At 37.1% G+C, this 60948-nt stretch overlaps 4 protein-coding genes across 4 annotated transcripts; all 4 read right to left on the reverse strand.

Moving 5' to 3' along the window:
- Nucleotides 1-18855: 18855 nt before the first annotated feature.
- LOC108414568 (macrophage mannose receptor 1-like) lies at nucleotides 18856-22941 on the reverse strand. Its single transcript, XM_017687451.2, has 5 exons — nucleotides 22883-22941; nucleotides 20278-20682; nucleotides 19759-20109; nucleotides 19224-19586; nucleotides 18856-19135 (listed from the first exon to the last, which is right to left on the reverse strand). Exons 1-5 carry the CDS (start codon nucleotides 22920-22922, stop codon nucleotides 19131-19133), a joined length of 1164 nt encoding a protein of 387 aa, XP_017542940.2. The 5' UTR covers nucleotides 22923-22941; the 3' UTR covers nucleotides 18856-19130.
- A 6669-nt stretch (nucleotides 22942-29610) lies between these two features.
- Nucleotides 29611-60688, reverse strand: LOC108414569 (macrophage mannose receptor 1-like). Its single transcript, XM_017687453.1, has 6 exons — nucleotides 60667-60688; nucleotides 58810-58851; nucleotides 31068-31472; nucleotides 30548-30898; nucleotides 30014-30376; nucleotides 29611-29929 (listed from the first exon to the last, which is right to left on the reverse strand). The coding sequence occupies exons 2-6, from the start codon at nucleotides 58847-58849 to the stop codon at nucleotides 29925-29927; spliced, it is 1164 nt and encodes a 387-aa protein (XP_017542942.1). The 5' UTR covers nucleotides 58850-58851; nucleotides 60667-60688; the 3' UTR covers nucleotides 29611-29924.
- LOC108414572 (macrophage mannose receptor 1-like) lies at nucleotides 45430-47769 on the reverse strand. Its single transcript, XM_017687456.1, has 5 exons — nucleotides 47646-47769; nucleotides 47083-47484; nucleotides 46572-46913; nucleotides 45992-46354; nucleotides 45430-45903 (listed from the first exon to the last, which is right to left on the reverse strand). The coding sequence occupies exons 2-5, from the start codon at nucleotides 47360-47362 to the stop codon at nucleotides 45899-45901; spliced, it is 990 nt and encodes a 329-aa protein (XP_017542945.1). The 5' UTR covers nucleotides 47363-47484; nucleotides 47646-47769; the 3' UTR covers nucleotides 45430-45898.
- LOC108414571 (macrophage mannose receptor 1-like) lies at nucleotides 50493-53420 on the reverse strand. The gene is made up of 4 exons (XM_017687455.2): nucleotides 53225-53420; nucleotides 52663-53064; nucleotides 52148-52492; nucleotides 50493-51050 (listed from the first exon to the last, which is right to left on the reverse strand). Exons 1-4 carry the CDS (start codon nucleotides 53262-53264, stop codon nucleotides 50683-50685), a joined length of 1155 nt encoding a protein of 384 aa, XP_017542944.1. The 5' UTR covers nucleotides 53265-53420; the 3' UTR covers nucleotides 50493-50682.
- Nucleotides 60689-60948: the final 260 nt, after the last annotated feature.

Raw genomic sequence — 60948 nt, forward strand, 5'->3', positions numbered from 1 at the left:
TATGTATTCCTCATCTTTATAATGGTTTTAGAACAGTTTATACAGTATGAATATGTACTCCTCATCTTTATAATGCTTTTAGACCCGTTTATACAGTATGAATATGTACTCGTCATCTTTATAATGGTTTTAGAACTGTTTATACAGTATGAATATGTACTCCTCATCTTTATAATGGTTTTAGACCCGTTTATACAGTAAGAATATGTATTCCTCATCTTTATAATGGTTTTAGAATCGTTTATACAGTATGAATATGTACTCATCATCTTTATAATGCTTTTAGAACAGTTTATACAGTATGAATATGTACTCCTCATCTTTATAATGGTTTTAGACCCGTTTATACAGTATGAATATGTACTCCTCATCTTTATAATGGTTATAGACCCGTTTATACAGTATGAATATGTTCTCATCTTTATAATGCTTTTAGAACCGTTTATACAGTATGAATATGTACTCCTCATCTTTATAATGGTTTTAGAACCGTTTATACAGTATGAATATGTACTCCTCATCTTTATAATGGTTTTAGAACCGTTTATACAGTATGAATATGTACTCCTCATCTTTATAATGCTTTTAGACCCGTTTATACAGTATGAATATGTATTCCTCATCTTTATAATGGTTTTAGAACCGTTTATACAGTATGAATATGTACGCCTCATCTTTATAATGGTTTTAGAACCGTTTATACAGTTAGAATATGTACTCCTCATCTTTATAATGGTTTTAGAACCGTTTATACAGTATGAATATGTATTCCTCATCTTTATAATGCTTTTAGACCCGTTTATACAGTATGAATATGTACTCCTCATCTTTATAATGGTTATAGACCCGTTTATACAGTATGAATATGTTCTCATCTTTATAATGCTTTTAGAACCGTTTATACAGTATGAATATGTACTTCTCATCTTTATAATGGTTTTAGAACCGTTTATACAGAATGAATCTGTACTCCTCATCTTTATAATGGTTTTAGAACCGTTTATACAGTATGAATATGTACTCCTCATCTTTATAATGCTTTTAGAACCGTTTATACAGTATGAATATGTATTCCTCATCTTTATAATGGTTTTAGAACAGTTTATACAGTATGAATATGTACTCCTCATCTTTATAATGCTTTTAGACCCGTTTATACAGTATGAATATGTACTCGTCATCTTTATAATGGTTTTAGAACCGTTTATACAGTATGAATATGTACTCGTCATCTTTATAATGGTTTTAGAACCGTTTATACAGTATGAATATGTATTCCTCATCTTTATAATGCTTTTAGACCCATTTATACAGTATGAATATGTACTCCTCATCTTTATAATGGTTTTAGAACCGTTTATACAGTATGAATATGTACTCCTCATCTTTACAATGGTTTTAGAACCGTTTATACAGTATGAATATGTACTCCTCATCTTTATAATGGTTTTAGAACCGTTTATACAGTATGAATATGTATTCCTCATCTTTATAATGCTTTTAGACCCGTTTATACAGTATGAATCTGTACTCCTCATCTTTATAATGGTTTTAGAACCGTTTATACAGTATGAATATGTATTCCTCATCTTTACAATGCTTTTAGAACCGTTTATACAGTATGAATATATACTCCTCATCTTTATAATGGTTTTAGAACCGTTTATACAGTATGAATATGTATTCCTCATCTTTATAATGGTTTTAGAACAGTTTATACAGTATGAATATGTACTCCTCATCTTTATAATGCTTTTAGAACCGTTTATACAGTATGAATATGTACTCCTCATCTTTATAATGCTTTTAGACCCGTTTATACAGTATGAATATGTACTCGTCATCTTTATAATGGTTTTAGAACCGTTTATACAGTATGAATATGTACTCGTCATCTTTATAATGGTTTTAGAACCGTTTATACAGTATGAATATGTATTCCTCATCTTTATAATGCTTTTAGACCCATTTATACAGTATGAATATGTACTCCTCATCTTTATAATGGTTTTAGAACCGTTTATACAGTATGAATATGTACTCCTCATCTTTACAATGGTTTTAGAACCGTTTATACAGTATGAATATGTACTCCTCATCTTTATAATGGTTTTAGAGCCGTTTATACAGTATGAATATGTACTCCTCATCTTTATAATGGTTTTAGACCCGTTTATACAGTATGAATATGTACTCCTCATCTTTATAATGGTTTTAGAACCATTTATACAGTATGAATATGTACTCCTCATCTTTATAATGGTTTTAGACCCGTTTATACAATATGAATATGTACTCATCATCTTTATAATGGTTTTAGACCCGTTTATACAGTATGAATATGTACTCCTCATCTTTATAATGCTTTTAGAACAGTTTATACAGTATGAATATGTACTCCTCATCTTTATAATGGTTTTAAAACCGTTTATACAGTATGAATATGTACTCCTCATCTTTATAATGGTTTTAGAACCGTTTATACAGTATGAATATGTACTCCTCATCTTTATAATGGTTTTAGAACCGTTTATACAATATGAATATGTATTCCTCATCTTTACAATGGTTTTAGAACCGTTTATACAATATGAATATGTACTCATCATCTTTATAATGCTTTTAGAACAGTTTATACAGTATGAATATGTACTCCTCATCTTTACAATGGTTTTAGAACCGTTTATACAGTATGAATATGTACTCCTCATCTTTATAATGGTTTTAGACCCGTTTATACAATATGTATATGTACTCCTCATCTTTATAATGGTTTTAGAACCGTTTATAATGTATGAATATGTACTCCTCATCTTTATAATGGTTTTAGAACCGTTTATACAGTATGAATATGTATTCCTCATCTTTATAATGGTTTTAGAACCGTTTATACAATATGAATATGTATTCCTCATCTTTATAATGGTTTTAGAACCGTTTATACAATATGAATATGTACTTCTCATCTTTATAATGGTTTTAGAACCGTTTATACAGTATGAATATGTACTCCTCATCTTTATAATGGTTTTAGATCCGTTTATACAGTATGAATATGTACTCCTCATCTTTATAATGGTTTTAGAACCGTTTATACAGTATGAATATGTACTCCTCATCTTTATAATGGTTTTAGAACCGTTTATACAGTATGAATATGTATTCCTCATCTTTATAATGGTTTCAGAACCGTTTATACAATATGAATATGTACTCATCATCTTTATAATGGTTTTAGAACCGTTTATACAGTATGAATATATACTCCTCATCTTTATAATGGTTTTAGAACCGTTTATACAGTATGAATATGTATTCCTCATCTTTATAATGGTTTTAGAACAGTTTATACAGTATGAATATGTACTCCTCATCTTTATAATGCTTTTAGACCCGTTTATACAGTATGAATATGTACTCGTCATCTTTATAATGGTTTTAGAACCGTTTATACAGTATGAATATGTACTCCTCATCTTTATAATGGTTTTAGACCCGTTTATACAGTAAGAATATGTATTCCTCATCTTTATAATGGTTTTAGAACCGTTTATACAGTATGAATATGTACTCATCATCTTTATAATGCTTTTAGAACAGTTTATACAGTATGAATATGTATTCCTCACCTTTATAATGCTTTTAGACCCGTTTATACAGTATGAATATGTACTCCTCATCTTTATAATGGTTTTAGAACCGTTTATACAGTATGAATATGTACTCCTCATCTTTATAATGGTTATAGACCCGTTTATACAGTATGAATATGTTCTCATCTTTATAATGCTTTTAGAACCGTTTATACAGTATGAATATGTACTCCTCATCTTTATAATGGTTATAGACCCGTTTATACAGTATGAATATGTACTTCTCATCTTTATAATGGTTTTAGAACCGTTTATGCAGAATGAATCTGTACTCCTCATCTTTATAATGGTTTTAGAACCGTTTATACAATATGAATATGTACTCCTCATCTTTATAATGGTTTTAGAACCATTTATACAGTATGAATATGTACTCCTCATCTTTATAATGGTTTTAAAACCGTTTATACAGTATGAATATGTACTCCTCATCTTTATAATGGTTTTAGACCCGTTTATACAGTATGAATATGTACTCCTCATCTTTATAATGGTTTTAGACCCGTTTATTCAGTATGAATATGTACTCCTCATCTTTATAATGGTTTTAGAACCGTTTATACAGTATGAATATGTATTCCTCATCTTTATAATGGTTTTAGAACAGTTTATACAGTATGAATATGTACTCCTCATCTTTATAATGCTTTTAGACCCGTTTATACAGTATGAATATGTACTCGTCATCTTTATAATGGTTTTAGAACTGTTTATACAGTATGAATATGTACTCCTCATCTTTATAATGGTTTTAGACCCGTTTATACAGTAAGAATATGTATTCCTCATCTTTATAATGGTTTTAGAACCGTTTATACAGTATGAATATGTACTCATCATCTTTATAATGCTTTTAGAACAGTTTATACAGTATGAATATGTACTCCTCATCTTTATAATGGTTTTAGACCCGTTTATACAGTATGAATATGTACTCCTCATCTTTATAATGGTTATAGACCCGTTTATACAGTATGAATATGTTCTCATCTTTATAATGCTTTTAGAACCGTTTATACAGTATGAATATGTACTCCTCATCTTTATAATGGTTTTAGAACCGTTTATACAGTATGAATATGTACTCCTCATCTTTATAATGGTTTTAGAACCGTTTATACAGTATGAATATGTACTCCTCATCTTTATAATGCTTTTAGACCCGTTTATACAGTATGAATATGTATTCCTCATCTTTATAATGGTTTTAGAACCGTTTATACAGTATGAATATGTACGCCTCATCTTTATAATGGTTTTAGAACCGTTTATACAGTTAGAATATGTACTCCTCATCTTTATAATGGTTTTAGAACCGTTTATACAGTATGAATATGTATTCCTCATCTTTATAATGCTTTTAGACCCGTTTATACAGTAAGAATATGTACTCCTCATCTTTATAATGGTTATAGACCCGTTTATACAGTATGAATATGTTCTCATCTTTATAATGCTTTTAGAACCGTTTATACAGTATGAATATGTACTTCTCATCTTTATAATGGTTTTAGAACCGTTTATACAGAATGAATCTGTACTCCTCATCTTTATAATGGTTTTAGAACCGTTTATACAGTATGAATATGTACTCCTCATCTTTATAATGGTTTTAGAACCGTTTATACAGTATGAATATGTATTCCTCATCTTTATAATGCTTTTAGACCCGTTTATACAGTATGAATCTGTACTCCTCATCTTTATAATGGTTTTAGAACCGTTTATACAGTATGAATATGTATTCCTCATCTTTACAATGCTTTTAGAACCGTTTATACAGTATGAATATATACTCCTCATCTTTATAATGGTTTTAGAACCGTTTATACAGTATGAATATGTATTCCTCATCTTTATAATGGTTTTAGAACAGTTTATACAGTATGAATATGTACTCCTCATCTTTATAATGCTTTTAGAACCGTTTATACAGTATGAATATGTATTCCTCATCTTTATAATGGTTTTAGAACAGTTTATACAGTATGAATATGTACTCCTCATCTTTATAATGCTTTTAGACCCGTTTATACAGTATGAATATGTACTCGTCATCTTTATAATGGTTTTAGAACCGTTTATACAGTATGAATATGTACTCGTCATCTTTATAATGGTTTTAGAACCACTTATACAGTATGAATATGTATTCCTCATCTTTATAATGCTTTTAGACCCGTTTATACAGTATGAATATGTACTCCTCATCTTTATAATGGTTTTAAAACCGTTTATACAGTATGAATATGTACTCCTCATCTTTATAATGGTTTTAGACCCGTTTATTCAGTATGAATATGTACTCCTCATCTTTATAATGGTTTTAGAACCGTTTATACAGTATGAATATGTATTCCTCATCTTTATAATGGTTTTAGAACAGTTTATACAGTATGAATATGTACTCCTCATCTTTATAATGCTTTTAGAACCGTTTATACAGTATGAATATGTATTCCTCATCTTTATAATGGTTTTAGAACAGTTTATACAGTATGAATATGTACTCCTCATCTTTATAATGGTTTTAGACCCGTTTATACAGTATGAATATGTACTCCTCATCTTTATAATGGTTTTAGAACCGTTTATACAGTATGAATATGTACTCCTCATCTTTATAATGGTTTTAAAACCGTTTATACAGTATGAATATGTACTCCTCATCTTTATAATGGTTTTAGGACCCGTTTATTCAGTATGAATATGTACTCCTCATCTTTATAATGGTTTTAGAACCGTTTATACAGTATGAATATGTATTCCTCATCTTTATAATGGTTTAGAACAGTTTATACAGTATGAATATGTACTCCTCATCTTTATAATGCTTTTAGAACCGTTATACAGTATGAATATGTATTCCTCATCTTTATAATGGTTTTAGAACAGTTTATACAGTATGAATATGTACTCCTCATCTTTATAATGGTTTTAGACCCGTTTATACAGTATGAATATGTACTCCTCATCTTTATAATGGTTTTAGAACCGTTTATACAGTATGAATATGTATTCCTCATCTTATAATGCTTTTAGACCCGTTTATACAGTATGAATATGTACTCGTCATCTTTATAATGGTTTTAGAACCGTTTATACAGTATGAATATGTACTCCTCATCTTTATAATGGTTTTAGACCCGTTTATACAGTAAGAATATGTATTCCTCATCTTTTAATGGTTTTAGAACCGTTTATACAGTATGAATATGTACTCATCATCTTTATAATGGTTTTAGAACAGTTTATACAGTATGAATATGTACTCCTCATCTTTATAATGGTTTTAGACCCGTTTATACAATATGAATATGTACGCCTCATCTTTATAATGGTTTTAGAACCGTTTATACAGTTAGAATATGTACTCCTCATCTTTATAATGGTTTTAGAACCGTTTATACAGTATGAATATGTATTCCTCATCTTTATAATGGTTTTAGAACCGTTTATACAGTATAAATATGTACTCCTCATCTTTATAATGGTTTTAGAACCGTTTATACAGTATGAATATGTATTCCTCATCTTTATAATGCTTTTAGACCCGTTTATACAGTATGAATATGTACTCCTCATCTTTATAATGGTTATAGACCCGTTTATACAGTATGAATATGTTCTCATCTTTATAATGCTTTTAGAACCGTTTATACAGTATGAATATGTACTTCTCATCTTTATAATGGTTTTAGAACCGTTTATACAGAATGAATCTGTACTCCTCATCTTTATAATGGTTTTAGACCCGTTTATACAGTATGAATATGTACTCCTCATCTTTATAATGGTTTTAGAACCGTTTATACAGTATGAATATGTACTCATCATCTTTATAATGGTTATAGACCCGTTTATACAGTATGAATATGTACTCCTCATCTTTATAATGGTTTTAGACCCGTTTATACAATATGAATATGTACTCCTCATCTTTATAATGGTTTTAGAACCATTTATACAGTATGAATATGTACTCCTCATCTTTATAATGGTTTTAGAACCGTTTATACAATATGAATATGTACTCCTCATCTTTATAATGGTTTTAGAACCGTTTATACAGTATGAATATGTACTCCTCATCTTTATAATGGTTTTAAAACCGTTTATACAGTATGAATATGTACTCCTCATCTTTATAATGGTTTTAGACCCGTTTATTCAGTATGAATATGTACTCCTCATCTTTATAATGGTTTTAGAACCGTTTATACAGTATGAATATGTATTCCTCATCTTTATAATGGTTTTAGAACAGTTTATACAGTATGAATATGTACTCCTCATCTTTATAATGCTTTTAGAACAGTTTATACAGTATGAATATGTATTCCTCATCTTTATAATGGTTTTAGAACAGTTTATACAGTATGAATATGTACTCCTCATCTTTATAATGGTTTTAGAACCGTTTATACAGTATGAATATGTATTCCTCATCTTTATAATGGTTTTAGAACCGTTTATACAGTATGAATATGTACTCCTCATCTTTATAATGGTTTTAGAACCGTTTATACAGTATGAATATGTACTCCATCTTTATAATGGTTTTAGAACCGTTTATACAGTATGAATATGTATTCCTCATCTTTACAATGGTTTTAGAACCGTTTATACAGTATGAATATGTACTCCTCATCTTTATAATGGTTTTAGACCCGTTTATACAGTATGAATATGTACTCCTCATCTTTATAATGGTTTTAGAACCGTTTATACAGTATGAATATGTATTCCTCATCTTTATAATGCTTTTAGACCCGTTTATACAGTATGAATATGTACTCGTCATCTTTATAATGGTTTTAGAACCGTTTATACAGTATGAATATGTACTCCTCATCTTTATAATGGTTTTAGACCCGTTTATACAGTAAGAATATGTATTCCTCATCTTTTTAATGGTTTTAGAACCGTTTATACAGTATGAATATGTACTCATCATCTTTATAATGGTTTTAGAACAGTTTATACAGTATGAATATGTACTCCTCATCTTTATAATGGTTTTAGACCCGTTTATACAATATGAATATGTACGCCTCATCTTTATAATGGTTTTAGAACCGTTTATACAGTTAGAATATGTACTCCTCATCTTTATAATGGTTTTAGAACCGTTTATACAGTATGAATATGTATTCCTCATCTTTATAATGGTTTTAGAACCGTTTATACAGTATAAATATGTACTCCTCATCTTTATAATGGTTTTAGAACCGTTTATACAGTATGAATATGTATTCCTCATCTTTATAATGCTTTTAGACCCGTTTATACAGTATGAATATGTACTCCTCATCTTTATAATGGTTATAGACCCGTTTATACAGTATGAATATGTTCTCATCTTTATAATGCTTTTAGAACCGTTTATACAGTATGAATATGTACTTCTCATCTTTATAATGGTTTTAGAACCGTTTATACAGAATGAATCTGTACTCCTCATCTTTATAATGGTTTTAGAACCGTTTATACAGTATGAATATGTACTCCTCATCTTTATAATGGTTTTAGACCCGTTTATACAATATGAATATGTACTCCTCATCTTTATAATGGTTTTAGAACCATTTATACAGTATGAATATGTACTCCTCATCTTTATAATGGTTTTAGAACCGTTTATACAATATGAATATGTACTCCTCATCTTTATAATGGTTTTAGAACCGTTTATACAATATGAATATGTACTCCTCATCTTTATAATGGTTTTAGAACCGTTTATACAGTATGAATATGTATTCCTCATCTTTATAATGGTTTTAGAACAGTTTATACAGTATGAATATGTACTCCTCATCTTTATAATGGTTTTAGAACCGTTTATACAGTATGAATATGTACTCCTCATCTTTATAATGGTTTTAGAACCGTTTATACAGTATGAATATGTACTCCTCATCTTTATAATGGTTTTAGAACCGTTTATACAGTATGAATATGTACTCCTCATCTTTATAATGGTTTTAGAACCGTTTATACAGTATGAATATGTACTCCTCATCTTTATAATGCTTTTAGACCCGTTTATACAGTATGAATATGTACTCGTCGTCTTTATAATGGTTTTAGAACCGTTTATACAGTATGAATATGTATTCCTCATCTTTATAATGCTTTTAGACCCGTTTATACAGTATGAATATGTACTCCTCATCTTTATAATGGTTTTAAAACCGTTTATACAGTATGAATATGTACTCCTCATCTTTATAATGGTTTTAGACCCGTTTATTCAGTATGAATATGTACTCCTCATCTTTATAATGGTTTAGAACCGTTTATACAGTATGAATATGTATTCCTCATCTTTATAATGGTTTTAGAACAGTTTATACAGTATGAATATGTACTCCTCATCTTTATAATGCTTTTAGACCCGTTTATACAGTATGAATATGTACTCGTCATCTTTATAATGGTTTTAGAACCGTTTATACAGTATGAATATGTACTCCTCATCTTTATAATGGTTTTAGACCCGTTTATACAGTAAGAATATGTATTCCTCATCTTTTTAATGGTTTTAGAACCGTTTATACAGTATGAATATGTACTCATCATCTTTATAATGGTTTTAGAACAGTTTATACAGTATGAATATGTACTCCTCATCTTTATAATGGTTTTAGACCCGTTTATACAATATGAATATGTACGCCTCATCTTTATAATGGTTTTAGACCCGTTTATACAGTATGAATATGTACTCCTCATCTTTATAATGGTTTTAAAACCGTTTATACAGTATGAATATGTACTCCTCATCTTTATAATGGTTTTAGACCCGTTTATTCAGTATGAATATGTACTCCTCATCTTTATAATGGTTTTAGAACCGTTTATACAGTATGAATATGTATTCCTCATCTTTATAATGGTTTTAGAACAGTTTATACAGTATGAATATGTACTCCTCATCTTTATAATGCTTTTAGAACCGTTTATACAGTATGAATATGTATTCCTCATCTTTATAATGGTTTTAGAACAGTTTATACAGTATGAATATGTACTCCTCATCTTTATAATGGTTTTAGAACCGTTTATACAGTATGAATATGTACTCCTCATCTTTATAATGGTTTTAGAACCGTTTATACAGTATGAATATGTACTCCTCATCTTTATAATGGTTTTAGACCCGTTTATACAGTATGAATATGTACTCCTCATCTTTATAATGGTTTTAGAACCGTTTTTACAGTATGAATATGTACTCCTCATCTTTATAATGGTTTTAGACCCGTTTATACAGTATGAATATGTACTCCTCATCTTTATAATGGTTTTAGAACCGTTTATACAGTATGAATATGTACTCCTCATCTTTATAATGCTTTTAGACCCGTTTATACAGTATGAATATGTACTCGTCATCTTTATAATGGTTTTAGAACCGTTTATACAGTATGAATATGTACTCCTCATCTTTATAATGGTTTTAAAACCGTTTATACAGTATGAATATGTACTCCTCATCTTTATAATGGTTTTAGACCCGTTTATTCAGTATGAATATGTACTCCTCATCTTTATAATGGTTTTAGAACCATTTATACAGTATGAATATGTATTCCTCATCTTTATAATGGTTTTAGAACAGTTTATACAGTATGAATATGTACTCCTCATCTTTATAATGCTTTTAGAACCGTTTATACAGTATGAATATGTATTCCTCATCTTTATAATGGTTTTAGAACAGTTTATACAGTATGAATATGTACTCCTCATCTTTATAATGGTTTTAGACCCGTTTATACAGTATGAATATGTACTCCTCATCTTTATAATGGTTTTAGAACCGTTTATACAGTATGAATATGTATTCCTCATCTTTATAATGCTTTTAGACCCGTTTATACAGTATGAATATGTACTCGTCATCTTTATAATGGTTTTAGAACCGTTTATACAGTATGAATATGTACTCCTCATCTTTATAATGGTTTTAGACCCATTTATACAGTAAGAATATGTATTCCTCATCTTTTTAATGGTTTTAGAACCGTTTATACAGTATGAATATGTACTCATCATCTTTATAATGGTTTTAGAACAGTTTATACAGTATGAATATGTACTCCTCATCTTTATAATGGTTTTAGACCCGTTTATACAATATGAATATGTACGCCTCATCTTTATAATGGTTTTAGAACCGTTTATACAGTTAGAATATGTACTCCTCATCTTTATAATGGTTTTAGAACCGTTTATACAGTATGAATATGTATTCCTCATCTTTATAATGGTTTTAGAACCGTTTATACAGTATAAATATGTACTCCTCATCTTTATAATGGTTTTAGAACCGTTTATACAGTATGAATATGTATTCCTCATCTTTATAATGCTTTTAGACCCGTTTATACAGTATGAATATGTACTCCTCATCTTTATAATGGTTATAGACCCGTTTATACAGTATGAATATGTATTCCTCATCTTTATAATGCTTTTAGACCCGTTTATACAGTATGAATATGTACTCCTCATCTTTATCATGGTTTTAGACCCGTTTATACAGTATGAATATGTTCTCATCTTTATAATGCTTTTAGAACCGTTTATACAGTATGAATATGTACTTCTCATCTTTATAATGGTTTTAGAACCGTTTATACAGAATGAATCTGTACTCCTCATCTTTATAATGGTTTTAGAACCGTTTATACAGTATGAATATGTACTCCTCATCTTTATAATGGTTTTAGACCCGTTTATACAATATGAATATGTACTCCTCATCTTTATAATGGTTTTAGAACCATTTATACAGTATGAATATGTACTCCTCATCTTTATAATGGTTTTAGAACCGTTTATACAGTATGAATATGTACTCCTCATCTTTATAATGGTTTTAGAACCGTTTATACAATATGAATATGTACTCATCATCTTTATAATGGTTTTAGAACCGTTTATACAGTATGAATATGTATTCCTCATCTTTATAATGCTTTTAGACCCGTTTATACAGTATGAATATGTACTCCTCATCTTTATAATGGTTATAGACCCGTTTATACAGTATGAATATGTATTCCTCATCTTTATAATGCTTTTAGACCCGTTTATACAGTATGAATATGTACTCCTCATCTTTATCATGGTTTTAGACCCGTTTATACAGTATGAATATGTTCTCATCTTTATAATGCTTTTAGAACCGTTTATACAGTATGAATATGTACTTCTCATCTTTATAATGGTTTTAGAACCGTTTATACAGAATGAATCTGTACTCCTCATCTTTATAATGGTTTTAGAACCGTTTATACAGTATGAATATGTACTCCTCATCTTTATAATGGTTTTAGACCCGTTTATACAATATGAATATGTACTCCTCATCTTTATAATGGTTTTAGAACCATTTATACAGTATGAATATGTACTCCTCATCTTTATAATGGTTTTAGAACCGTTTATACAGTATGAATATGTACTCCTCATCTTTATAATGGTTTTAGAACCGTTTATACAATATGAATATGTACTCATCATCTTTATAATGGTTTTAGAACCGTTTATACAGCATGAATATATACTCCTCATCTTTATAATGGTTTTAGAACCGTTTATACAGTATGAATATGTATTCCTCATCTTTATAATGGTTTTAGAACAGTTTATACAGTATGAATATGTACTCCTCATCTTTATAATGCTTTTAGACCCGTTTATACAGTATGAATATGTACTCGTCGTCTTTATAATGGTTTTAGAACCGTTTATACAGTATGAATATGTATTCCTCATCTTTATAATGCTTTTAGACCCGTTTATACAGTATGAATATGTACTCCTCATCTTTATAATGGTTTTAAAACCGTTTATACAGTATGAATATGTACTCCTCATCTTTATAATGGTTTTAGACCCGTTTATTCAGTATGAATATGTACTCCTCATCTTTATAATGGTTTTAGAACCGTTTATACAGTATGAATATGTATTCCTCATCTTTATAATGGTTTTAGAACAGTTTATACAGTATGAATATGTACTCCTCATCTTTATAATGCTTTTAGACCCGTTTATACAGTATGAATATGTACTCGTCATCTTTATAATGGTTTTAGAACCGTTTATACAGTATGAATATGTACTCCTCATCTTTATAATGGTTTTAGACCCGTTTATACAGTAAGAATATGTATTCCTCATCTTTTTAATGGTTTTAGAACCGTTTATACAGTATGAATATGTACTCATCATCTTTATAATGGTTTTAGAACAGTTTATACAGTATGAATATGTACTCCTCATCTTTATAATGGTTTTAGACCCGTTTATACAATATGAATATGTACGCCTCATCTTTATAATGGTTTTAGAACCGTTTATACAGTATGAATATGTATTCCTCATCTTTATAATGGTTTTAGAACCGTTTATACAGTATAAATATGTACTCCTCATCTTTATAATGGTTTTAGAACCGTTTATACAGTATGAATATGTATTCCTCATCTTTATAATGGTTTTAGACCCGTTTATTCAGTATGAATATGTACTCCTCATCTTTATAATGGTTTTAGAACCGTTTATACAGTATGAATATGTATTCCTCATCTTTATAATGGTTTTAGAACCGTTTATACAGTATAAATATGTACTCCTCATCTTTATAATGGTTTTAGAACCGTTTATACAGTATGAATATGTATTCCTCATCTTTATAATGCTTTTAGACCCGTTTATACAGTATGAATATGTACTCCTCATCTTTATAATGGTTATAGACCCGTTTATACAGTATGAATATGTTCTCATCTTTATAATGCTTTTAGAACCGTTTATACAGTATGAATATGTACTTCTCATCTTTATAATGGTTTTAGACCCGTTTATACAATATGAATATGTACTCCTCATCTTTATAATGGTTTTAGAACCGTTTATACAATATGAATATGTACTCGTCATCTTTATAATGGTTTTAGAACAGTTTATACAGTATGAATATGTACTCCTCATCTTTATAATGCTTTTAGACCCGTTTATACAGTATGAATATGTACTCCTCATCTTTATAATGGTTTTAGACCCGTTTATACAGTATGAATATGTACTCCTCATCTTTATAATGGTTTTAGAACCGTTTATACAATATGAATATGTACTCCTCATCTTTATAATGGTTTTAGACCCGTTTATACAATATGAATATGTACTCCATCTTTATAATGGTTTTAGAACCGTTTATACAGTATGAATATGTACTCCTCATCTTTATAATGGTTTTAGAACCGTTTATACAGTATGAATATGTACTCCTCATCTTTATAATGGTTTTAGACCCGTTTATACAATATGAATATGTACTCCTCATCTTTATAATGGTTTTAGAACCGTTTATACAGTATGAATATGTACTCCTCATCTTTATAATGGTTTTAGAACCGTTTATACAGTATGAATATGTACTCCTCATCTTTATAATGGTTTTAGAACCGTTTATACAGTATGAATATGTACTCCTCATCTTTATAATGGTTTTAGAACCGTTTATACAGTATGAATATGTACTCCTCATCTTTATAATGGTTTTAGAACCGTTTATACAGTATGAATATGTACTCGTCATCTTTATAATGGTTTTAGAACCGTTTATACAGTATGAATATGTACTCCTCATCTTTACAATGGTTTTAGACCCGTTTATACAATATGAATATGTACTCGTCATCTTTATAATGGTTTTAGACCCGTTTATACAGTATGAATATGTACTCCTCATCTTTATAATGGTTTTAGAACCGTTTATACAGTATGAATATGTACTCCTCATCTTTATAATGGTTTTAGACCCGTTTATACAGTATGAATATGTACTCCTCATCTTTATAATGGTTTTAGACCCGTTTATACAGTATGAATATGTACTCCTCATCTTTATAATGGTTTTAGAACCGTTTATACAGTATGAATATGTACTCCTCATCTTTATAATGGTTTTAGAACCGTTTATACAGTATGAATATGTACTCCTCATCTTTATAATGGTTTTAGAACCGTTTATACAGTATGAATATGTAATCCTCATCTTTATAATGGTTTTAGACCCGTTTATACAGTATGAATATGTACTCCTCATCTTTATAATGGTTTTAGAACCGTTTATACAGTATGAATATGTACTCCTCATCTTTATAATGGTTTTAGAACCGTTTATACAGTATGAATATGTACTCCTCATCTTTATAATGTTTTTAGACCCGTTTATACAGTATGAATATGTACTCCTCATCTTTATAATGGTTTTAGAACCGTTTATACAGTATGAATATGTACTCCTCATCTTTATAATGGTTTTAGACCCGTTTATACAGTATGAATATGTACTCCTCATCTTTATAATGGTTTTAGAACCGTTTATACAGTATGAATATGTACTCCTCATCTTTATAATGGTTTTAGACCCGTTTATACAGTAAGAATATGTACTCATCATCTTTATAATGGTTTTAGAACCGTTTATACAGTATGAATATGTACTCCTCATCTTTATAATGGTTTTAGACCCGTTTATACAGTAAGAATATGTACTCCTCATCTTTATAATGGTTTTAGACCCGTTTATACAGTATGAATATGTACTCGTCATCTTTACAATGCTTTTAGACCCGTTTATACAGTATGAATATGTATTCCTCATCTTTATAATGGTTTTAGAACTGTTTATACAATATGAATATGTACTCATCATCTGTTTATAAGGTCGGTTTTAGTATTAAGGCCTTGTGAATCACCTTTAGAGTTCATAAATATGCTTACAAAGCCTTGTTACTAAGAGTCATGAGTGCATTTCTGTTTGGAATGTCTTATGAATACAGATTTCGTAGAAAGTATTACACAATCAATAATGGCCTAGTAAAGTGGATCATCTTTGTAAGCAATTTTAGAAATGCGGTATAAAAATATATAATATGATGTGTTAATGAAACCTTCTCTTAGTTAGTTAATAGCTGCATGTTGCCTAATGTGTTTATTGCAATCTTTCAGTCACAAGCATCGTTCTCCTTTAGTTTTGCTCTTGCAGATTTCATTAGTAATGATCGTCCTACTACTTTAGAAGCTACCCTGAGGATATTTGTAAGCATTTATTAACAGTAATGTATTGATAAATCAGTACAGGTGTCTTCCACTTTTGTTCATTTATTAATGCATTTTGTAATTTGCTCACTATTTTACAGGGAATTTGTAAAAACTTGTAAATAGTGCATTCAGTGATCTAACTGCAGCCTTCAGGAATCAAACGCTGTCAAATCTACACATAAGATATGAATTTAAGTGGTAACTTATGCTCAGAAATTTGCATAAGATGATATTAACAAGATATTTATAAGTGGGTACTGTGAGTTTTTATGACTAAAAATGAAACCATAAGTGATTTTCACAATTCTTTCACTCCAGTTGTTTAATAATACAGTGCAATACACCTTAAAACAAAGTGATTGACAATGATTATTCCCCAATGTATGTTTTTTAATGTTTGATTCCGTATTAAAATAAACAAATATACAGAAGAAAATGAGATTATACACACAGTCTCATAGGAAGTTGCAACCCCAGTTTTAAATGAAGTTGGGACGTTGTGTAAAACAAATAAAAAACAGAATATGATGATTTGCAAATCTTTTTCAACCTATATTTAATTGAATACACTACAAAGACAAGATATTTAATGTTCAAACGGATAAACTTTGTTGTTTTTTCGCAAATATTCACTCGTTTTGAATTTGATGCCTGCAACATGTTCCAAAGAAGTTGGGACAGGGGCGTGTTTACCTCTGTGTTACATCACCTTTCCTTTTAACAACACTCAATAAGCGTTTGGGAACTGAGGACACTGATTGTTGAAGCTATGTAGGTGGAATTTTTTCCCATTCTTGCTTGATGTACAACTTCAGCTGCTCAGCAGTCCGGGGGCTCCGCTGTCGTATTTTATGCTTCATGGCGCGCCACACATTTTCAATGGGAGACGGTCTGGACTGCAGGCAGGCCAGTCTAGTACCCGCACTCTTTTACTACGAAGCCACGCTGTTGTAACACGTGCAGAATGTGGCTTGGCATCGTCTTACTGAAATAAGCAGGACGTCCCTGAAAAAGACGCTGCTTGGATGGCAGCAGATGTTGCTCCAAAACCTGTATGTACCTTTCAGCATTAATGGTGCCTTCACAGATGTGCAGGTTACCCCTGCCATGGGCACTAACACACCCCCACACCATCAGAGATGCTGGCTTTTGAACTTTGCGCTGAAAACAATCCGGACAGTCCTTTTCCTCTTTGGCCCGGAGGACACGACGTCCATGATTTCCAAAAACAGTGTGAAATGTGGACGCGTCAGACCACAGGACACTTTTCCACTCTGCGTCAGTCCATCTCAGATGAGCTCGGCCCAGAGAAGCCGGCGGCGTTTCTGGGTGGTGTTGATATGTGGCTTCGCTTTGCATGGCAGAGTTTTAACTTGCACTTGTAGACGGAGCGACGAACTGAGTTCACTGACAGTGGTTTTCTGAAGTGTCCTGAGCCCATGTGGGAATATCTGTTACAGAATGATGTGGGTTTTTAATGCAGTGCTGCCTGAGGGATCGAAGGTCACGGGCATTCAATGTTGGTTTTCTGCCTTGCTGCTTACTTGCAGAGATTTCTCCAGATTCTCTGAATCTTTTGATGATATTATGAACTGTAGATGATGAAATCCCTAAATTCCTTGCAGTTGCACGTTGAGAAATGTTGTTCTTAAACTGTTGGACTATTTGCTCACGCAGTTGTTCACAAAAGTGGTGAACCTCGCCCGTCCTTGCTTGTGAACGACTGAGCCTTTCAGGGATGCTCCCTTTATACCCAATCATGACAATCACCTGTTTCCAATGAACCTGTTCACCTGTGGAACGTTCCAAACAGGTGTTTTTTGAGCATTCCTCAACTTTCCCAGTCTTTTGTTGGCCCTGTCCCAACTTCTTTGTAACGTGTTGCAGGCATCAAATTCAAAATGAGTGAATATTTGCAAAAAACAAAGTTGATCAGTTTGATCATTAAATATCTTGTCTTTGTAGTGTATTCAATTGAATATAGATTGGAAAGGATTTGCAAATCATCGTATTCTGTTTTTATTTGTTTTATACAACGTCCAACTTTCATTGGAATTGGGGTTGTACATATGGATAAGAAATACAAGTTTATGCTAAAAGTTATTTTACAAGAGACTGTTCAATTTTTATTGCATTCTGGCTGAGGTTCAGTAATAAAGCACACTACAACTTAAAAAAAGGTCAAATCTGCACATCAAACACTCAGGAGTGCAGTCAATATTCATGTTGGCAGACCCTTATAACTCTCACTGTTAAGAAAAGCAAATAAAAAGTATAAAACTGTAGCTCTGCTGATGGTGGTTCTGGAAGAGGAACCACCTGGTTTCAGTCTTCGGTCTTCATTCAGTCTTTTGTTGGAAAGAGAAAAATAAAAAAAACCGTTTACAAACAGAAAGCACATCAGAATCCCAGTAGCATCCATGAACAGCAACTAACCTTCATAGGTGGTGCAGATGAAGTTGAGTTTGTGGTCCTCAGGCAGGCTGACCCACTGCTGACCTCCTCTAGCCTGCACCGCTCCGGTTCTCTCTACAGAGCTGCAGTCTTCTCCTCCTGTCCCATTACCTGGAGCCCAGTTCTGGTAGCAGATAGACTCTCCACTCACCCAGAACCAAAAGCTGAGGGTGCAGGTGTGACGCAGACCCAGCCACACATGTTCAGTGGAAGCATACTGTGTCATCTCCTTCACCCAGAGCTGGATCTCCTCAGAGTGAACTGAGACCAGATCCACATGATTCACCCTGCAGTATCTCAGAGCTTCTCTCCAGGTCAGATTCTCCTTGATCAAGATCAGCTTATCTGAAAGAAAAAGGAAAACTTAATGTGATTACTGGAAAATTTAGATGTTCCAGTGTCTTCAAAGTCAGCTTAGGATTTTACAGTAAACACAGTGTCAAATATAAATAAAAAGGTAAAGTAAATTATTAATGTTTAAATGCAGACATTGTTGATGGAGTGAACTATAACTCACTCTTATGACAGATGAACGGGAGCTGGGTGTTGCACGGCTTATTTTTCCACTGACCCTTCTCAGTCAGCGACACTGCAGCACACATTTCAACTTGACCATAATTCTCTGGACCAGACATCCAGTATCTGAATGAGGAGTTACTCAGATCTGACCACTGCCAGGAGTCGTTGAACAGGCCGATCCAAATGTGATCATTTGAGTTGATTTTTGACAAATTAAGAATCAGCTGGTTCTCCGTCTGGTTCCTCACACTGACCAGGTCTGTGTGACGTTCTCTGCAGTAGCTCTGAGCATCGTGCCAGATCTTTGTCTCATTAATGAACACGTATCTTTCAGTGCTCGTCTTCTTTTCTGAAAAATGTAATTACATTATGAATGTCAGTTATTTTAATATTATATTGTCCCCATAAACCACAATAGGACACTAGAAAAATCTGCACAGTAATAATCAGTTTTCAGTATTTTCTAGATCTGTTTCATGAAGTAATGTCTTTCAGTAGCACGTTTGTTTGTTCTTACCATTGTAGCACACAAAAGAGTATAATGCTTTACACTGATCATCAAACCAGTCTCCCTTATCTTTAAACATCGCAACACAGTACTCGTCCCCTTTGTTCCCCGCATTGTTAGGTTCTCCACTCCTCCAGTTTCTGTACGTGTCTCCATCTCTGTAGAAATTTCCATCTGCAAGAGACCACAGCCATTTCTCATCATTCCCGCTGTCTAGGCCGATCCAAACAAAGCTTTTGGGTGCATTTTTCAGTGTGTTTAGAGTAGAATTGAGCTTCTTCATCTCCTCCATGTTGTTGATGGTGGCCAGGTCAGTGTAGGTCTCTCTGCAGTAGCTCTGAGCTTCAGTCCAGGATTTACTCTCATTCACAAAGACATACTGACGAGGAACGTATGCAGATACGCCACAGACAGCTGTACAAAACAAAAGCTAATATGTTGTATTTGGTCTAATTTTGCAGCAGAAAGGTGCAAAATTCACACCTATAACACACAATAGCACAAACACACAAGAGTAGACAGACACACATATGGGCAGTGTTCAGCAGAACGCTGTAGTGATGGCTAAACACTGAATGCTCTGTGGTATCTTGCAGAGTTTTGCAGAACATTGCATTGAAAGTAACATATTTAGAATATGTTTACAGCCCAGCCAGATTACCAGTTGATCGAGCACAAGGGAAAATTCTGCCGTTGGCAATTTCATTTCATTTACAGCGTTTGTTGCTGTTACTGGTTGGCAGCTTTCTTCATGGAATTCTTCTGTCAGTGTGCAAAGCTGCACTGTAGTCTTCACAACTTCAGATACAGCTATACGATTTAAGATAGAGACATGCTTTGTATATCAGAACACTCTGCAAACCCAGCTCTCCATCATCCAACATGCCATCAAGCTGTGAAGTATTCATCAGTGAATAGTTTGGCTCAAAAACCCACCAAAATCCTGATATTACCACTCTGACTTGGCCTTAACATGGCAACACATGGGCGTCACAACATTCTGCAGAGCCTGTCCTCACAAACATATCATTTCACCCAGCTGTGACCAAACATCAGCCAGCAGTCCAGCTTCAAAATCACCCAAACTCCACTCACTGCTGTTACACTATATAGTCAAATGTATTTGGACACATCATCAATCATTGGATTCAGGTGTTTCATTCAGTTCCTTTGCCACAGGTGTGAAAAATCAAGCACCTAGCCATGCAGCCTGCCTTTACACACCTTTGTGAAAGGGTTTGTCTAAAAAACTCACTGAATTTGAGCATGGTACTGTTATAAGATGCCAACATTGCAACACATTTCTTCCCTCCTAGATTTTCTGTGATCAACTGTGAGTGGTATTATTGAAAAGAGAAAGGAACCTCAGCAACTCAGCCACGGGGTGCTAGACCACGTAAAGTTCAGAGCAGGTCACAGAGTTCTGAGGAGGATACTGCATAAAAGCCACCAACGCTCTGCTGATCAGTAACTGCAGAGTCTCAAACCTCCTCTGGCATCAACATCAGCACAAAAACTATGTGCTGGGAGTTTCATGGCATGGTTTTCCATGGCCAATCAACAGTAGGCAAGCCTTATGTCACCAAGCGTAATGACAGATGCTGGATGGAGTGGTTGATTTACAAATAAATAATTATAAATTATAAATAAATTAATAAATAGCATAAGGAAGCCATTGTTTTTTAAAGTTTGTCTTGTGTATCTGAATTTTAGCACTCATCATGAACCCAAGAGGACCTACTAATTATTTATTTTTACCAAATAATACACAATTGAATGAACCATCGAATGAATCAGAATTCTTACATATTAAGCTCACAGACACTCCAGACTGTTCTGAAAGTTCTGAAAAGGCATGTGAAGTGAGACTTTTATCAAGAACTGTCTAAGCAACATAAGCAACAAAAAAATTTGGAAAATTCAGAAAGTGTTAAAATTCTATTGGAATTGTATGTCCAATATTGGCACATGAGGTCATTCATCATAAAATTTACAAACAACATAAAGACTAACAGAACTTTTCAAATTATGTCAAAAACTGAAAAATGCCAAAAATGGAGATACAAGGTTTTCTTCTGACAACAACAATAAGCACCAAAAACAATTCAGGAAATTCGGAAAGTGTGAAAATTCATTGGAATTCTATGTCCAATATTGGCACAAGAGAAGCCTAGACTCTCTTTAATATAACATATAGCCTGTATGACTGTCTCATGTAAATTCTTTGTAATTGTAATGTAACCAAAACACCAAAACAATCAGTAATTAATTTAGATAGAAAGTTAGATGGTTCTAGATAGGTCTTATTAATAAACATGAATTGATGTTGTTTCTTATAAATATGGTATACCTAGTAAATTTAGCATAAAAGTATATTTAGTAAATAGGTATTCTTAAAAATGCATAAAGTAACTGTATTCTGAATACCGCCATCCAAAAAAAGTGTAATTTAGATAGAATGCAGATTCTCTGTTTTCTGAATATGGATTCCTTAGAATTGTATTCTTTTTATTCCAACCTTGTATGTGAGTGGCTAAAGCTTTCCACACACCCAGCAAACACATTAATTTTCTTATGTTAGTAATGTTCTAGTAGAGGCAAAGTGCCCACTGACCTGAGAAAAGCAAGATGATTGAAATCCACTTCTGATGCATTTCTGAGAACCTCTGTATTTCTTCCAAACCCCTTGGTAAAAAAGTAAATGTCTGTTTTTCTCCTCTGTGATGTGCTTCTGTTGCTCTTCTCCTCACGTTATGTTCATGCACAAATGTTCTATGCCTGTATATGTCTTTGTTTTACAATGTCATTGTTATACAATGACAGTTCCAGTAAAGAGGAACTGGGAAGCTCTTTGCATGAGGTCCCGTAAACTGTACAGACTGATGCAGGTTTATTTACAAGACAAAACTTCTAGCCTTATAATTTGCATAGCTCCGTGCATGGATTACCAGAACTGAACCAGAACAAAAACTCTGGTTTGACTCCACTTTGATCTGTTCTCATTCAAAAGTGTTACAACTCAGATTCCAACTCCTGGACATGATTTTATGATTCAACTATGATAGCGTAAATGACAATTTGGTTTCATAATACATGTTTTTCTTATTAAAAGAACTCAGATGCATTCCCAGCTTTAAATACCAAAATGTATGTCAACATTTCTCTGAAGCTAACTCATTTGCATGTTCCACCATGTTAAATTTGGGCACTGGAGTCACACTGAGCCTACCAAATGTGCTGCCTCCCTTCACCCATAGAACTGGTCATTTGATTGACTAATTATTTGTAATCGACAGCTCCCCCAGCCAATGTGAAATTTTTTACTAGCAGCAGTTTCATTATATGAAAAATAGGCCATTATGATAAGAAATAATGAACTGCTGGGATAGGCTCCAGCAGCTCCTCAGTGGCAAGGCTCCGGGGGGTGGATGAGATTCATCTGGAGATGCTTAAGGCTTTGGATTTTGTGGGGCTGCCATGGCTAACATGCCTCTGCAGTATTGCTTGGACCTCAGGAACAGTACCCTTGGACTGGAAGACTGGTCCCCATTTTTAAAAAAGAGGATCGGAGGGTGTGTCAACTATTGGGGTATCACACTGCTCAGTCTCTCTGGGAAAGTCTATGCCAAGGTGTTGAAAAGGAGATTTTGACCCATAGTTGAACCTCAAATTGAGGAGGAACAATGGATTCTTGGAACAATGGACCAGGTTTTCACCCTCTCATGGATTGTTGAGGGGGCATGGGAGTTTTCCAACCCAGTCTGTGTGTTTTGTGGATTTGGGAGGGCTTACAACCATGTTCGCTGAGATATCTTGTGGGAGGTCCTCCGGGAGTATGTAGTGCTGCGGCTACCACTCCGGGCCATTTAATCTCTGTACTCCCAGAGTCAGAGCTGTGTTAGTATACTCGGCATTACGTCAGGCTCTTTCAGTGATAGCATTGGACTTTGCCAGGGTTGTGCCCTGTCTCCACTCCGGTTCATGATATTCATGGACAGAGTCTTAAGGCGTAGCTGGGGTCAGGAGGGCATTTTGTCTGGATGCCAGAGGGTGGTGTCTCTGCTATTTGCAGATGATAATGTTCTTTTGTTTGGATCACATGGATGCCTCCAGCGCTCACTGGAGCAGTTTGCAGCCAAGTGTGAAGTGGTTGGTGTGCAGATCAACACCTCCAAGTCCATGGTCTTAGCTTGGAAAAAGGTGTGATGCCCACTCCAGGTAAGGGGAAACACTCTATTTGATAGGGTGAGGGGCTCGGTCATCCAGGAGGAGCTCAGAGTAGAGCCACTACTCCTCCGCATTGACAGGAGCCAGCTGAGGTGGTTCAGGCATCCGATCCAGATGCCCCTGGATGCCTCAGGGTGTGGGTGTACTAGGCACGGCCTACCGGGACAAGACCCTGGGGTCGTCCTAGGACCCACTGGAGGGAGTATATCTCCAAGGTGGCCTGAGAGAGGCTTGGGGTCCCCAGGAATGAGCTGGAGGAAGTTGCGGGGGACAGGGTCATCTGGGATTCTCTACTCTCTCATCTGCTTCTGCGACCCTATGTGGACTAAGTGGTTAATGATGATGATGACATAAGCAGAAAATATAAATTGATGCATCATCATTAAATGAAATGTCATCTGGGATTCTCTGCTCTCTCATCTGCTTCTGCGACCCTATGTGGACTAAGTGGTTAATGATGATGATGACATAAGCAGAAAATATAAATTGATGCATCATCATTAAATGAAATGTTTATTTAGTCCCAAAATGTGTTTATCATGCTGTAAAAAAGCATTTTCCCCTCACTTGATTTATTTTTGCTAATTTGTTACATTTAAATGTTTCAGAATGTTTTCAGAACTAATTACACTAGATAAAGACAGCCCAGGTATTGTTGGAGCATGTTCATTTAAAGATTTCAAAAGGTTTGGACAGACAAAGCCCAACTAAAACAAAACAAACCTTAACCATTGGCACTGTTTATTAAACCCTTACATCCAACATGCTTCCTAAACACAAAGCTGTTTAAACTTTATGTTGCCAAGCCTTATGATATATCATATTTTGGGCCATGTAAGATATTTAGAGGCAACTGGTGGCTATCCCCCAAAGACAAATAAGTCCTTTAAGGCACCAGCATTTGCAGTGGATAGTAATAGAATAAATCAGAAAAAGTGGAGTGAGGTGCCAAGGGGCATGCCACTGTTGTGTCAAAGAGGGATCAGAAAATGTTCAGACATGTTCTGATAAAGGTTAATCTCAGTGCCAAATGCAGACTCAAAACTGAATGTCCCAAAACACTCACCGGTCAAGCTGTTGTCTGGAAACCAACAAACCTATAGGGAGTCCCACAGACTGCACCCAAAGATTTAAAAAAGCAACAAAGATGACAGAGCTTCAGTGCTTTCATGTCCAAATGTAACCATTTCTATTGATGTCAGCAAGATGGTTGTGTCTAATAAGCACAATTATTCTTTGTCTGCCGATTTGAGTGACCTCAGCACATTATTAAAAATTCTAGAGCACTAACATGCTGTACCTAAGTCACTGTGGGCTGAATACAAAGATTTAGGGTTTGCTAAATTGTGAGCTGTGTAAAGCTCAATTGTGAACATGGCAGCCAGGCTGTTGAAGGCAGTCTCTTTTGTCTAAAGAGAAAGATGAAGGAATCAAGTGGTTGATACAGTCAGTGCTAAATCAAGGCATACTCCCCTTACCACACACCAGTTAACCCAGTTCACAAAGTGGGTGGACCTGTGGCAAGTTAATAATGCTGTCATCCCATGTGTGCCAGTTGTGCCTGCCATGGTCAACAGAATTTGAATGATGCACAAACATTTCACTGTTGTAGATTTATGTTCTGCATTTTTCTACATCCCTGTCCATAAATACACTCCACCTATCTTCCTTTAATTTTGAGAGTAAATGGTATACCTCGCCAAGACTCCCACAGGGCTTTATTGATTCACCAGGTGTTTTTGCCACCACAGTGCACAATTCCTTATCTATGCTAACAATGCCAGAGGGCTGTACAGTTCTGCAATATACTGATCATCTGCTACTGACTACAAAGGATGAGAACACATGCAAGGTTTGATCTACACTTATTATAATTGCAAACTTTCAAAGGAAAGAATCCAGCTCATCATGGCTTTTAAGCCACCATCCATGAAAAAGCCAAGGTGACCTTTTAGGGATTGATAAACTACTGCTGTTCCTGGATTCCTGACTGGTCTTACTATGAAAAGACACAGTGCTGAGACAGTGCTGCAGATTTGACTCTCCTGGCATGGGTGTGTAGACAGGTATGTGGAATGGTGGAAGCCTTCTTAACACACAAGTAGGCATTTTGCTCTCCCAGAGCTCTGGGTTTGCCTAACAACAAACAGCCTATTCATTTAACCCATGAACATGAAGGGGTCACGATGGGTGTGCTGGCTCAGTGGAATGGGGCTAACATGAGACCTGGGGCCTACCTTTTTAGAACATTAGATGCTGCAAGCTCAAGGCATGCCTGCAAATATGGCTCATATGGTCTTAGATGCAGAATGATAGACCTGTAACACCCAGTGACTTTGTTCATCTCACGCCAGGTGCTCACCATCCTTAATACAAAGTCCATGCAACACATGATGGTGCAAAGGTGCAGTAGTTACAAGAACACTAACCTGCGTTAGTAATTCGTCCATTAAAACAACTTCACCACAATCTCCAGCATTTCATCTGCATCAAATGATTTCTCTCCCTGATTCTAACTCTCTCTGACACTCATGACTGTTGCAGAAGAATCGGCTTGTCATTGTGATTCACTATCATCACATTCACATGACAAAGAATGAGTATTTGTAGGCAGCTCCTGTTCTAAGCTGAGAAGACAACATCCTGATCTGTTGTCCTTATTAAGGCATACATATTGATCAAGGGTCGAGATGTGATGGTGTTCAATGATAAACAATACAGCTGGAGCATGGTCCACATCTCTGGTCACAACAAAGTCTCAGAACAACCGATGGTAAGTCCATTACTCACCAAATTTTTTTTCAGATGTTATATACTTGTACAAGGCAGTTTGCCATTGTGAAAGTGAAGGGCCATGAATTACCCACTTCTATCATGTAAGAAGCTGGTAAAATCTTAGCAGATGCAGTCACTGAACATGCTGCCCAAAGCAGCTTGCTCTGTCCATATCTCAGTCAAAACACTTGTACATTTTCACTTTTCTCTCACCTAAAGTCTACTCATCCAACGTTAACACACATAGTTGTAATTCAGGAAAATGCTTCAAATGTGGATAGGAACTGTTGGTCTTCACACAATTGCATAACTAAATGGTCTGATGGTGTTTTTGTTTATCCCAGTGTGCACATTGCTCTGTCAAAATCTTCTCTGCCATTTCTCATGCAACAGTTAGAGAGGTTATTGATTGTATTAACAGCAGATATTGTATTCAGAAATTACAAAGTTGATTTCAGATGCATGTTTGATACATGTGCAGAGTCGTCATCCAGGAAAAAAGGCAAAGCACAATGCGTTACTTCCAACTGATGTGCCCAGATAGATTTTAAACACATGCCAAAACAAAGACAATTCAAATATTTACTCTCATGGTATTTCCCAAAGTTTTGCCATGGAAAACCTGACAACAGAACAAATCATAAGCTTTAAATAAGCAAGACTTGTTTATTTAGGAAATGAAAGTGATACAGACCAGATAGTGAAGAGATGAGAGCGTGCTCTGAGGCATTCTCCCTTACATAGGGGTCTTCTATACCAACCTAGGCGTTGACTAGATACCAAATAAGGAAAGGATTTGACAGGTGCTGTTATCAGTCTTTAGCAGATTTCTGTTAATATAGCAATATAAGGTTGTGGGTGCATTAGAGCATTTTCAAGTCATGCTGTACAGATCATGCTCCTACTGGAGTAAATTATGAAAGACAACAAAGCACTTCTATCACTCAGAGGACAAGGTATGTTGTCCAATCCTGTTCTGTATCCAGGCAGCTAAGCATTTCTATCAATCAAATATTTTTTCCATGACCTTTTGACCAAACATAGTCTTACACTCTGCAAGCAATAAAGCAAATACATTGAATTAAGACAATTTTCATAACATTTACTTACCATAATTCATGCTTTTTTTTTGTTGTATTTGTCAAAATAGTATGAAACATTTGCATGTGCAAGAGAAAATGTGAAAACAGTGGGAAAAAGTTTGTCCAAAGAAATCTTGCTTTAGGGTCCCAATGTCAATAAAAATAGGAGTATGCCGTTCACTATATGTTATATGTGGGGATGGTGGTTCCCAACCATCATGGGCACAAGGTGAACCTGGTGCGATGTTCAGTGGTAACATGGACAAGTGTCTACACAGCTGCATTGTTAAACAAGTAAACTAGTGTTCTAGCTAATGTTGCTGATTCTCTCCCTTTCCTCGTAAGTCAATCGCTTGTGGTAAGTGTGGTCACCATTTTGATGCTGCTGTGGTCAATGAGTGGTCTGGAGGCTCACTATTCAACGATCTTGGACATCAGGACTCAATTTAACAGTGCTCTGAAGTTTTAGTTTAGTTCTACACACCAAAGTATTTACACTCGCAAGAAAGAAAAAGAAAAAAAATAAATAAAAGAAAAACAAATCTTTAGCCAAATGACCACACTGACTCCATAATCAGCATCCGGCAGCCACCTACAGACCTGAAAACAACTCTGTTACATAGGGTCTGAGGCTGCAAAGCCACACAGACCTTTCGTAAAACATCCTACTCCCTTCTCCATTTTCCCCCTTCCCTTTTAACCGGGTAGCCCCTCCCACCTTAATTCTGGGTCGTACCATTAGCCAGGCTGGGGTGACAATGGAATAAACAATCCACACATTAAATTACTAACAGAGATACAATGGCCATTTCTTTCCTATATACACATGCATGTTTAATTGTTGAGCTAGCTGCACTTAGCATTACATTTTTCTCCTTTTACAGGTACCAATGACCTGGCTTACACTCAGTAATTTGCATAAGAGGATATTAACAAAATCTTAATAATTGTGAGTTACTATGAGTAATAATGAAATCATAAGTGATTTAATAACACAGTTCAAAATGCTTAAAGCAAAATAAATAAACCACATAAACTGGTCTAATTCAGGCTTTATTCAACAAACAACAAGATACGGAAAAGTCCCAAATGCATGATTTTTAAAATAAACTGTTAATCTTTCCCTGTATTGAAGGAGTAAAGCATACAAGAAACAAACAAACAAAAAAATGAATAGAGACCAAGAAAATCTAAAAATACTTGAACTGAATTGACTTTCTTACATTGATGATGATAACTGAAAGAAATAATAGCCTTATAGGAAAATATCTATGGATAATAAAAACATACATTGCTAATTTTAAAGTAATTTTAAAGTAATTTTACAAAGTATTGAGGTTCACTGTTTCATTGCATTCTGATTGAGGTTCAGTAATGAGGCCCACTGTAATTTTGATGTGCACATTTTACCTTTTTTAGTCCATCAAACACTCAGGAGTGCAGTAAACATGCATGTTGGTAGGCCATTATAACTCTCACTGTTAAGGAAAGCAAATTAAAAGTATAAAACTGTAGATCTGCTGGTGGTGGTTCTGGAAGACGAACCACCTGGTTTCAGTCTTTGGTCTTCATTCAGTCTTTTGTTGGAAAGAGAAAAACAACAAAGTTTACAAACAGAAAGCACATCAGAATCCCAGTAACATCCATGAACAGCAACTAACCTTCATAGGTGAGGCAGATGAAGTTGAGTTTGTGGTCCTCAGGCAGGCTGACCCACTGCTGACCTCCTCTAGCCTGCACCGCTCCGTTTCTCTCTACAGGGCTGCAGTCTTCTCCTCCTGTCCCGTTACCTGGGGCCCAGTTCTGGTAGCAGATAGACTCTCCACTCACCCAGAACCAGAAGCTGAGGGTGCAGGTGTGACGCAGACCCAGCCACACATGTTCAGTGGAAGCATACTGTGTCATCTCCTTCACCCAGAGCTGGATCTCCTCAGAGTGAACTGAGACCAGATCCACATGCTTCATCTTGCAGTAACTCAGAGCTTCTCTCCAGGTCAGATTCTCCTTGATCAAGATCAGCTTATCTGAAAGAAGAAGGAAAACTTAATATGATTACTGGAATATTTAGATGTTCCAGTGACTTCAAAGTCAGCTTAGGGTTTTACAGTAAACACAGTGTCAAATATAAAAAAAAGGTAAAGTAAATTATTAACGTTTAAATGCAGACATTGTTGATGGAGTGAACTATAACTCACTCTTATGACAGATGAACGGGAGCTGGTTGTTGCACTGCTCATTTTTCCACTGACCCTTCTCAGTCAGCGACACTGCAGCACACATTGCACCTTGACCATAATTCTCTGGACCAGACATCCAGTATCTGAATGAGGAGTCACTCTGATCTGACCACTGCCAGGAGTCGTTGAACAGGCCGATCCAAATGTGAACATTTGAGTTGATTTTTGACAAATTAAAAATTAGCTGGTTCTCCGTCTGGTTCCTCACACTGACCAGGTCTGTGTGACGTTCTCTGCAGTAGCTCTGAGCATCGTGCCAGATCTTTGTCTCATTAATGAACACGTATCTTTCAGTGCTCGTCTTCTTTTCTGAAAAATGTAATTACATTATGAATGTCAGTTATTTTAATAATATATTGTCCCCATAAACCACAATAGGACACTGGAAAATCTGCACAGTAATAATCAGTTTTCAGTATTTTCTAGATCTGTTTCATGAAGTAATGTCTTTCAGAAGCACAGGTTTGTTTGTTCTTACCGTTGTAGCACACAAAATAGTATGATGCTTCACACTGATCATCAAACCAGTCTCCACGATCTTTAAACATCGCAACACAGTACTCGTCCTTTTTGCCCCCCCCATTGTTAGGTTCTCCACTCCACCAGTTTCTGTACGTGTCTCCATCTCTGTAGAAATTTCCATCTGCAAGAGACCACAGCCATTTCTCATCATTCCCGCTGTCCAGGCCGATCCAAACAGAGCTTTTGGGTGCATTTTTCAGTGTGTTTAGAGTAGAATTGAGCTTCTTCATCTCCTCCATGTTGTTGATGGTGGCCAGGTCAGTGTAGGTCTGTCTGCAGTAGCTCTGAGCTTCAGCCCAGGTTTTACTCTCTTTCACAAAGACATACTGATGAGGAACGTATGCAGATACGCCACAGACAGCTGTGAAAAGGAAATGAAAATGTATTGTTGTTGGTCTAATATTGCAGAAGATAAGAAACACGTCTCAAAATGCCTGAATACAGTAAACGCACTCACACAAATGTGCATATATGAGCAGCGTTGGGCAGAACACTTTACAGATAGAAAAACACTCAATGGACTATTCTAAATGTATTTTGTAGTGTATTCCATTACAGTAAGTGTTTTTGACAAAAAAAAAAACTAACAAACACCAGCAGTGCAGATATAACCACTCTGACTTTGGCCTTAATATTACAACAAGTGGTTAAAAGAATGACATGATTCATACATCACAAGCCTCAGCAGAGCGTGTCCTCACAAACATATCATTTCATCCAGCTGTGACCAAACATCAGCCAGCAGTCCAGCTTCAAAATCACCCAAACTCCACTCACTGCTGTTACACTATATAGTCAAACGTATTGGGACACATTATCAATCATTGGATTCAGGTGTTTCATTCAGTTCCTTTGCCACAGGTGTGAAAAATCAAGCACCTAGCCATGCAGCCTGCCTTTACACACCTTTGTGAAAGACTGGGTTTGTCTAAAGAGCTCACTGAATTTGAGCATGGTACTGTTATAAGATGCCAACATCGCAACACATTTCTTTCCTCCTAGATTTTCTGCGATAAACTGTGAGTGGTATTATTGAAAAGTGAAAGGAACCTCAGCAACTCAGCCATGAAGTGCTAGGCCACGTAAAGTTCACAGCAGGTCCCAGAGTTCTGAGGAGCACAGTGCCTAAAACCACCAGTCTCTAACCTCCTCTGGCAACATCAGCACAAAAACTATGTGCCACGAGTTTCCTGGCATGGGTTACCATGGGCAAGCAGCTGTATGTACATCACCAAGCTGTATGTCACCAAGTGTAATGCCAGATGTTGGATGGAGTGGTTGATTTACAAATTATTAGAAAAAAAATAGCATAAGGCAAGCAAGTTTCTGTCTTGTGTGTCTGTGTGTCTGAGTTTTAGCACTCAACATGAATCCAAGCAGAACTTGTGCTAATTAATTATTTATTTAGCTTTTTTTAACAGGCAATCAAATGAAGCACAGTAGCTCACAGATATCAGAAGTCACACCTTTAACAAGATCTGTATAAGCAAATCTTTACAAAATTTGGAGATGCAAATTAAATATTTGATAAACAAATGTCAACAAATGTATAAATATATCAAATTCTGTTTGTTCTTAGTGACAAATATTGGCACCTGAGTGCCCTTGAGTCTCCTGAAAATAGCATATTACCTGTATGATTGTCTCACGCATACACTTTATAATTATAATTAACATAAATACCTAAACAATCAATAATTAATTCAACTAGACAGTTCAAACTAATAAACAAGGATTGATGTTTTATTCTTATAAATATGGCATACATATATATGTAATGGATAGGTATTCCTAAACATGTATGAAGTAACTGTATTCTGAACACTGCCATAATAAAATGTAACTTGGACTGAATGCAGAAACTTCATTTGTGATTTTTGAATATGTATTCTATATACTTATATTCTGGTAATCCCAACTCTGTATATGAGCTGTTGAAGCTAGACACACACCCAGCAAACACATTCATTTTCTCATGTTAGTAATGTTCTAGTAGAGGCAAAGTGCCCACGGACCTGAGAAAAGCAAGATGATTGAAATCCACTTCTGATCCATTTCTGAGAAACTCTGTATTTCTTCCAAACCCCTTGGTAGAAAAGTAAATGTCTCTGTTTTTCTCCTCTGTGATCTGCTTCTGTTGCTCTCCTCCTCACGTTATGTTCTTACACATTGTTCTACACCTGTTTATCTCTCTCTAGTCATGCCCAGCCTCTGATGAATGCAGTCCTGGAGAGATACCATCACAGTCTTTATTTGAATTAGTCATTATACAGTTACAGTTCCAGTGAAGAGGAAATGTGAAGCTATTTGCATGAGGTTCCATACAGACTGACGTAGGTTAATTTACAAAACAAACCTTCTAGCATTTCAAATTGCATAGCTCTGTCCATGGATGATCAGAACTGAACCAGAACCGACCCTCTGGTTCGACTCCACTTTGATCTGTTCTCATTTGAAAGGGTTAAAACTCAGTTTCCAACCTCTGGCTCAGTTTTATGATTCAACTATGATAGCATGAATGATAATTTGGTTACATAAGACAAAACATAAGATGTTTTTCTTATTAAAAGAACTTAGATGAATTTCCAGCTTTAAATACCAAAAGTAGAGAAGACCTCAGTGGACTTTCTTACACAGCCTGTAGGAATGCAGCTCATTTTCACTTGTATGTTGACATTTCTGTGAAGCTAACTCATTTGCATGTTACATCATGTTAAATTTGGGCACTGGAGTCAACCTAAGCCTACCAATTGTGCTGGCTCCCTTCACCCATACCACTGGTCATTTGACTGACTAACACTAGCACTACCAGCATTTTCATACAACTCCTTCTTCTACCAGAGACTGCCAAATGGCAGTGCTGGGGTAATTTGCATGCCATTAGGCCACCTTTTGTTATGTACATGCAGCCACTACTAGGTAATGCTAAACGGGGGGATGGGTGATAGTACCAGGTACCAGGTGAACAGGGCTGTGTGTGAAGGGTGATAGTGTGAACTATGTTGATCCATTGAGAAGAAAATGTTTTTTAAATATCTTAAAATGTTGTTGTTGCAGCCATTAGATTGAAATATGCCAGTACCAGGTAACAATGAACAGGGATGGGTGTGATGGGTGATAGTGTGAACGATGATGATAATGATTATGTGTGTGTCCACCTCCATGTGGATAAAAAGCCACGTCACAACACATATTTCACTTACTCTGTTGACTGAGAAGCAAAGATGGCAAAGGTTTACTGTGCACAGCAAGCTTTGGGCATGATCCTCAACCATGTCAACCCCTGTGACTCCGATGGAGAAGAAGTAACTCTTGATCAGAGTAGTGACTCTGAAATCTCTTCTGGTAAGATTTCCTAAATTTCCTATTTTTGTTTGCCAGTTATGGCTGTTGTGTTTTTGGAAGAGACACTGCAAAAAGTACCATCTTGATAAGTTAAAATTGCTCAAGAATATTCTATTTTAATTTGAGTAATTTTGACTTGTATTTTGACTTAAAACAAGATAAAATGTCTTGATAAGATGTTTTTGAGCTATTTTGACTAATCAATATGCCACTTTTTACGGTGTGATAACAATCCTACATTAGTACAAAGGAGGCATACTTGAGATGTTTTGGAATTCTAATTCAAATATTATGTTTGTGTCAATTTCACATTATTTCAACCTTTCACTAATCAAATCTCAAACATATGGTCCTGTAGATGAGGAGACTTCACCACCTCCAGAAAAGAGAGGTCGCATGGAGACACACGAGTGGCTGACAGAGACGGCAAAAGACGGCACAGTGTGACGTGAAGAGCAGATTGGAAGACCTAATTGAATGCAATCCCATGGATGGAGAGCCAACTGCTTTTGCCAGAAGAAAAGTGTCGAGTCGCTTACAGAGTTTCCTCTGTTTCATCTCTCTGCAAATGCTTCGGACCATACAGGAGTGGACTGTCCAGCATGCACGCCAGACACAGCATGGAAACTGGTTCATGGACCTCCCTGAACTAATGGCGTTCATTGCAATCCTCATTCTGCGAGGGATTGTCCGCCTTCCAGCGGTGCATGACGCATGGTCTGCAACAGTGGGAGTACCCTCCATCAGCAAGATTATGGCTCGAAACCGCTTCCAGGACATCATGCGGCACCTACGCTTCGATGACAAGGACACACGCATTGAACGAGTTGCAAATGACCGGTTTGCTGCAGTCTCTGATGTTTGGGGGTCTTTCGTTGCCAACTGCATTGCTTCATACAACCCAGGAAGGCATATCACCATAGACGAGCAACTTTTTCCAACCAAAACCCGTTGCTGTTTTCTGCAGTACATTGCAACAAAACCTGACAAGTTTGGCATAAAGTTCTGGGTGGCATGTGACCTGAAATCCAAGTATGTATGCAACATCATCCCATATCTTGGCAAAGACTCCAGTCATCCCACAGGGGAAAAACTATCGGAATATGTGGTGATGAAGTTAATGGAAACATTTATGGACAAAGGAAGAACCGTTACCACAGACAATTTTTTTCACCTCATTGTCACTAGCAAGACGATTGCTCGGCCGGAAGACCACCCTCCTTGGCACTGTAAACAAGATTCGCTGTGAGCTTCCAGACTCTGCCAAAAAGACTCTGGACCGTGAGGAATTCAGTACACAGGTGTTTTCAACCTCTGGTGCCACACTGACCGTTTACACGCCCAAACGGAGAAAGACTGTCTGCATCCTCAGTAGCATGCACAGTATGGTGGAGACTGGGGACACCCGAAAAAAAAAGCCTAACACAGTCACCGACTACAACAGCCTAAAATGTGGTGTGGATGTCATGGACCAGATGGTGCGAAAGTACACTGTACGTTCAGGAACACAGCGTTGGCCAGTCGCTGTGTTTTATAACTTAATTGACATTTCAGCACTGAATGCACATGTGCTTTTTCAGGCATGCACTGGGGTCAAAGAGAGACGGTCGGACTTCTTGGTGAAGCTTGCAGAAGAGCTTGCACAGTCTCATATGGCAGCCAAGGAGGTGCATAAGGAAAACCTTCAGCAGCAACCACCCACACCTGACACAGGGAAAAGGGCATTGTGCCAGTTTAAGTGTTGCTGCAAGAATAAGCATGCCACTAAGCGTTGCGTTTCTTGTAACAGGTTCACATGTGGCAAATGCAGAAAGGAGATGTTGTGGCAGTGCCAGGTGTGTTCAGACAATTTGTAATGTAGCGCACTACTGCACAATGACTGTATGTACATAGGATTATTAGCATAGTTTATATTTCTGTATAGTTTACTGTATAGTTTACATTTAGTTCTATTTATGAATACTTTTGTTGTAATATTGTTGCATGCTTATTTTATCTTTTTATTACTTTTTTATCTTTTTATTACTTATTTTTATTACTATTTCATTGTACAGGGAAACAAAGCAACACGTTTCTTTACTGTACATATACCAATAAAGCTAACTTGAATCTAAATTTCTGGTAATGTTGACATTTTTTGGGGAGGGGTGGGGGAGCTACACCAACTTGTTGCCGAGAAGGGTGTAGAGTGTAGGAGAGTGTCCTTAGAGTTACTTCTTGCAAATGTAATGGCCTCATTTACATAACATTGGAGGCAAAAAGGGCTTTTCACACCTGCCATTTGGCAGTTCTTTGGGAGTTAAAGGTATAACTGCCAAATGGCAGAGGTCTGGTAGTTCTAGTGCTAGAATGACACACAAAATACTTCCAAAAATATCTATCGATATTGTTTTACACAATTCTATATAACAGTCCAAATTAAATAATGTACTATCATATATAATCCACCGGTATTTCTTATTACAACGGCCTTTTGCTGCTTTCAAAAAAATTCACATTGGCTGGGGGAGCTGTCGATCACAAATGATTAGCACTAGAACTACCAGACCTCTGCCATTTGGCAGTTCTTTGGGAGTTAAAGGTATAAATGGTAGTTCTAGTGGTCTGGCAGAGGTCTGGTAGTTCTAGTGCTAATCATTTGTGATCGACAGCTCCCCCAGCCAATGTGAATTTTTTTGAAAGCAGCAAAAGGCCGTTGTAATAAGAAATACCGGTGGATTATATATGATAGTACATTATTTAATTTGGACTGTTATATAGAATTGTATAAAACAATATCGATAGATATTTTTGGAAGTATTTTGTGTGTCATTCTCATAAATTATAGTCTAATATCACAGTTCAGGGGACTCTCCAAACATTTTTTTTTGGAGAAAGTGTATAGATTTGCAATTGTCAAAACAATGCAGAAAACAATTTATATTTTTCCCAGCAACTTTTATTTGAACCAAGAACTGGAGACTTTTATGTCTGTGTTTTTAGGCAAATTCACCACATGCAGTGTCCTATTATGTAAGCATGTTCATTTAAAGATTTCAAAAGATTTGGACAGACAAAGCCCTAAAACACTAAAACTAAACAAATCTGAGCCACTGGCACTGTTTATTAAACCCTTACCTCCAACATGCTTCCTAAACACGCAGCTGTGTTTAATCTTTATGTTTCCAAGCCTTATGAGTCTAAGATATAAGATATTTTGGGCCATGTAAGAGACTTAGAGGCAACTGGCACCTATCCTCCGAGACAAAGAAGTCATCTAAGGCACCAGCGTTTGCAATGGATAGTAATAGAATAAATGAGAAAAAGTGGGGTGAAGAAGCAGGGGGCATGCCATTATTGTGTCAAAGAGGGATCAGAAAATATATAAAGGCATATTCTGATGAAAGTCAATCTCAGCGCCAAATGAAGGTCCCAAAACACTCACTAGTCAAGCCATTGTCTGGAAACCAACAAATGTATACAGAGGCCCACAGACTCCACCCATACATATAAAAAAGCAACAAACATGATGGTGCTTCAGTGCTTTCCAAGACATTAACTCTACTTTCTGGTGATCTTCTGCCTTTAGAATTGTGTATAATTGGCCAAAAACTATTTTAGTGGACACTGGTGCAACATATTTATCTATTAAAAGCGTTGAGTATAATGGATCACTGTTAGGTTCCACAGTTAATTCTGTGGGAGTGAGTGGGGTGCATTTTGTTCCAAAAACAAGCTCTCAGCAACCACTCCAAATGACCCAAGAATTTTTTTTCCTGCTCTGGTTGGTCATTATGCCCTGCGATGGACTGGCGACCTGTCCAGGGTGTATCCTGCCTTACGCCCGATGACTGCTGGGATGGGCTCCAGCACCCCCCCCCGCGACCCTTACGGAGAAGCGGCTTTGAAAATGGATGGATGGATGGATGGTTGGTCATTATTCCAGACTCTCCATTTAGTCTATTGGGTCATACCATCTTGTCCAAATTGCATTTATCCATTTCTTTTGATGTCAGCAACATGGTTGTGTCTAATGAGTGCAATTATTCTTTGTCAATTTGTGCAACCTCAGCATATTGCTAACAATTATAGAGCACTTATACCATGTACCTCATGTACATGACAGCCAGTCTGTTGTAAGCAGTATCCTTTGTCTAAAAACAATGAGGAAGGAATGAAGGGTTTGATACAGTCATTGCTAAATCAAGTGGTACTCAACGAAACAGGGTCCCCTTACCACACACCAGTTAACCCAGTTCACAAAGTGGGTGGTTGCAGCTGGAGGTTTACTCTGGACCTGTGACAAGTTAATGATGTTGTCATCCCAAGTGTGCCACTTGTGCCAGATGCGTCTGCCATGGTCAACAGAATACACTCAATAAATGGTGTATGTCTAGACAAGACTCCCACAGGGCTTTCTTGATTCACCAGCTGTTTTTGCCACCACAGTTCATGATTCTTTAACCATGCTGACACTGCCAGAGGGCTGTATGGTGCTGTGATATGCTGATGATCTGCTGCTGCCTACAATGGATAAAAACACATGCTAGGTACGCTCTCCTCGAGCTCTGGGCTTGCCTGACTACAAACTACCCATTCATTTGTACACCCATGAACATGAAGGGGTCACCAGGGGTGTGCTGGTCCAGTGGCATTGGGCTCACATGAGACTTGGGGCCTACTTGTTTGGAATATTAGATCTTTAGATGAAAAACATTTCATTTTTACCAGTGTGTTCAAACAGTTGCAAAAGCCCATGTATATTGTTGCACATGTAACCCAGACTTAAATAATGCTCAGTGGATTAAATTTAAAATAATAATTCCAAAATGCAAAATTAATATAAATATACCATATACCTTAACATAAAGGTCACTGTGGACTAAATAATAAAAACTATTGAATTTCAGATAATCCTATTTAATTTAAAATCTTATATCACTGCAATCTTAGACTTTGTAGACAGTTAATAATTATTTGCAGTGATAAAAATTATTTAAGCATATTAATTTTACTTCTTTGAACTAGCCAATCAGGTTCAAGCCCGTCCTACCACACTCACGACTTGAGGTTTGGTACGAACTTTCTCTTCCCTTTTTTTTCTCTTTGTGCTCGCTCAGCGCAGACGTGCAGCTAAGCTCTGTGTTCTAACTAAATTAGAACACTGTCAGATATTAAGTTTTATCTGAGTGAGATACCACATCCAAGAAGCCCTGGAACTCCATTTTGACACTGAACGCGTTTACTGAGCTTTGGTCAGGTTTTATTGGACCCCTTTGGAGCCTTGAGACAGCTTTAGTGTCAGAGTGTGGAATCCCTTCCCTTTGGCATAATCAACTCGAACGGTCCTGATTCCTCCTGTCAGGTTTCTTGAACACGTGGAACCTTGAGTGATCTAGCAGCCCTGATAGCAGGACACCCCATCCACTGGTGCCCTCTTTGAACTCTGATTTCTCCGGTAAGGAGTGGCAAGCCAGATTCTGAACAGGAAATAAAGCAATTGCATGCAGAAGAGAACACCTTGGAACTGAACTGAAACACACACTTACACATTTTTATTTTTATTTTATTTCATTTGTAAATTCATTTGATTCATGTGTATTGTTTATTGAAGTGCTGGTAATCTCCAGGTTTCATAAGACCCCAATTAAACTCAGCCAATTGTGCTATTACTTTTATAAAACACGGTCTCAGTCACTGAATTTGTCCTTCAAAGCTCACCAGATCCTTCACGAGCCTAGGTCTGGTCCAAACAGTATGCGGAACCTCACTACCAGTGTCGAACCCTTTACACATACATAACATAATGTGAACATTTCATGATATATGGACCCACAGAAATGCTTCAAAATCAGGAAAAAACATTTTTGTACTAAAAAGTCATGAAAAGCTGTAATTTTTAATTTATTCTTTTTTCTTTTTTTGGAAAGCAGACACTCGCAGTTAAGAATCAAATTAGAAGCTTTACTTGGATAATTGTGGACAGGTGTCAGGAGGCAAGCAGGGGTCAAGTCCAGGATACACAGCAGAACAATACAGGTAATCATAACTGGTGAGGGCAAGGGAAGGCAAGGCAGAGTCCATGAAATTAGCAAAAAGTCATCAGACAACAAATCCAGCAAAACAAACAAAAAGGGGAAGTCCAAATATCAGGGTCAAACAGATCAGGAAAAAAGGTCAGAACAAACAGAGTATCAGAACAGGAAAAGAACGCTCAGTAAGGCAGGATAAACTGGCATACTTCAGATGTGCAAGTTACCCGTGCCATGGGCACTAACACACCCCCACACCATCAGAGATGCTGACTTTTGAACTCTGCGCTAATAACAATCCAGATAGTTCTTTTCCTCTTTGGCCCGGAGGACACGACGTCCATGATTTCCAGAAACAGTTTGAAATATGGACTCGTCAGACCACAGGACACTTTTCCACTCTGCGTCAGTCCATCTCAGATGAGCTCAGGCCCAGAGAAGGCGGCAGCGTTTCTGGGTGTTGTTGATATGTGGCTTTCGCTCTGCATGGCAGAGTTTTAACTTGCACTTGTAGATGGAGCGACGAACTGTGTTCACTGACAGTGGTTTTCTGAAGTGTTCCTGAGCCCATGTAGGAATATCCATTACAGAATGATGTGGGTTTTTAATCCAGTGCCGCCTGAGGGATCAAAGGTCACAGGCATGCAGTATTGGTTTTCTGCCTTGCTGCTTACTTGCAGAGATTTCTCCAGATTATCTGAATCTTTTGATGATATTACGGACTGTAGATGATGAAATCCCTAAATTCCTTGCAATTACATGTTCAGAAACGTTGCTCTTAAACTGTTGGACTATTTGCTCATGCAGTTGGTCACAAAGTGGTGAACCTCACCCCATCCTTGCTTGTGAACGACTGAGCCTTTCAGGGATGCTCCCTTTATACCCAATCATGACAATCACCTGTTTCAAATGAACCTGTTCACCTGTGGAATGTTCCAAACAGGTGTTTTTGGAGCATTCCTGAACTTTCCCAGCCTTTTTTTGCCCCTGTCCCAAATTCTTTGGAACGTGTTGCAGGCATCAATTTCGAAATGAGTGAACATTTGCAAAAAAAAAAACAAAGTTTATCTGTTTGAACATTAAATATCTTGTCTTTGTAGTGAATTCAATTGAACATAGGTTGAAAAGGATTTGCAAATCATCATATTCTGTTTTTATTCATGTTTTACACAACGTCCCAACTTCATTGGAATTGGGGTTGTACATATATCTATATGTACTCTGCCAGATAAAACAGATACTGCTTGTGTACCATAAATAAAACCATATTTATTTACCTAATTATTTTTTGTGAGAATGGTATATATTTGTACATTTTCATGACCTCATGTTCTATAACAGAACGATAAAATAAAAAGACTGGAGTGAGGATATATTTTCTAACTAAAGGCACGGAAGACCCTTGAGGGTACCACCTCAGTGGCAGGAGGAGCAACACCCTAGTGACAGTGATGCTTTTTAGTTTAGTTATCTTTTTTCTGAGATTGTACGATCATTTTCAGATGGGTGACATATTAACAGAAAAACCTGAGTAAATGAATGAGGAAACAAACATTCCACACAGATGTAATGCATGATACAATTAAGCAGGTAACATCCTAAGAAGCTTTGTGGCAGATATAAAAATGTTGAGCAGAACTAGTTGACCTCGTTTCAGATCAAAGTGGCAAGTGGGAAACATCTGAATGAGTTTGAACAGAGGTTCATTATTGAGGAATGGATGGGAGGAGCTTCAGTCAGAAAGACCACTCAACTGGAAAGTGGCAGTGACTAAAGCAACACATGAATTTCAAGCTGTGGGAAAGACTTCAGTAAACAGAGTGGAAAGTTCTCCAAACAACTTGAACTCACAAAGAAATTTGTTCGGGAAGGTATAAAAGGTTATGCTTGGTCTCAAAGTGGACCCAAACTTAACACTATCTCACTCTCATACACCCTCGCTTTTACTTTGTCTCGTCCCCTTTAGACGCCGTCTTGCCTCAGTCTCAACTAGTCATAGTCTTGGATGTGTCTAGGGCTCAACAATTGTAATAGAATGCTACAGCTCAACTATCTAGCAATATTTACACTACAAACTTTTAAAAAGGCAGTTATTTAAAGCTTAAGACAATGGTGATATTTAGAGCCATAGAACCATTTCATGCTTAAATGGTTCTTTGCGTGGTGAAACGGTTCTTCATGTTGGTAATGTGTTGTACATAGAATCTTTCTAAAAATGATTTTAAATAGCACCCAAAAGTGTTAGTCTACTGTTAATAGCTTGACATCTTAACAATAGCAGATGCTATACAGAACCATCTTGTAAAAGCTTCTATGTTTCAAAACCTTCTCTTCTAAGGGGCAGTCCTGGGCTGAAGGTTGGGGAACTGGTACTGCGACCGGAAGGCCGCTGGTTCAGTCCCCAGAGCTGACAGTCCATGACTGAGGTGTTCTTGAGCAAGACACCTAATCCCCAACTGCTCCCTGGGTGCTGCAGACAGGGTTGCCCACCACTCTGGTGTGCTCACTGCCCCCTAATGTGTGTGTGTGTGTGTTCACTAATGTATATGTGGTGTTTCACTTCACGGATGGGTTAAAGGTGGAGGTCAAATGTCCCCATTGTGGGTCGAATAAGGGTCACTTAATTTTAATCTACACAGAACCATGTACTACATATTCTTCAAATAACCCTTAAAGCATGGAAGGATTCTATAAAAAAAACAACAACAGATAAACCCATGACGATTCACCAATATCAACACTAAAAAAGCATAAGAAATGAAATAATTTATTCAAATATAATGAATGAATGTTAAGTGGAACTCCTACCTGGGTGTTTAGTCTTTGTTTTCTTTGGTTCACTTCTCTTCACTGTGTGATCTGTATCTCTATCTTCTCAGTATATCTCTGTCCACTTTAACCCCTCCTATCTGCATCATCAGCAGGTCTGCTAACTGATCTTATCTGAGTCATACAGGTCTCAGTCTCAGTGCCCAACAGGCTTTAACACACTAATCATGGATGTCCAGTAAGACGTAGTCAATGACGGCCGATTTCTAGCATTAATTCATGGTAAGTTATATGCAGTACTGTAACCTTAGTCTATAAAATCCAGGCTCTTCAAATGATTCTTATTTGGAGCATCCTTACGTCAACATGACGTCCATGTACAGGAACTAAAAAACAAATTAGCCTTTTGAACACGGAAATACCAGAGACATGCCAGAGCAGCGCAGGTACACAGATTTGCATGTGTTCAGATAAACACATCAGCGGAGACAAAGAGGTTCTTATAGGATCATTCGCAAGTCCGTCGAGCTGGTGCTGTAGCCTTGATATGAACAGCAACCTGAGAATGAGGTGTGACGGCTTAACTCTCACGATACCTGCTACACCACAGCTGTGCATCATCACATATTCACCTCCATGATGTATAGGAGTTGTTTTCTAAAGGATCCTTGCTTTTGTTTATGCCATACCCATGTTATTCCATGAACTTATAGTGGGATATCAGGTCCAGTTGTGATGATAAGTCCAGCAATGATGACGTCAAAGTGCTGGTATTGTAGTAATACCCTAGCTTACCCTTAGAAACCCATTTTGAGGAACCCCTACCATTTGTGTTCTGTACAGTCCTAGATAGCATCGTTATCAACACATCAACATGTTCCTGGTCTGCTGTGTAGCAAGTAAAACACTTTGCATATTGTGACTGTTGGAATAAAACCTCGTATCTCTGAAAACGTAACTAAGGAAAACATCCTTATTGGAAGTTTCACTCTAAGTTAATGCAACAAGATTTTATTCTAAGCCAATTTGGACTGTTGCTATTTGTCCATCTGCTCTGACATTTTTATGGAAGCAGCAGGTGGCATTTCAAAAATATGTAAACATATATAGAGAGAGATGTAAGATGCAAAAATAGAGATGTAAGGTTTGTTCTTTCTGTGACCCAGTGTATAAATTAGCATGTACTTTACTGTGGAATAAAATACTTTTTAAAGTAACTTAAAGTAACTCTTAATAATAAATGCGACAAAAAAGTTACATACCCCTTTCTTTCATGTCAAAGATCATTATAAATGTCCTTATAACTCTTTGGAACTTGTCAAAAATGCTTTGTAAGCATCCCTTTAAACCCTAATATTGCCTCATAAGACTCTAAAATGTATTGTCTTGAACTGTTTGATGACTCTGTACAAGTCCAAGTCCAAGAGGGCGCCCACCGTGGCAGACGTCTTTGCGTGCTCCTCCTGCCACCGACGCTATTTATTACTTATTTTAACTTTAGTATTTATTTTACGTGTACAGAACATCCACGGTACAGTCAGTTACAGTAAAGAGGCACTCCTGGAGATCGGTAAAGTTCATCATGAAGCCTCTCGGACTTCAACTTTCTTTTACGCTCGCACTCCACCGGCACCAGCCGGCAAGGCCCAGCAGCACCGGCCTCGGGTGAGCGGCGCAGCCGACGAACAGAGCGGCCAAAGCGGAAGCGGGGCAAGAGAGGTGGGCTACATGCTAGGCTAAACCTTAGAATGAGGTGCGACGGCTTAACTCTCACGATACCTGCTACACCACAGCTGTGCGACATCACATATTCACTCTTTTAAACATTGCTAGTTCTTTAGAAGATATTCTGAGGATATTTGTAAGCTTTTATTAAGAAGATTGTGTTGAGAATTAAGTACAAGTATGTTCCACTATGCTCATTTTGGTCATTTAAGTTAATTCATAAATATAATAAATTTGAAAACACTTGTAAACAGTGCACTCGACACTACCTACAGCCAATTCGACACATAAGATGTGAATTTAGGTTAAGCTCAGAAATTTGCATAAGAGGATATAAACAAGTCGGTACTATGAGCTATTATGATGAAAAATGAAACCGTAAGTAATTTTCATATTTTTTTTTAATTCCAGTTGTTTAATAATACAGTGGAAAATGAATACACCTTAATGTAAAGCAAATAAACTATGTAGAGTGGATTATTTTAAGCTTTATTGAACAAAGAACAAGACACTGATGAGTCCCTAAAGCATGATTTTTAAAATAAACTATGTGGGAGAGGAAAGCATACAGGGAATGGGCATGAATAAAAATGAAATAAAGACAAAGGAAAGTTTTCAAAAGACCTGAACTGACATCGGTTTCATGACTATACACACAACCTCTTAGGACATTATTTATGGATATCAAATACATACAATTTATGCTAAAAGTTACTTTATGTTCAATTTGCATTGCATTCTGATTGAGGTTCAATAATTAGACCCACTTTAACTTAGATGGATGAAAAAAAGGTAAAATATGCACATCAAACAGTCAGGAGTACAGTAAACATTCATGTTGGCACACCTTTATAACTCAGACTATCAAGAAAAGCAAATAAAAAGTATAAAACTGTAGATCTGCTGAAGCTGGTTATGGACGAGGAACCTGCTGGTTTCAGTCTTTGTTGTTTGAAAGAGAAAAAAAAAAGACAGTTTACAAACAGAAAGCACATCAGAATTCCAGTTTCATCCATGAACAGCAACTAACCTTCATAGGTGAGGCAGATGAAGTTGAGTTTGTGGTCCTCAGGCAGGCTGACCCACTGCTGACCTCCTCTAGCCTGCACCGCTCCGGTTCTCTCTACAGGGCTGCAGTCTTCTCCTCCTGTCCCGTTACCTGGAGCCCAGTTCTGGTAGCAGATGGAAAAGCCACTCACCCAGTACCAGAAACCCTGAGTGCAGGTGTGACGCAGACCCAGCCACACATGTTCAGTGGAGGCGTTCTGTGAAACCTCCTTCACCCAGAGCTGGATCTCCTCAGAGTGAACTGAGACCAGATCCACATGATTATCTCTGCAGTATCTCAGAGCTTCTCTCCAGGTCAGATTCTCCTTGATCAAGATCAGCTTATCTGGAAGCAGAATGAAAACTTAATATGATAAGTGGAAAATTTGGATGTTCCAGTGTCTTCTCTTCTCTGCTGTATCACAGATATGAAGAATAAAGACGTGCACATATCAAAGCATTTGCAATAAAATAACTGAATATAAAATAAAGAGATAAACTAACTGATCAGTTACAATAATCCAGAACCGCAGACGTTGCTGAATCAGTGAAATGTAACTCACTCTCATAGCAGAAGAATGGGAGCTCGTTGTTGCAGGCCACATTATTCCAGTAGCCCTGCTCAAACACTGCACCACACATTTCACCTTGACCATAATTCTCTGGACCAGACATCCAGTATCTGAATGAGGAGTCACTCTGATCCGACCACTGCCAGGAGTCGTTGAACAGGCCGATCCAAATATCAGAATTTGAGTTTTTTGACGAATTAAAAATCAGCTGGTTCTCCGTCTGGTTCCTCACACTGACCAGGTCTGTGTGACGTTCTCTGCAGTAGCTCTGAGCATCGTGCCAGATCTTTGTCTCATTAATGAACACGTATCTTTCAGTGCTCGTCTTCTTTTCTGAAAAATGTAATTACATTATGAATGTCAGTTATTTTAATAATATAGTGTCCCCATAAACCACAATAGGACACTGGAAAATCTGCACAGTAATAATCAGTTTTCAGTATTTTCTAGATCTGTTTCATGAAGTAATGTCTTTCAGTAGCACATGTTTGTTTGTTCTTACCGTTGTACCACACAAAATAGTATAATGCTTTACACTGCTCATCAAACCAGTCTCCCTTATCTTTAAACATCGCAACACAGTACTCGTCCCTGTTCCCCCCATTGTCAGGTTCTCTCTCCCTCCAGTTTCTGTACGTGTCTCCATCTCTGTAGAAATTTCCATCTGCAAGAGACCACAGCCATTTCCCAGCAACCCCTTTTTTTAGGCCGATCCAAACAGAGCTGTTGGGTGCGTTTTTCAGTGTGTTTAGAGTAGAATTGAGCTTCTTCATCTCGTCCATGTTACTGATGGTGGCCAGGTCAGTGTAGGTCTGTCTGCAGTAGCTCTGAGCTTCAGTCCAGGTTTTACTCTCATTCACAAAGACTTACTGACGAGGAACGTATGCAGATACACCACAGACAGCTGTGAAGAACATGAGAAGGAGGCTCATTATGAGGTGATAAACTGGGATAGAACAGAAACAGCTTCATAACATAGATTCATCTCACATTTTTACACAAAAAGCTACACGATTGCAAAATTATCATAAACATTAAAAGTCTTTAGCAGCCTTAAACACCTACGTGAGAAAAGCAAGATGATTGAAATCCACTTCTCATCCATTTCTGAGAAACTGTATTTCTTCCAAACCCCTTGGTAGAAAAGTAAATGTCTGTTTTTCTCCTCTGTGATCTGCTTCTGTTGCTCTTCTCCTCACGTTATGTTCATACACAGTGTTCTACACCTGCATATATCTCTCTAGACATGCCCAGCCCCTGATGAATGCAGTCCTGGAGAGATACCATCACAGTTTGGGTTTGTTTTCATTAACCTTTGTACAATGAAAGTTCCAGTGAAGAGGAAATGTGAAGCTCTTTGCATGAGTTTCCATCAATAGTTCAGACTGACGCAGGTTTAGTCCAAAACAAACCTTCTAGCCTTGCAATTTGCATAGCTCTGTCCATGGATGATCAGAACTGGACCAGAACCCACACTCTGGTTTGACTCCACTATGATCCGTTCTCATTCAAACATGTGTTACAACTCAGATTCCAACTCCTGGACACGACTTTATGATCCAGCTGTCATCGTGTTGATGTTCATTTTTTTCATAAGACGTTTATCTTAATAAAAGGACTTACATGAGCTTTAAATACCAAAAGTAGAGAAGACCTCAGTGGACTTTCTTACACAGCCTGTAGGAATGCAGCTCATTTTCACTTGTATGTTGACATTTCTGTGAAGCTAACTCATTTGCATGTTCCATCATGTTAACTTTGGGCACTGGAGACACACTGAGCCTGCCTACCATGCCGGCTCCCTTCACCCTCACAGCTGGTCAATTGATTGGCTAATCATTTATGATTGACAGCTCCCCCAGCCAATGAGAATTTTACTCATATAAGATTAATTGTAAGAAAAATAGACCATTATAATGAGAAATAACAGTGGATTATCTACAATCGTACATGATATAATTTCATATTATGTTATCTAGGATTGTTTAGACAGTAGCAAATGATCTATTTGGATGTATTTCGCCTGAATTGTCTGAAATTATAGTCTAATATTAGGGGTTCAGGGGACTCTCCAGTCATGTTTTTTATTAGGATAAAAAATAAATATGCAATTATGAAAACAATGCAGGGAGTATTTTATTTAAATAACTTTTATTGGAGCTGCTAATTCTTACGTCTATGGTTCCACTGTGTTGTGCTGGTCACACAATATCATTAAAACTTTCCATCTCTCCACCACTTTAAAATTCCTCTTTTCTGGAGAAATGGCTTTTTAATTTTCACACGTAGGTAAAAAACATAACTGGACGCAAGGCCTTTAAATGGGATGAGTCTGTGTGCTGTAACCAAGATCCACTTCCCCATGTAGCCTCAGCGAACAAAATCCCTGTTTGTTTAGTCCTGAAATGAGTTTACAGTGCTGTGAAAAAGTGTTTGCCCCCACGCGATTTCTTCTGCTTCTGCTACTTTGTCACGTTTCAACATTTCAGATCATCCAACTAATTTTACAAGGCAGAGACAGCACAGGTCAACTCAAAACGAGCCTTTAAACGATCATTCCATCTACTGAAGATGAAGATTTATTCAAAGCATTTACCACCCATGTGAAAAAGTAAAGGCCCCCTAAACCTGTCAAGCATCCCTCTGGATCTGACTCAGTACTGAACTTCATATGACATCCGAGAACTTCGTGGGAGATCATATGACTGTGGCAGCACCACTAACCAATTGGCAATCGACTTCACCCAAATGCTGGTTTACTTCACTCCTCTCATTTACTATGCCTTTTTATTTCTGGAATTTTTGCCTTACCTCTTTTTGGATGGTCTTTTTCTGTAGTTGTCTTTATGTTTCTCCCTTGTTGTATTTGGTTTGTTCTGCATTTGGCTTTCATTTATTTTCCAACCATGAGTATTGATCTCATTCTCAATCATAAAGCCTTACTTTCTTATTTCAAGTAGAAGTATCTGGCCAATTCTGTCTCACTACAAAACCTAATAACTGGTTGTGCCACCCTCAACAGTAACAGTCGTTTACACCACTGTGAAGGAATATTGGCCTGCAAAATAGTTTTACTTCGGCTACATAGGAACTACATTGGCTATGTCATGCAGAAGCAAAGCAGCCCCAGATTATCACACCACCACCACCACCAGCACCACCATGTTTGAGAGGCATGATGTGCGTAGGGTGAAATGTGGAGTTGGCTTTACGCCAGATGTAATGGGACCCATGTCTTCCAAAACAAATATTACCTTCATCAGTCCACGGAGTATTATCCCAAAATTTGGCCTGTGAATTTGAACCCAATAGTCTATTGAATTTGGTTAACCGGTTGATTTAGTAGCTAGGGGGCAATTACTTTTTCACATAGAGCCATGTAGGGCTGAACAACATTTTCTCTTCAGTAAATGAAGTCAGGATTTAGCAGAAAACACTAGAGGTGGATAGACATGGATGCAAAGACAGCCATGTAGGTAAGTACCTCATCTGCACTGTGAAGTATGGTGGTGGATGCGTTTATCCATCTTTACCAAGGGTACCAATAATTATGGAGCTGACTGTATGTAAGAGGACTTACAGCCTGCAGGACATGTGTGCATGTATATACAGACGAAGGGAAGACAAAGATGAGTTGATAAAGATGTAAATTTACATGATTTTGTATTTTTATTTACGTTTATTGAGTGAAATAATCAGGCAATTACAACTGAATATCCTGATGATTACAGAATGAAAATCAACATGGCAGGTAAAGCCAAAACTCAATTATACATAGTCTTAGCTAAAAAGTACATATAAGAAAACACATTGGAATGTTGATGAAACTAAATAAGAACAAACTGTTTAAAAATGACAGCTGAATAAACAGTTTTATCAGTGTAAACAAAGATTTTAAATGGAAAGGTGTAATTGAGTCAGGAAGAACAGTAGGAGAAAAAGTCCACACTGGAGGAAATTCAATATGTAAATATGTTTATGTAGAGGGATCCATACAACCCTTTATTATTTATAATATCTGTAAGTAAAACTGAGGATCCACTGATGCTGGTTACTGATTATATGCTGGTTATTGAAGGGGAACAAAACCTGGTTTCAGTATCTAACCTTCATAGGTGAGGCAGATGAAGTTGAGTTTCTGGGTTTCAGGCAGGCTGACCCACTGCTGACCTCCTCTAGCCTGCACCGCTCCGGTTCTCTCTACAGGGCTGCAGTCTTCCCCTCCTGTCCCGTTACCTGGAGCCCAGTTCTGGTAGCAGATAGACTCTCCACTCACCCAGAACCAGAAGCTGAGGGTGCAGGTGTGACGCAGACCCAGCCACACATGTTCAGTGGAGGCGTTCTGTGCCACCTCCTTCACCCAGAGCTGGATCTCCTCAGAGTGAACTGAGACCAGATCCACATGATTCACCCTGCAGTGTCTGAGAGCTTCTCTCCAGGTCAGATTCTCCTTGATCAAGATCAGCTTATCTAGAGATAAAAGGAAAACAGAAAATGATCAGTGCATGCTTGTGAAATTCCAGTGTCTTCACATAAAGCCATGCAGTCTATCGATCAAACATTCAGAGTAAAGACGTGCACATATCCAAGGGTTTGCAATGAATAATAAAAATAAATAAAGAGGTAAACTAATTACAGGGAGATTCTCACAAAAGAGGCCCTGAATATTCTGTAACTCTCACAAGGATGAAGCAGTCTGAACAAAACAATGTGCAATGAGCTCCTCAGTATATGGAGCTTCGAACAAGCCGGGATGCCCCTGAGTCGGAGCGATGAGTCGTCATGACGCTTAAACTTCAGCGTGTATACCTCCGTACCCCTTCATGTGTCTGGCAGAAAACGGAGATCACGGCATTAGATCTGATGCTAGAAATCAACTCCACACCCGTCACGGTATGTAGTGTAGTCTTTTAGTTCATCCTAACAGGAGTCACAACAGAATATTCAAGGCCTTTTTCCAGTGAATCTCCCTGTAATAATCAGGTAGAATAATCCAGAACTGCAGACGTTGCTGAATCAATGTGTTGTTTATGCTCAGTTGTGTAGGTGGGATGACGAAAGCTCTGTAGACACTATCTGAATTTAAAACATGAACAACTTTATTTCAAATTAAAAGATAACCCTTAAAGCCCTTGTTGCAGAGACCCAGAAGCCAATGTGGAATCTCTCTCAAGTCCAAGATGCTTCAGCTTTTTAAACAAAATGTCTGCACACACATAACGCAAAATCCATACATTGACATGTGAAAATATCTGGAAAGGCTTATTCTTACAGCTGACAAGGCAGCTAGGCAGCTAGGGCCTCATCTCTCCCTTCAACACATACATTCACACGAGAAACCATCTTATGGTATGGCTTACATCTGGCTTTTGTTATTATGGCTTCTAGAAGGACAAAGAGGCCCCCTCGCTCATTCCAAACCCTTAAGATATAACGTTCCCACAGAAAATCTGACTTTACGTATGGAATGACAGATAAAAATATAAAGACGAACATGAATATTTCAATATAACAATATAACAAATACAAGATAAGTGTAAATACACCTCAAATGAAATGTAACTCACTCTCATAGCAGATGAATGGGAGCTCGTTGTTGCAGGCCACATTATTCCAGTAGCCCTGCTCAAACACTGCAGCACACATTTCACCTTGACCATAATTCTCTGGACCAGACATCCAGTATCTGAATGAGGAGTCACTCTGATCCGACCACTGCCAGGAGTCGTTGAACAGGCCGATCCAAATGTGATCATTTGAGTTGATTTTTGACAAATTAAAAATCAGCTGGTTCTCTGTCTGGTTCCTCACACTGACCAGGTCTGTGTGACGTTCTCTGCAGTAGCTCTGAGCATCGTGCCAGTTCTTTGTCTCATTAATGAACACGTATCTTTCAGTGCTCGTCTTCTTTTCTGAAAAATGTAATTACATTATGAATGTCAGTTATTTTAATAATATATTGTCCCAATAAACCACAATAGGGCACTAGAAAAATCTGCACAGTAATAGTCAGTTTTCAGTATTTTCTAGATCTGTTTCATGAAGTAATGTCTTTCAGTAGCACAGGTTTGTTTGTTCTTACCGTTGTAGCACACAAAAGAGTGTAATTCTTTACACTGAATATCAAACCAGCCTCTATTATCTTTATACATCGCAACACAGTACTCGTCCTTGTTCCCCTCATTGTTAGGTTCTCTCTCCCTCCAGTTTCTGTACGTGTCTCCATCTCCGTAGAAATTTCCATCTGCAAGAGACCACAGCCATTTCCCAGCAACCCCTTTTTTTAGGCCGATCCAAACAGAGCTGTTGGGTGCATTTTTCAGTGTGTTTAGATTAGAATTGAGCTTCTTCATCTCCTCCATGTTACTGATGGTGGCCAGGTCAGTGTAGTTCTGTTTGCAGTAGCTCTGAGCTTCAGTCCAGGTTTTACTCTCATTCACAAAGACATACTGACGAGGAACGTATGCAGATACGCCACAGACAGCTGTGAAGAACATGAGAAGGAGGCTCATTATCAGGTGATAAACTGGGATAGAACAGAAACAGCTTCATAACATAGATTCATCTCACATTTTTACCCAGAAGCTACATAATTGCAAAATTAAAATTAACATTAAAAGTCTTTAGGAGCCTTAAAAACTGACCTGAGAAAAGCAAGATGATTGAAATCCACTTCTGATCCATTTCTGAGAAACTGTATTTCTTTCAAACCCCTTGGTAGAAAAGTAAATGTCTGTTTTTCTCCTCTGTGATCTGCTTCTGTTGCTCTTCTCCTCACGTTATGTTCATACACAATGTTCTACACCTGCATGTATCTCTCTAGACATGCCCAGCCTCTGATGAATGCAGTCCTGGAGAGATACCATCACAGTTTGGGTTTGTTTTCATTAACCTTCGTACAATGAAAGTTCCAGTGAAGAGGAAATGTGAAGCTCTTTGCATGAGTTTCCATCAATAGTTCAGACTGACGCAGGTTTAGTCCAAAACAAACCTTTTAGCCTTGCAATTTGCATACCTCTGTCCATGGATGATCAGAACTGGACCAGAACCCACACTCTGGTTTGACTCCACTTTGATCCGTTTTCATTCAAACATGTGTTACAACTCATATTCCAACTCCTGGACACGACTTTATGATCCAGCTGTCATCGTGTTAATGTTCATTTTTTTTTCTTAAGACAAGTTTATCTTAATAAAAGGAATTACATGAGCTTTAAATACCAAAAGTAGAGAAGACCTCAGTGGACTTTCTTACACAGCCTGTAGGAATGCAGCTCATTTTCACTTGTATGTTGACATTTCTGTGAAGCTAACTCATTTGCATGTTCCATCATGTTAACTTTGGGCACTGGAGACACACTGAGCCTGCCTACCATGCCGGCTCCCTTCACCCTCACAGCTGGTCAATTGATTGGCTAATCATTTATGATTGACAGCTCCCCCAGCCAATGAGAATTTTACTCATATAAGATTAATTGTAAGAAAAATAGACCATTATAATGAGAAATAACAGTGGATTATCTACAATCGTACATGATATAATTTCATATTATGTTATCTAGGATTGTTTAGACAGTAGCAAATGATCTATTTGGATGTATTTCGCCTGAATTGTCTGAAATTATAGTCTAATATTAGGGGTTCAGGGGACTCTCCAGTCATGTTTTTTATTAGGATAAAAAATAAATATGCAATTATGAAAACAATGCAGGGAGTATTTTATTTAAATAACTTTTATTGGAGCTGCTAATTCTTACGTCTATGGTTCCACTGTGTTGTGCTGGTCACACAATATCATTAAAACTTTCCATCTCTCCACCACTTTAAAATTCCTCTTTTCTGGAGAAATGGCTTTTTAATTTTCACACGTAGGTAAAAAACATAACTGGACGCAAGGCCTTTAAATGGGATGAGTCTGTGTGCTGTAACCAAGATCCACTTCCCCATGTAGCCTCAGCGAACAAAATCCCTGTTTGTTTAGTCCTGAAATGAGTTTACAGTGCTGTGAAAAAGTGTTTGCCCCCACGCGATTTCTTCTGCTTCTGCTACTTTGTCACGTTTCAACATTTCAGATCATCCAACTAATTTTACAAGACAGAGACAGCACAGGTCAACTCAAAACGAGCCTTTAAACGATCATTCCATCTACTGAAGATAAAGATTTATTCAAAGCATTTACCACCCATGTGAAAAAGTAAAGGCCCCCTAAACCTGTCAAGCATCCCTCTGGATCTGACTCAGTACTGAACTTCATATGACTTCCCAGAACTTCGTGGGAGATCATATGACTGTGGCAGCACCACTATCCAATTGGCAATCGACTTCACCCAAATGCTGGTTTAATTCACTCCTCTCATTTACTATGCCTTTTTATTTCTGGAATTTTTGCCTTACCTCTTTTTGGATGGTCTTTTTCTGTAGTTGTCTTTATGTTTCTCCCTTGTTGTATTTGGCTTGTTCTGCATTTGGCTTTCATTTATTTTCCAACCATGAGTATTGATCTCATTCTCACTCATAAAGCCTTACTTTCTTATTTTAAGTAGAAGTATCTGGCCAATTCTGTCTCACTACAAAACCTAATAACTGGTTGTGCCACCCTCAACAGTAACAGTCGTTTACACCACTGTAAAGGAATATTGGCCTGGAAAATAGTTTTACTTCGGCTACATAGGAACTACATTGGCTTTGTCATGCAGAAGCAAAGTAGCCCCAGACTATCACATCACCACCACCACCAGCACCACCATGTTTGAGAGGTATGATGTGCGTAGGGTGAAATGTGGAGTTGGCTTTACGCCAGATGTAATGGGACCCATGTCTTCCAAAACAAATATTACCTTCATCAGTCCACGGAGTATTATCCCAAAATTTGGCCTGTGAATTTGAACCCAATAGTCTATTGAATTTGGTTAACCGGTTGATTTAGTAGCTAGGGGGCAATTACTTTTTCACATAGAGCCATGTAGGGCTGAACAACATTTTCTCTTCAGTAAATGAAGTCAGGATTTAGCAGAAAACATTAGAGGTGGATAGACATGGATGCAAAGACAGCCATGTAGGTAAGTACCTCATCTGCACTGTGAAGTATGGTGGTGGATGTGTTTATCCATCTTTACCAAGGGTACCAATAATTATGGAGCTGACTGTATGTAAGAGGACTTACAGCCTGCAGGACATGTGTGCATGTATATACAGACGAAGGGAAGAAAAAGATGAGTTGATAAAGATGTAAATTTACATGATTTTGTATTTTTATTTACGTTTATTGAGTGAAATAATCAGGCAATTACAACTGAATATCCTGATGATTACAGAATGAAAATCAACATGGCAGGTAAAGCCAAAACTCAATTATACATAGTCTTAGCTAAAAAGTACATATAAGAAAACACATTGGAATGTTGATGAAACTAAATAAGAACAAACTGTTTAAAAATGACAGTTGAATAAACAGTTTTATCAGTGTAAACAAAGATTTTAAATGGAAAGGTGTAAATGAGTCAAGAAGAACAGTAGGAGAAAAAGTCCACACTGGAGGAAATTCAATATGTAAATATGTTTATGTAGAGGGATCCATACAACCCTTTATTATTTATGATATCTGTAAATGAAACTGAGGATCCACTGATGCTGGTTATTGATTATATGCTGGTTTTTGAAGGGGAACAAAACCTGGTTTCAGTATCTAACCTTCATAGGTGAGGCAGATGAAGTTGAGTTTGTGGTCCTCAGGCAGGCTGACCCACTGCTGACCTCCTCTAGCCTGCAAAGCTCCGGTTCTCTCTACAGGGCTGCAGTCTTCTTCTCCTGTCCCGTTACCTGGAGCCCAGTTCTGGTAGCAGATAGACTCTCCACTCACCCAGAACCAGAAGCTGAGGGTGCAGGTGTGACGCAGACCCAGCCACACATGTTCTGTGGAGGCGTTCTGCGCCACCTCCTTCACCCAGAGCTGGATCTCCTCAGAGTGAACTGAGACCAGATCCACATGATTCACCCTGCAGTATCTCAGAGCTTCTTTCCAGGTCAGATTCTCCTTGATCAAGATCAGCTTATCTAGAGATCAAAGGAAAACAGAAAATGATCAGTGCATGCTTGTGAAATTCCAGTGACTTCACATAAAGCCATGCAGTCTATCGATCAAACATTAAGAGTAAAGACGTGCACATATCCAAGGGTTTGCAATGAATAATAAAAATAAATAAAGAGGTAAACTAATTACAGGGAGATTCTCACAAAAGAGGCCCTGAATATTCTGTAACTCTCACAAGGATGAAGCAGTCTGAACAAAACAATGTGCAATGAGCTCCTCAGTATATGGAGCTTCGAACAAGCCGGGATGCCCCTGAGTCGGAGCGATGAGTCGTCATGACGCTTAAACTTCAGCGTGTATACCTCTGTACCCCTTCATGTGTCTGGCAGAAAACGGAGATCACGGCATTAGATCTGATGCTAGAAATCAACTCCACACCCGTCACGGTATGTAGTGTAGTCTTTTAGTTCATCCTAACGGGAGTCACAACAGAATATTCAAGACCTTTTCCAGTGAATCTCCCTGTAATAACCAGGTAGAATAATCCAGAACTGCAGATGTTGCTGAATCAATGTGTTGTTTATGCTCAGTTGTGTAGGTGGGATGATGAAAGCTCTGTAGACACTATCTGAATTTAAAACATGAACAACTTTATTTCAAATTAAAAGATAGCGCTTAAAGCCCTTGTTGCAGAGACCCAGAAGCCAATGTGGAATCTCTCTCAAGTCCAAGATGCTTCAGGTTTATAAACAAAATGTCTACACACACATAACGCAAAATCCATACATTGACATGTGAAAATATCTGGAAAGGCTTATTCTAACAGCTGACAAGGCAGCAAGGCAGCTAGGGCCTCATCTCTCCCTTCAACACATACATTCACACGAGAAACCATCTTATGGTATGGCTTACATCTGGCTTTTGTTATTATGGCTTCTAGAAGGACAGAGAGGCCCCCTCGCTCATTCCAAACCCTTAAGATATAACGTTCCCACAGAAAATCTGACTTTATATTTTTATCTGTCATTCCATACGTAAAGAAGAACATGAATATTTCAATATAACAATATAACAAATACAAGATAAGTGTAAATACACCTCAAATGAAATGTAACTCACTCTCATAGCAGAAGAACGGGAGCTTGTTGTTGCAGCCCACATTATTCCAGTAGCCCTGCTCAAACACTGCAGCACTCATTTCACCTTGACCATAATTCTCTGGACCAGACATCCAGTATCTGAATGAGGAGTTACTCTGATCTGACCACTGCCAGGAGTCGTTGAACAGGCCGATCCAAATGTGATCATTTGAGTTGATTTTTGACAAATTAAGAATCAGCTGGTTCTCCGTCTGGTTCCTCACACTGACCAGGTCTGTGTGACGTTCTCTGCAGTAGCTCTGAGCATCGTGCCAGATCTTTGTCTCATTAATGAACACGTATCTTTCAGTGCTCGTCTTCTTTTCTGAAAAATGTAATTACATTATGAATGTCAGTTATTTTAATAATATATTGTCCCCATAAACCACAATAGTACACTGGAAAATCTGCACAGTAATAATCAGTTTTCAGTATTTTCTAGATCTGTTTCATGAAGTAATGTCTTTCAGTAGCACGTTTCTTTGTTCTTACCATTGTAGCACACAAAATAGTGTAATGCTTTACACTGAATATCAAACCAGTCTCCAGTATCTTTAAACATCGCAACACAGTACTCGTCCTTGTTCCCCCCATTGTCAGGTTCTCCACCCCTCCAGTTTCTGTACGTGTCTCCATCTCTGTAGAAATTTCCATCTGCAAGAGACCACAGCCATTTCCCAGCAACCCCTTTTTTTAGGCCGATCCAAACAGAGCTGTTGGGTGCGTTTTTCAGTGTGTTTAGAGTAGAATTGAGCTTCTTCATCTCGTCCATGTTACTGATGGTGGCCAGGTCAGTGTAGTTCTTTCTACAGTAGCTCTGAGCTTCAGTCCAGGTTTTACTCTCATTCACAAAGACATACTGACGAGGAACGTATGCAGATACGCCACAGACAGCTGTGAAGAACATGAGAAGGAGGCTCGATATCAGGTGATTCATCAGGTGATTCATCTCACATTTTTACCCAGAAGCTACATAATTGCAAATTAATCATAAACATTAAGAGTCTTTATGGATCCTGTGGATCATACAGGATTCGTCCTTAAAGCCTTAAACACTGACCTGAGGAAAACAAGATGATGGAGACCCATGTCTGATCCATTTCTGAGAGAAAAAGAGAAGCTGTTTGTTGTGGTATAATCATATTTTTGGAGATCTCATCATTAAGATGTAACAGGTCTATTTGTAGTAGGAATTACAGTGTTGTAGTGAAGAACACTAGAGGTGAGTCTGAGTCAAGACACCTGGAATCTGAGTCACAGTCAGGAGTTGGAAAAACTTGAGTCTGAGTCAAGACCGAGAGTAAAAGTGACAAGATCAAGACAAAACTGTGTCCACATTCTGATATTTTCAGAAAATAAAACTAAAATCAGAAATAAAATATATATATTTGTAGTTCAAAGTACAGCCACTTTTAGTCATTATATGTGACATTACCTGAACTTATAATAATAACTTTGAAGTTATAATTCCCCCATGGACCCTCACACAGCAGGGACTGTTTGGGTGGTGGGTCATTCTCAGCACTGCAGTGACACTGACTTGCGTGTTAAGAGTGTGTTGTGCTAGCGTGAGTGGATCAGACACAGCAGTGCTGCTCAAGTTTTTAAACCCCTCAGTGATACTGCTGGACTGAGAACAGTCCACCAACCAAAAACATCCAGCCAGCAGGGTCCTGTGTGTAGTGTCCTGTGACCACTGATGAAGGACTAGAGGATGACCAGCAGAAACCGTGAGCAGCAGATGAGCTACACCTCTGGCTTCTACACTGTAGACTGAGGTTCAATCCCCCCTGTGTGAGCACCCAGCATTATACTAATGAGTCCTTGGGCAAGACTCCTAACACTACCTTCACCTGCCTGTGTAAAGTGATTAAACTGTCAAGTCAGTCTGCATAAGTGTGTCTGCCAAATGCTTCTTTTAACTGTTACAAACACACAGCTCAAGAGCTAACCAGCAACCCACGCAACTCAAAACTACAATGAGGACATGATACTTCACTCATCTGATAACCATGTCTGTACTGAAACCTGGAATATCAACACTGATAACAATTTCAGTTCAACATATCCTTTTTAAAAACGGTTAAACTTTAAAATGAACTATTTTTAACTGAACTGCTTCAAGTAAAATGAGCAAGTAAAATCAGCAGTATGTTAAAATGACTCTAAACACCACTAAAATATGAACCAAAGAGAAAAACTTAAATGAATAAACTAAAAAACAGCCCACAGATACCTCAATGCACTCATCTGTATCTTATTCAACTATGTTAACTACGTTATTTTTCATTTTATTTTATTGGCCAGGCATGAAAAACGTAACTGCACAAAACCTTTTAGCTGTAATATCCGACGTAGGACAGTGTCTCTCAACATAGTTGCTGTGAAATCGGAATGATTGGGGGCACTCAAACATACTTTCCGTGCATATAATATATATATATAGTACTGATTTTAGTGCTCTTTCTTAAAACATATCTATACAACAGCTCTACTGTGTAGTAATATGGAATATTTACACTACGCACTTAAGAAAGACGGTTCTTCAAAGTGTCTTTAATGAAGACAATAGTTGTATTTTGAGCCAGAAGTTCTGTAGAGATCCATATCATGCATAAATGGTTCTTTGCATGGTGGATTGGTTCTTCATATTAATCAAGAATGTCTCATGTGGTTCTCTTTAGAACCTTTGTGACAATGGTTCTATATAGCACCCAAACATGTTTGATCCTCCAAAGAAATCATGGCTCTAAAGAAACCATTGACCTCATTAAACAATCATACATTTTGTAAAGTATAGTATCAAAATAAAAGGAAAGAAAGAAAAAACACATAAACCTGTGACAATTTCCAGTACAAACACCAAAAAAGAATCAAGAAAATAAAAGAATGTTAAGTCACTCAGTGGAACTCCTACCTGGGTGTTTAGTCTTTGTTTTCTTTGGTTCGCTTCTCTTCACTGTGTGATCTGTATCTCTATCTTCTCAGTATATCTCTGTCCACTTTAACCCCTCCTATCTGCATCATCAGCAGGTCTGCTAACTGATCTTATCTGAGTCATACAGGTCTCAGTCTCAGTGCCCAACAGGCTTTAACACACTAATCATGGATGTCCAGTAAGACGTAGTCAATGACGGCCGATTTCTAGCATTAATTCATGGTAAGTTCTATGCAGTACTGTAACCTTAGTCTATAAAAT

Source organism: Pygocentrus nattereri, chromosome 12 (genome assembly GCF_015220715.1).
Source record: "Pygocentrus nattereri isolate fPygNat1 chromosome 12, fPygNat1.pri, whole genome shotgun sequence".
Lineage (NCBI taxonomy): Eukaryota > Metazoa > Chordata > Actinopteri > Characiformes > Serrasalmidae > Pygocentrus > Pygocentrus nattereri.

Excerpts from the sequence above, each read along its gene's own strand:
- LOC108414568 (XM_017687451.2), bottom strand. The coding sequence starts at position 22,922 with ATGCATCAGAAGTGGATTTCAATCATCTTGCTTTTCTCAG. Across the intron at positions 20,110-20,277 it reads CTCTTTTGTGTGCTACAATG|AAAAGAAGACGAGCACTGAA; the intron begins GTAAGAACAAAC and ends TACATTTTTCAG. Across the intron at positions 19,587-19,758 it reads CCCGTTCATCTGTCATAAGA|ATAAGCTGATCTTGATCAAG; the intron begins GTGAGTTATAGT and ends TTTTTCTTTCAG.
- LOC108414572 (XM_017687456.1), bottom strand. The coding sequence starts at position 47,362 with ATGGACGAGATGAAGAAGCTCAATTCTACTCTAAACACACTGAAAAAC. Across the intron at positions 46,914-47,082 it reads CTATTTTGTGTGGTACAACG|AAAAGAAGACGAGCACTGAA; the intron begins GTAAGAACAAAC and ends TACATTTTTCAG. Across the intron at positions 46,355-46,571 it reads CCCATTCTTCTGCTATGAGA|ATAAGCTGATCTTGATCAAG; the intron begins GTGAGTTACATT and ends TTCTGCTTCCAG.
- LOC108414569 (XM_017687453.1), bottom strand. The coding sequence starts at position 58,849 with ATGGATCAGACATGGGTCTCCATCATCTTGTTTTCCTCAG. Across the intron at positions 31,473-58,809 it reads CATCATCTTGTTTTCCTCAG|CTGTCTGTGGCGTATCTGCA; the intron begins GTCAGTGTTTAA and ends TCCTTTTCACAG. Across the intron at positions 30,377-30,547 it reads CCCGTTCATCTGTCATAAGA|ATAAGCTGATCTTGATCAAG; the intron begins GTGAGTTATAGT and ends TTCTTCTTTCAG.
- LOC108414571 (XM_017687455.2), bottom strand. The coding sequence starts at position 53,264 with ATGGATCAGAAGTGGATTTCAATCATCTTGCTTTTCTCAG. Across the intron at positions 53,065-53,224 it reads AATCATCTTGCTTTTCTCAG|CTGTCTGTGGCGTATCTGCA; the intron begins GTCAGTTTTTAA and ends TGTTCTTCACAG. Across the intron at positions 51,051-52,147 it reads CCCATTCATCTGCTATGAGA|ATAAGCTGATCTTGATCAAG; the intron begins GTGAGTTACATT and ends TTTTATCTCTAG.